Source organism: Vigna umbellata, chromosome 4 (assembly GCF_029865625.1).
Source record: "Vigna umbellata cultivar VRB3 chromosome 4, Vumbellata_1.0, whole genome shotgun sequence".
Lineage (NCBI taxonomy): Eukaryota > Viridiplantae > Streptophyta > Magnoliopsida > Fabales > Fabaceae > Vigna > Vigna umbellata.
Window position 1 is genome coordinate 37,858,610 of NC_142168.1, and position 72,089 is coordinate 37,930,698.

General features: G+C 31.5%; 7 protein-coding genes and 1 pseudogene across 16 annotated transcripts in view; 3 read left to right on the top strand and 5 right to left on the bottom strand.

The window, feature by feature from the left end:
• Positions 1–6,100: 6,100 nt before the first annotated feature.
• On the top strand, positions 6,101–14,926 carry LOC124835499 (chaperone protein ClpB3, chloroplastic-like). The gene is made up of 10 exons (XM_047310431.2): positions 6,101–6,477; positions 7,740–7,958; positions 8,813–9,050; positions 9,454–9,649; positions 10,732–10,786; positions 11,076–11,226; positions 11,526–11,834; positions 12,560–12,825; positions 13,057–13,983; positions 14,386–14,926. Exons 1-10 carry the CDS (start codon positions 6,241–6,243, stop codon positions 14,719–14,721), a joined length of 2,934 nt encoding a protein of 977 aa, XP_047166387.1. The 5' UTR covers positions 6,101–6,240; the 3' UTR covers positions 14,722–14,926.
• A 1,053-nt stretch (positions 14,927–15,979) lies between these two features.
• Positions 15,980–19,500, top strand: LOC124835500 (uncharacterized). Its single transcript, XM_088111881.1, has 6 exons — positions 15,980–16,155; positions 16,286–16,435; positions 17,164–17,237; positions 17,316–17,395; positions 18,289–18,440; positions 19,264–19,500. Exons 1-6 carry the CDS (start codon positions 16,152–16,154, stop codon positions 19,329–19,331), a joined length of 528 nt encoding a protein of 175 aa, XP_087968007.1. The 5' UTR covers positions 15,980–16,151; the 3' UTR covers positions 19,332–19,500.
• A 1,163-nt stretch (positions 19,501–20,663) lies between these two features.
• On the bottom strand, positions 20,664–23,718 carry LOC124848114 (EID1-like F-box protein 2). Of its 5 annotated transcripts, XR_007029667.2 has the most exons (4): positions 23,557–23,718; positions 21,539–22,312; positions 21,200–21,269; positions 20,664–20,968 (listed from the first exon to the last, which is right to left on the bottom strand). XR_007029667.2 is itself a non-coding variant. In XM_088114434.1 (3 exons), the coding sequence occupies exon 2, from the start codon at positions 22,301–22,303 to the stop codon at positions 21,557–21,559; it is 747 nt and encodes a 248-aa protein (XP_087970560.1). In that variant the 5' UTR covers positions 22,304–22,312; positions 23,557–23,717; the 3' UTR covers positions 20,664–20,968; positions 21,539–21,556. The 5 variants fall into 5 exon arrangements, 3 of the variants coding, with proteins under 3 accessions (XP_087970560.1, XP_047181703.2, XP_087970561.1); XR_015786302.1 differs by lacking the exon at positions 21,200–21,269 and having other exon boundaries at positions 21,310–22,312; positions 23,557–23,717; XM_088114434.1 differs by lacking the exon at positions 21,200–21,269 and having other exon boundaries at positions 23,557–23,717.
• A 9,254-nt stretch (positions 23,719–32,972) lies between these two features.
• LOC124826352 (DEAD-box ATP-dependent RNA helicase 38-like) lies at positions 32,973–38,847 on the bottom strand. The gene is made up of 7 exons (XM_088113836.1): positions 38,561–38,847; positions 37,940–38,458; positions 35,963–36,028; positions 34,854–35,258; positions 34,637–34,760; positions 33,547–33,632; positions 32,973–33,425 (listed from the first exon to the last, which is right to left on the bottom strand). Exons 1-7 carry the CDS (start codon positions 38,780–38,782, stop codon positions 33,363–33,365), a joined length of 1,485 nt encoding a protein of 494 aa, XP_087969962.1. The 5' UTR covers positions 38,783–38,847; the 3' UTR covers positions 32,973–33,362.
• Positions 38,848–45,025: 6,178 nt separating this feature from the next.
• On the bottom strand, positions 45,026–48,899 carry LOC148200103 (uncharacterized). The gene is made up of 2 exons (XM_088111425.1): positions 48,442–48,899; positions 45,026–47,276 (listed from the first exon to the last, which is right to left on the bottom strand). Exon 2 carries the CDS (start codon positions 47,225–47,227, stop codon positions 45,353–45,355), a length of 1,875 nt encoding a protein of 624 aa, XP_087967551.1. The 5' UTR covers positions 47,228–47,276; positions 48,442–48,899; the 3' UTR covers positions 45,026–45,352.
• A 2,515-nt stretch (positions 48,900–51,414) lies between these two features.
• Positions 51,415–52,022, top strand: LOC148200104 (calcium-transporting ATPase 1, endoplasmic reticulum-type pseudogene; annotated as a pseudogene).
• A 10,888-nt stretch (positions 52,023–62,910) lies between these two features.
• Positions 62,911–68,874, bottom strand: LOC124836194 (lysine-tRNA ligase). The gene is made up of 6 exons (XM_088114584.1): positions 68,530–68,874; positions 67,798–67,947; positions 67,263–67,521; positions 66,492–66,710; positions 66,263–66,405; positions 62,911–63,457 (listed from the first exon to the last, which is right to left on the bottom strand). The coding sequence occupies exons 1-6, from the start codon at positions 68,812–68,814 to the stop codon at positions 63,158–63,160; spliced, it is 1,356 nt and encodes a 451-aa protein (XP_087970710.1). The 5' UTR covers positions 68,815–68,874; the 3' UTR covers positions 62,911–63,157.
• Positions 68,875–71,033: 2,159 nt separating this feature from the next.
• LOC124836197 (uncharacterized) overlaps positions 71,034–72,089 on the bottom strand; it is a 3,130-nt gene continuing 2,074 nt past the window's right edge. For 4 of the 6 annotated variants that reach the window (XM_047311306.2, XM_047311304.2, XM_047311307.2 and 1 more), the window contains one exon: positions 71,034–72,089. This exon is cut by the window's right edge. In XM_047311306.2, coding sequence (XP_047167262.1) covers positions 71,445–72,089 — 645 coding nt within the window. In that variant the 3' untranslated portion in view covers positions 71,034–71,444. The other 2 variants (XM_047311309.2, XM_047311305.2) reach the window with 2 other exon arrangements.

Consider the following 72,089-nt stretch of genomic DNA (forward strand, 5'->3'; position numbering starts at 1 on the left):
TCACAAAACTTTCACGTTATTCGCCGTCACGCGATCGCCGAAGGCCTTGTTCCCCCCGCGCGGCCCACCGAACCAAAAAACAGCCACCGGTGGAACTCCGACTCAACATGTGCTTATTTCATCGGCCATCAATAGTGCCAGCGTCGCTCCCAGGCTGTGTCTTGTCATGGTAATGCTTAACTCTTCGCCTCTGTACAGATTGACGAGTCTCTTTACTTCCTCCAAACGGACTCTGACAGACTCGTCACGTGTGCGCCTTTCGTCTTGTACAGACTCGCCACGTATGCACCTTTCGTCTTGTATAGACTCATGAACCCACACTCCACCTTGGGCTTTCCTTGCCCTTCAATGGTGTAGGAACTAGTGTAGGAATTGGTGTAGGAGCGTGAAGACCATGTGCTTCCCAAGATTTTCCTTGAGTCTTCTGCAAAAAGTGAGGGGGTGTAGGGAATTTAAGATATTAAAAAGAATAAATTAAATTAAATTAATGTAGGGTATTTTTAGAATAAAAAAAATAGTGTGGAGGTGGAGGAAGTAGTATTTGGGGTGGTGGAAGGAGCAACTTTCTCACTAGAAATACTATAAAAAAAAAAGTTATTAATGACACCATATTAACTGAAGCTTCAAAAAATTAATCGACTATGACGACTAATAACTTTCCAAATCAGCTTTTCCCTACTTAAGTATAAGATGCTTCTAACTGAAGACAAAATTAAATTATAATTTGTTTCTATTACTATTAAAAGTAATTGAAATTATGAAAATATTATCGAAATAAGTCAAAAACGATTTTGAAAAGTCATGTCATTTTCATAACTTTTCTGAAACATGTATTCAAGTTATTACAAGTCTAAAATTATAGACTTAAACAATTCTAAACTATAAATAAATTCTTCTAAATATGTATTATTTCGAATTTGCTTTCATAAATACACTATTGTCCTTTGTTTCACTCAATAATACTTTAGATCAGAATTGGTATACTTCAAATACACTAATGAATCCGTACATTTCTTTTTCATCCATATAAAAAAATTGTGGTTTATGCAATCTCAAAGTTAATAAATTTTTAAAATGTGTAATTTAAAAAGTCAAAAATAATTTATGGACTGTATAATTCTAAAGCTTTTGTTTATATATGTGACATCCCAAAAATACAGCCATAAACTATATATTAGAATAATCTCATTAATAATAATACAGTACAGTTTTTCAACTAAAATAACGAACGCGCAAGGACGAACGTCCTTGTAATAGAGTTACAAAATTTAAGGTCGAACGTAAATAAAACCTGACCGAACGGTTTACATAAAAAAAATACCGAACGATCGAACATAACCAAAAGGAAAGATAAGGTGGTCGAACGACCACTCCAACAAACACCTACACTACTAGTTGAACGTTTCACTGTTCGGTCTTCACCTCAACTTCTACCAGATTCTTCTCTTTCCAGCGGATCTTCTAGTCGTTCGTCTCCTTCTGCTCACATCCACACGGATGATCATCGCAATGACAAGACGGACGTACAAGGACGAGACAACACAAGGAAAAACACAGGGTAAGCTTATGTAATTTAATTCATACATCGACATATAAGGTAAACATTTCCACACACACAAGATTAATTCAACATTTATAACCATACGAAAACTATGACTAGACTGACCGTCCGGACTGTATGAATCTGTGTAACTACAGGCGTTCGTGCACCCGGGTGATGTAGTAACTGTAATTCTCATCAGCTGCCACCCGAGGTTAGCCCTATCAGTCCAAAGTACCCCTAAGGACTAGGACCTCCTGCCGTTCCCACACATGACCTACCCTCCTCTACGTGAGGATGAGTACTCAAGGAACATCAGGATGAACTGCCATCAGTAGCATAACCCCAGTCATACTTTACCAATTCCAACATTCAATACATGAGTCGTTCCTCCCCGGAACGCTCGTTCAAAAGTCACAACGTTCTTTCCATCTCATATACTTTTCATCATTTATCATTCATCATTTTACATTCATTTTTATCATCAATTTGAAGACCAACAAATAACGAACGTTCTGTCCCCACCAAGAACGAGGACGAACACTGAGGACGGGACCAAAAGATGCCCATCCTAGATCAGAATACGAACGACAGAGTTACGTTTAATTTTGGGAATAACCGAGTAATGTCCTGTTTCCTTGGACGAACGTTATGTACCATGGGAATCAGTTGAATGAACTGACCCTCGCGAATTCAAACCAATACTCCAAGAATAAATTAAGTGTGAAGGCTCTAGGCCGAATACATCGAATGTAGACATCTCAAGGCCTTAACGGACCATATTTAGAATAGTTGTCATAATGAAATCCACTGCCAGTCGATGACCGAACGTGGTAAAGGAAAGTTTCTTCTGAAGTGGACGTACGTTATTTCATTAGAGTAAGTACGAGCGCTCAGTATAAGACCGAGCACCACTTAGAGCGAGCGCTAGGTGTAAGACCGAGCACTTATCCATACGAGTGCTTGGTATAAGACCGAGCACTACTTAGTACGAGCGCTTGGTATAAGACCGAGCACCAATAATCTTAAATAATAACTGTTGAAGTAACGTTTACGAACGGTGAAATATACTATTACAGATATATATAAAAGAATGGAGTTTATCAAAGAATACCCAGATACGACCGTGCTTGGCCGAACGCTCAAGCATGGTATTTTAACACGAGGACGCTCGTCCTCATCTAGGGTTCGGTCCAAAGGAAGACTCTCATTTTAACTAGGTTACACGGGAAAACCGAACGGTCAAAGACCGTTCAGCACGAACGTACATTATCACGGGAAACTCTTATTCAATCCATTTACATTCCAGTTCATTTCTCATCATACAATCTCATAGTTTCATGCGTTCATATCAACATCAACTTCCACATTTCATACAATCCATATCATGTAAATTCATGTATTTCATTTCAACCAAACAACAAACGTTCATACCATTTACTAACATCAAACATCATGCATTATACTCATGGAGTCAAATAACGAACGTTCATACAAAACACAATCAAACGAATTAAATCAAATAAGCTTCCCTTACCCGGATTCGTGACTGAAACGTCCTAACGTATGTTCTTGGTTCGTCCACTACCACTTCTATCCTCAAGGTCACTCAACTCTTGCGAACTAAAAACAAGTTACAGAATCAAGATTTGATTCAGATAAAGTGAATGCATGCAACCAGGTTTGGTTTTGCATGAAACCCATGAACGAACAACTAAAGGAAAAACTTACCCGCTTCAAACTTGAAATTGTTCGGTTTAATGGAAAGCTTAGGACGCCTGGATCAATTCTAAGGTTTCTGAAAGTCGATCGGAGAAGAGAGTAGTGAGTGTTTTCTAAGAGAGAAGACGTAGAGGAGGTAGAGAGAAGGAGGAGAAAAGGGGATTCTTCAGAAATCTGGAAAGAGGGTGCATGCAGAGAGTGGAGTAGATTTTTCTGAAGATTCAAGTTTTGCTCCACAGTCGAGAACGAACGTCCCCTCTTCAGCCGACACCTGTTTTCCACTAACTGGTTTCCGACTCCCCTCGGCATGACACCTGGCGTCCGTTGTTGAAGTGTCGCGCTCTCAGAGTGACACGCAAACTGCACTGCGCTCCCCACTCTAGACTCCATGCAGCGTGACACCTGGCGTCCGTTGGTGAAGTGTCTCGCTCTGTGGTCGCCACGTACGTTATTGAGGTGTCTCGTTCTCCAGCTGCCACGCGTACTCCAGCATACGTTATTTTCCAGGGTCTTACAAAATATATATATATATATATATATATATATATATATATATATATATATATATATATATATATATATATATGACTCTTAAATTACACAATTCAACAATTAAAAATGAGTAAAATAACTTTTTTATTGTGTAATCCAAAAGTCACATGATTTCTAAGTTATACAATTCAAAAACTATTTTTTTTTCTTAACCCTCTTCAACTTCTCAAAATCATTTTTCACTTTACGAATTTTACAATCTAGAAATCTTTTAAATTATACAATCGATAAGTCATTTTTAAGTCCTAATTGCACAATCTTAAAAGAGTGAAACAAGATTATTATTTATATGGGGTGTATGAAGAAATATACATATGTTAGAAGCTGTCTAGAACGGCCACATGATATTTTTTCTTGGATTGGGTTTGCTCAAAAGACTGGTTTAAATTTCTAATTCGAATGTTCTTTCTGCCACCTCCATTATTACTAACTGCTACCCGTATTTAGAGAAAAATATTAAAATACCCTTCCTAGCTGTACCATGTCACTGTTGTTTTTGTCGTCGCTGTAACTGTCATTACACTGTTTTCATTACCTCTGCTGCTGTCACTGAGGTTACATCACTACTATTACTTTTTTGTTCTCCACTACAAACGAAGAAGAAGATAAGAGAAAGCATGATTTGAAAAAAAAAATCGTTATAAAAAGCTCAATCTGAAACACATTACATGTTTTATGGGAAGCTTGTTCTAAAAAGCTTATTCCTAAAATTTGTTCCAAAAGTTATTATATATGTGTTGGAAAGCTCGTTCCATAAATCTTATTCTAGAAATTCTATTATGAAAATTGTACTAAAAAATTTTGTTTCATAAATTCTAAAAGGCTTCTTTTGAAAAATTCTTCAAACTTTCAAAACACATATAAAATAGATTAAATCAAATTACATACCATATTAAACAAGTAATTTAACTTAAAACGAGTATAAATAATTTGAAGACATCTCAAACAATTTTAAAATACCAATCATAAAGAATGTTTTATCTATACATAGAATCATCACAATAACAATAAAATTATACCATCATGATCATTAATAAGTAAAGTCTCAAATAGAAGATTAAAAAGACACAAACAAGTGAAAGAAGACTCACATACAATAAAAAAACAAAAAATAAATCAAGAAAAAAACTAAAACTCAACTTAACAAAACTGAGAAATTGATCTATTAAAATTGAAGAATTTGTCATAAGAACTAAAATACGGTTTCAGTTCTTCGACCAAATAAGTAACCATTTAAAAACACTAAACTCTAAAAAAATGTTTCGTATAACAAAACTATTTATATAAAATCTTTTTAATATTAAAATAATCAAGTCTCACTATTTTTAAACTATTATTAGTTCTAAAATATTATTTTATAAGTCTTTATATTAATTTTAATAAAATATTAATATAATATTTACATAAAAATTAAATTTGATCTTAGTTTAAATGGATAAAAATAAAGAATATATAAACTAAATTAAACAAAAATAATGAAAAAATCATAAATTAACACGTGACACAGTACTGATTTAATAAGTAAACAATTTTTTTAAATTAAAAAATAAAATACAAATGATTTTTTTTTAAATTACAAAAACTGAAAAAAAACACAAATTGGCATATAAGGTACATTACTCACCTATTTAAACACATATAAAAAAACCAAATAAATTGATGAAAAATGGAACACTTAAAGAAAATCCAACACGACTAATTCAAAGGAAATTTAAACCAAATAATATAAATTTCATGTGGTAGACATCAAAATTAGTTGCAATGAGTAGAATTCGGAACAATATGAACAATTCAATTTAACAGAAAGCAATATTTTATTTTTTGCATTTTAATTTATAAATAAAGGTTATTTGAATAATGAGTTAATTTAGACAGATTATTTGGGTTCATATTCAGTCAATATTTATTTTTTAACTTTTATTTTATTTTAAATAAATGAAATAAATATATCACACTTTAAACAAATTAAAATCAATTACTTTTATAATTATTTATTATTAAATTTTAATAAAAATATCATATGAAAAATAAATTTTGAATTAAAAATAATACCTATAAAAATATAAATATTAAACTTCATTTTTAAATTCTACCAACAAAATTACCATTCATTTCTCATATCTAACTGTTATAGAGTTTAAACACTAAACTAATAGTTTATTATATTTTATATTTATGTAGATAAAATTTAATTTCAAAGCTGAAAAAAAAAATTGTAGAATTTGTGATCCAATTAAAAACACATCCAAAACAAACCACATTTATAAATCCTGTTGAGGTGTCTCACTGCTTGCTTATCCAACACCTTCTTAACAAATTTCTCTGGTTTTGCGCCTACAACTGACACAATCTTCACCACACTAACAAACAATCTCGGTGGAAAATTTCTTCGCCGGAAAATTCCTCCCCCTTTACGGTCACCGACGATGGCCTCTGCAACGTCGTTTCCGGGTGTTTCTCTTCGTCCCTCCGTTCCAATTCGCAGTCACGCTCGATTAGCACAGTGTCGAGTTTCCTTTGGCTTTCCCGCGAACCTCACTTCGTTGAAGAGTTTGAGTTCAGTGCCGTCGAAGAAAAGAGAAGCTTTCTCAAATGGGTCTTCGAGAACGGGAAGAATCCTAGCACCGTTCTCTGTTCGATGCTCAATTTCATCAAGTGGAAAAGTATGTTTGAACGTTCATAACCGTATTCATTGTTATAATCAATCCTTTTTGGGATTGAAATTATTGTTAATGAGCTTATAAAAGAAGGAAATGCGTAATAGATAAGAAAATTACATTCACTCCCTAAGAATTTTTCAGATTGCATGATACCTTCTTTTTAATGTTCGATACTTTTCAATCAATTTGGAAAAGTCAGTGTAATGAGTAAAAAAACGTGACCAATGATTTTTAAACATTGTAGGACAGAATGAAGAAGAGTTTGGTGTACTGAATAAGAGGAAATGTTAATGTCATTTATTCTCCTTGAAATTACTACTAAATAGTACTATTGTCACTTTTGGTTTCACTTCAAATCTTGGAAAAAAGGTATGAATGTGTCAATTACGGGGAAACCATTAATTGAAGTGGAAAAAAAGGGACCAAAACTACACCTGGTATCTTCACGAGAGGTAGACATTATTAAGAGATTCATTTTTTTTACTAAAAATGAACATTTTTTGTGCATTTAAATTTTTTTAAGGAGGATGTGTAATGATTAAATAAATTGAACCCTTTTTAATGCTTCATTTTCAAAACCCGCTGGATTTAAGATTTGTGCTTTATTTTAATTTCGTTTGAGTTTAATCTATTGTATTTAATTGAATTATATTATTTGTCTATCAATCTCTGAATGAATCTCGAATGTTTATGTAGTGATTTCTAAAATATGGGGTTTATACAAATATTTTTCTTGTTATATGAGAGCAATTTATTTAATACATGACCCAGATACCTTCTCCACTCCTGCAAATGTTTTTTCTTAGTTTGTGTATTTTTTTTTATGATCCTTGAAATATTAAGATTTTTTTCTTTGTCTATGCTACAAAATGCTTAGCTGACACCATTTGGATATTATAAAGATCTTACACAAGTTTACAGATTAAAAGAAAAAACTTGTATATTTGCAGGAATGGAAAAGGTGTTTAAACCTAATATATGTTAATGTTTAGTCTTGTTGTTGGTATCAAAATAATACTAAATTACTTTTAACTAAACATATGTAAAGTACATTATTGTGTTAAATTTAAGTCACTGGTTGGTGTTTAAGCAAAGCTTGATATTAGCTCATGCAAGTCAAATTTGGCTTAACTCAGCTGAACTGGATTCATTTCAATTGTGGCAATTTAAATTGTTTGTGATTTTGGGTCACTTGTGATATTGATCGGGTCTAATTGGAGTTTCAGAGGTGTAGTGATTGATATTGGGTTTTGATGCAATGACAGATTATACAACAAGAATTTACAGAAATGGCATGGCAAGCAATTACCACTGCACCAGAAGTCGCTAAGGAGAACAAGCATCAGATTGTGGAGACTGAGCACTTGATGAAAGCTTTGTTAGAGCAAAAGAATGGGCTTGCTCGCCGGATCTTCTCTAAGGTTGGGGTAGATAATACTCGGCTTCTAGAGGCCACTGATAAGCACATCAAACGGCAACCCAAGGTGATTTGAATAAGTCAAATCTGCATATGCTTTGGTGCTCATAGTTATGTCTTTATCTTGTTATCATAATCTCCCTTCCTCTTGGCATTATTTGAGGTATAAGATGTTATTGATTTTACCCATATTCTCTTGTAACTTGGATTGTAGGTGTACTTTTCTTTCAGAATTAAGACCTAAATAAAAATTGTATTAATCCTCAACTTTTTCTGAGTAAAATGCAAGCTAACAGAAGCTTGGAAGTTGGAATGAAAGTTCTAGCCATTTACTTCCGTTTTCATAATGCCATAACATTGAGTTGAATCATGAGACTGATATGTACTACATCACATGTGGTTGTGGTCTGATCAATCTTTATAGTTTATCCATCCAAGCAAAAATTGCGGAGGAAAGGTGTAAAATGCCAAACTAATTTGATCAAACAGTTAATATATTGGCGATATGCAATTCAAGCCCTTACTCTTTTCCTTTATTCAAATTACATTACCATGTGTGGGAAAAATCTCTTATTTATCTGCACTCTTAATTCAGTATGATTGTATGAGCAGTCTATATTTAATGATTTTCACCGCTGATACTTGAAAAGACCCGTTTCATTGATGTTCGAAATATTGCTGACTTACAGGTGTTGGTTGCAGTTCAGATCAAGTATTTCAGACTGTGGATATTTTTTATTTTTCTATCTATGGGTAGCACTTATATTCCCAAATTCACTATTAGATATCAATATACAATTTTGAGCATTTGCAAATGATATGGAGGAAAACTCATAGGAATTCATTGTATCTTTAGATGCCTATAAAATACGCTCTGTAATCCTAGAACCTGATTGTTAAACTGTTGTCCTATTATGCTAGGTTCTCGGGGAATCAGGTGGTTCAATTTTGGGGCGTGATTTGGAGGCATTGGTTCAGAAAGCCAAGGACATCAAGAAAGCATATGGGGATTCATTTGTGTCAGTTGAGCACTTTGTTCTTGGTTTTGCCCAAGATAAACGATTTGGGAAGACTTTGTTTAGAGATTTTCAAATATCTGAGCAAGGTCTTAAATCTGCCATAGAGTCCATAAGGGGACGCCAGTCAGTTATTGACCAAGGTCATTTATAATTATAATGTATATAATATTGCTGTCTCTTGACATTTTTGTTTTCTATTTGTTACTTGCTTTTGTTTGGCAGGAGGGTGTTGATTTTGGCTATTAAAAACTTTAGGGTCTATTTACTTATGTTTTCATTTCTATTTTATTTTTAATTACAGAACAGTCATCTTTTTTCAAAGATTTGTGCTGGAACATTGAAAACATTTATTTTTTGTTTTGCCCTGTTTGCTGTACAAGTAAAGACAGAAAATGAAAACAGAACTTTTTCTCAAACTGGCCCGTAATCTCTTTGTTTGTGCTAGAACCTGTGCTTGATGATGGGCTATGAGTATCTGTAGAAGCAATGTTTTCATTTGGAAATATCTTCTGATTCATAAGCCTCAGTTTCAATTTCTTATAGATCCTGAAGGAAAGTACGAAGCCTTGGAAAAGTATGGGAAAGATTTGACAGCAATGGCTAAAGCAGGAAAACTTGACCCAGTCATAGGAAGAGATGATGAAATACGCAGGTGCATTCAAATTCTCTCCAGGAGAACAAAGAATAATCCTGTGCTAATTGGAGAGCCTGGTGTTGGAAAAACAGCAATCTCTGAAGGGTAAGTCTTTAGGTCTTCCTCCCAAGTGTTACCTGTGTTTGTCTTATTTTTAAGTATTTAACTTTAAATTATCTTTTGATTAAATTTTAGATGCTGCTTCTATCATCTTTTACCTGAATTTCATGTGTAACCTGTTTCATACATACAAGAATGCCACCTGCGATGGTGTGAAACAAAATACAAATTATTTGAACATGACAGTACAGTTTTTTATTAGTATTTTTAAGAGATAAATCATAATTGTTTTATGTATGGAAGTTTAATATTTCAAAATACATACAAGAATGCCACCTGCGATGGTGTGAAATAAAATACAAATTATTTGAACATGACAGTACAGTTTTTTTACTAGTATTTTTAAGAGATAAATCATAATTGTTTTATGTATGGAAGTTTAATATTTCAAAATACAAGTTTCATAAAAGTAGAAAGTAAGTTGAGCAGATTATCCTAGTTTAAAATGATAGTTCTCTTCTGTTTATGAAACTAAAGTTCCTTGAAGATTGAGTGCAAGAGGTTACACATTGTTTGAAATAACAAATTATTCCTTTCTTCTATCATACTAAAACAAACATTTACGCATTTCCTTTTCTATAGCATTATATATTAGAATCAATGGTAGAAACAATGTAATCGATTATATGGTTATTGAGACCGCAGTCAATTTAAATTGTGGTTGCAGTTACTTTGCGATTACTGTGATTTCAGGCATTGTGGGTACTGCAAGTGATGTGGGTTGTGTTGTGGCATTATTTCCCAGCTTGCAATTGTGAAATGTTATTTTGTTTTAAACAGAAGCAACATTATGGCCATTACAGTTTTTCTTGTGAATTCAACCTGTAATTTCAGGCTGATGTAGTTGCAAACACTGCATCAACCCTAATATTGCAGTTACATCAGGTGAAGTAATGTAATTTAAATACTGAAACCATGTTCAGTGATGCTGTTGAGACATTTTTGTTCAACCAGAGATCTTGGGTTTTTCTTGTAATTTTGTTAGATGAGAAGGACAAATGTTTATACCTTATTTGGTTGCTTGTGGTAGTTTTCATTAAACATTGACCTAGATGCCTTGGAAACAGACTTGCTCAAAGAATTGTTCAAGGAGATGTTCCTCAAGCTTTGATGAATCGAAGGGTATGTGCTTTATCTTGGCTATTATGAATTCCTAATATTTTTTTTAGAAGCTCAAAATGGAAGATAAAGGGGAAAGAATGGGAATGTGGGATAGATTTACATTAACTGGCTTTTTAAAGATTTTATCTCATTTTCATTACATTAATATATATTACGCCCTCTAAATCTTACCCTTAATTCCATTGATTTGTCTATAAGTATGCTTTTTTCTATCTTATTTTTTTCTCCAGTTTGAGCTGTGTGTTGACCGTGAGTTGTAAAATTAATCTGATACACTTGTCACTTTCAGCTCATATCCCTTGATATGGGTGCACTTATTGCAGGAGCAAAGTACCGGGGAGAATTTGAAGATAGACTGAAAGCTGTTCTCAAAGAAGTAACAGAATCTGATGGTCAGATTATCCTTTTCATTGATGAAATCCACACAGTTGTTGGGGCAGGTAATGAATTTCAGAATTTTCCACCTTTTGTAACTGATTTTTTGTTTTTGCAAAAGCAATTTGAAATACAGCTTTCCCCATTTTCTTTCAACATTTTTTTCCTTTCTGTCTGCATGACTGCTGTGCGAAAACCTTTCATATCCATGGATATTCAGATTAGAGAAAGATGATACATTTCAATGAATATATTTCTCCCAAACTATTGAATTTGTCTGTAGCAATGGTGATTTGATAAAAGAAATTAAACATGTTGCCCGTTGAACTTGATTGAAATATTGAATATATCTGTCACATGCTAGGTGCTACAAATGGTGCTTTGGATGCTGGTAATCTCTTAAAGCCTATGCTTGGTCGGGGGGAGCTGCGATGTATTGGTGCTACAACATTAGATGAGTATCGAAAGTATATTGAGAAGGACCCTGCACTTGAGCGCCGTTTCCAGCAAGTTTTTGTTGACCAACCATCAGTTGAAAATACCATTTCAATACTGAGGGGACTGCGGGAAAGATATGAACTGCATCATGGAGTTCGCATTTCTGACAGTGCACTTGTGGATGCTGCAATTCTCTCGGACAGATACATAAGTGGCAGGTTTTTGCCTGATAAAGGTATTAATAACAGACCAAAGACTCTTGGCAAGTGAACATATTACACAAAGCTTAAGAAATTTTGTTTTTAAGTTTTTTCTGGCAAATAATTAGTTATTGTATTATGATACCTTACTTCTTTTAAAAGAATGATGTTTGGATTCTGGATTAGGGTCTTAGCAATAAATGATATAATGTATTAATAGAAACTGTTCTTAAGAGCTTTAAAACCATATGGAACTTCCCCACTGTAGGGAGCATTACTGTGACCATTGTCTAATTCATTTTCAATGTGTTGAATTTGAACGATTAATTTATAGCTGCAACTTCTCTCTTTTTCTTTATCATTTAGTTGTTTCTTTACATTATTTTGTTAATTTTTTCAGAATATATGGAAAAGCATCTCATAATATTAGTATTGGAACTCAGGATATCTTAAAGTATCTCGGATGTTTGCTTAGGATTGGTTCCTATTTTTCAGTATATTCACCAATTGGTTTCCTCGATTGGGATTATGATTCTCATACTAGTATGGATGTAGGTCGATACTGTCTTTTGTATAACCTGAAGCCAATATCAATTTTGGACTATTCATTAGCTTATGTTCATTTTTTTTTTATCTCCTTTTATACAAAAGCATTCCCAGCTTTCAATAAAAATGTAAACTTTTACTGTATTTCATTTTCTGTGGACTTGCATCAACAATACTCACAAATCACTAACTTCTAGCTACTTCTAAATTACAGCTATTGATCTGGTTGATGAAGCAGCTGCTAAACTAAAAATGGAAATTACTTCAAAACCTACTGCACTTGATGAGATTAATAGGTCAGTCTTGAAACTCGAGATGGAGAGGCTCTCTCTCATGAATGATACAGACAAGGCTTCTAAAGATAGATTAAATCGACTTGAGACAGAACTCTCTCTCTTAAAAGGGAAACAGGATGAATTGAATGGGCGATGGGAGCATGAAAAGTCTGTAATGACTCGTCTGCAATCTATTAAAGAGGAGGTATGTTATCAGAATTATGTTATGTTTTGCCAAATGTGCATTCAGTTTATAAATAAGTGAACGTTTATAAGACAGTTTTGCGGGGTTTGATCACACTGAACCAGTGCAAGTATGTTGGTAATTATATTATGTTGGTAATTATATTATTAGAAATGCACTTGCATTAAGACCCGATTGTATGTTAATCAGAAGATTAAAATCTGATGCTTTCCGATTTTCATTTATATGCAGATTGACAGGGTAAATCTTGAGATTCAACAGGCTGAGAGGGAGTATGATCTTAATCGTGCGGCTGAGTTGAAGTATGGCAGTCTAAACTCCTTGCAACGACAACTTGAAAGTGTAGAAAAGGAGTTACACGAATATATGAACTCTGGTAAGTCTATGTTGAGAGAAGAAGTTATTGGGAATGATATTGCTGAAATTGTAAGCAAGTGGACCGGTATTCCAATTTCAAAACTTCAACAATCAGAAAGAGAGAAGCTGTTGTACTTAGAGGAAGAGCTTCATAAGCGTGTTGTTGGTCAAGATCCCGCTGTTAAGGCAGTAGCTGAGGCTATCCAACGATCAAGAGCGGGTCTTTCAGATCCCCATCGGCCGATTGCTAGCTTCATGTTTATGGGACCGACTGGTGTAGGAAAGACTGAGCTAGCCAAGGCCCTTGCTTCTTATTTGTTCAACACAGAAGAAGCACTTGTACGAATCGACATGAGTGAGTACATGGAAAAACACACTGTCTCGAGATTGATTGGGGCTCCACCAGGATATGTTGGATATGAAGAGGGAGGACAACTAACAGAGACCGTTCGCCGCAGACCTTATGCTGTCATTTTGTTTGATGAGATTGAGAAGGCACACTCAGATGTTTTCAATGTATTCCTTCAAATCTTGGATGATGGAAGAGTAACTGATTCACAGGGCAGGACTGTAAGTTTTACCAACACGGTTATCATTATGACCTCAAATGTTGGATCACAGTACATTCTCAACACAGATAATGACACTGTACCCAAAGAGTCAGCATACGAAACCATAAAGCAGAAGGTAATGGACGCAGCAAGATCAATCTTTCGCCCTGAGTTCATGAACAGAGTTGATGAGTATATCGTTTTCCGGCCTCTAGACCGTGACCAAATAGGCAGTATTGTCAGGTTACAGGTAATTTTCTCCTCTCTAATAGATACATTTATGTTGAAGTCCATTACTCCACCACACACACCCCTATAAAAGAAAGAAGAGTAAAATATGTTTCTAATCTCTCAAAATTTGGTTTTAGTATCCATGAAAATTTAATACACCTTTACTCTATATTTTGATATAAACATATGTTTCTAGTCTCTGGTGAGGGACCAAAACAATACCACTTTGGGTACATGTAAAGTCTAGAGACATTAAAAGGACTAAACCAAACTTTGAGATATTTTGAAAGACTAAAAACATGTTATACTCAGGACAATTACCTGTGTACATTTCAATGATGAAAGTCAAAGAGAATTCTGGGAATTGTTACATGGTCTTTCAATTTTTTATCACAAGACTCACTTCCTACGTCTTTTACAGTTGGAGAGGGTGCAAAAGAGGATTGCAGATCGCAAGATGAAAATCCAAGTGACAGAAGCTGCAATCCAACTCCTTGGAAGTTTGGGGTATGATCCAAACTACGGCGCTAGGCCGGTCAAGCGAGTGATTCAGCAGAATGTGGAGAATGAACTTGCCAAAGGTATTCTTAGAGGAGAGTTCAGAGATGAAGACACAATTTTAGTGGACACAGAAGTCACAGTATTTGCCAATGGTCAACTTCCCCAGCAAAAGCTAGTTTTTAAGAGGGTTGGAACTGATGCTGAATCCAGTTCTACTGTTAAAGACAACTGGGAAGGCTCTCCACAGATTCTGTGAATGCATGTCACAGCTCCTTGTTTCTCCACATGCAAGGTTTCACAACAAATTTTGGTGCATGTCGCTTTCTTACACTTATGCAACTTCGATGATCCTGTGCATAGCATGAAATAGTTTATAGTTTTCCATATAATAACTTTTGTTGGTCAATACAAATACCATGCTAAAGAAGTGTTGACTTTATGAAAATCAATTTTATTGTAAAGCTGGAGCAGTAGTTGGTTTCTCAAAAAAAAAATTGGCTTCCGACTTACACAATTCAGAAGTCGTTTTTGACTTTCAGATATTCCAAAAAGGGTAAAATGGGAAAGACACTTTTGGGGTGCAGGAAAAGTTATAGAGGTGCAAGAAGAAACTGCCTACATATTTCGATTGAAATTAGTATCCTTAGTTTTTCAGGTTTTCTCATTTCTATTTAAAATTTAAAACTAAAAAAATTTAAATTTCCATGGAAATTTAATATATATTACAGGTCTCCAAGATACTACCTTTCTTAGTATTTTCCTACAAACATTATATATATATATATATATATATATATATATATATATATATATATATATATATAATAATAATAATAATAATAATAATAATAAACTATACCAACATTTTGTGTTGAATAATTTTTTCTTTCACGAAAGTGAGGGGAATCCTCCATGGGCATCTTTAACTCATACATTGTAATATTCCATATTTTGTAACAATCACAAAATTAAAATTCAATATTCATTTATTTGAGATAATTACTATTTTATATATGTATATTATTGAAATTATAATTTTTTTGGTCAAAGTCAACTTTAATTAAAATTTGCACAAAAAATATCGATTACTATAAAAAAAATTAACTAAATGAAAATTGCAATATATATTCTTAGAATTTATTAAAATTATGTGAAACGTCAAATTTCTTATTAAAGGTTTGTAACATTAAAAATAATAAATGAATTTCTAAAAAGTTAGTAAAAGTAAAGTTAGACATTTTTATACTCATAGCAACATACTCACATCCTTATTGTTTTATTATATATGATTTATCCTTTCATTCATATTTTCATGAGATTAATGAGATAGATTTTACATCTTAAATCAATAAAAAAAAGTGTTTAAACTCGTGTTCAAAATATAAAAAATCAAACATTATTCTTAAAGAATCAAAATGACTCAATTTTTTTAAAAAAAAGATAACGATGAAAATAATTTTTAAAAATATAAATCTTAAAAAATTGGATAAATAAAGGCAAAATGACAATAAGAATGCAAAGGTGAAAAAGGAAGCAAAGGAAGAACAATCTTTCTTGCGCTACCGGCATCAACGTTTTCATCCTCGGCTTCTTCTTCTTCTTCTCTCCGTTTAAGTGTTCTTCTTCCTTTTGCAGCTTGTTGTGTCGCAGAACCGAACCACTCACCATTCTTTCTAACATACGCAAATGGGTACTTTTTATTTTCCATTCATCCTGCGATTGCAGTGATAAAAGATTGAAACTTTGTGTTTCAATTCGCTTTCTCGTCACTTTTCCCCCCTACCCATTTTCACTTTCTTTGTTTTTTTTTCTTGGGTTAGATTTTCCGGCAGAGGAGAACGAAGAGGGAAACGTGGAAGAGTTGATGATGATGGAAGGAGTAGCATCAATAGCATTGTTGCCGTGTGGCTCTATCTCAGGACACTTCATCCAACTTCCACATTCTACTTGCTATGGCCTTTCTGGCACTGGTATATCATACATGTTAATCTTTTCTTTGTTTGACTGATACATGTTTCCTCTTCTCTTCTCTCCAAAGATTAGGTTAAAACGATTATTTAGTCCTACATGTTCCTACATAAGACATGACTTTAAGATAACTTTCTCTATGAAAAAAATTTAAGTTCTAATCTTTATAGGCTTTCATTAGTGCACATTGGTCCATGCTGATACTATGCTGCTGAAGTTTGAATTCTTAACAAACTTATTGCATTATATCCTCTAGTAGGGATTGAAAAAATTTCATTCAGGATTGATTTCTAAGTTAGATTCACTTGTAAGCATCAAATGATTAAAGAGTGAAAGATTATCACATTAGAATTATTCTCTTGTAATGAACTTTAGGTATTAAGGGATAACTGGTTTGTTTTTATTTAAAATTTTAAGGGCTCCTTTATGTCCATGCTTTGTACAAGGAATTGATGTAAATGGCCCGTAGGTTCCATATTATTTGACTTAAAATTAAATTAAACTAAATTCATCAACTAATTTAACTTCTTGTTAGCCTTTCAGCTAAAGATTGTAGTTATTACTACCAGCTTGCAAGAGTAGTAAATATCCTTTTTAGTGCATCAATTCTTATGCAACTATTTTTAGTAATTGTTCATGGTCCTGTATTTGATCTGCCTCTTTTATGCGACTTTTTTTATGCACTATTGTATCCATCTAGTAATTACGTGTACTTTTTTTTTCATGAAAGAATTGGCATGTGAAAGGGAATGCAGTAGGGGTGAGGATTATCGCGTCATCAAACTCACGATCACAGATTTCAATGTAGTAATTGTGCCCTTTTTGTTGTTTGTCTTTTCCTTCCTTTGTATACTTTATTCACATTTGGTTTTCGTAAAATAGACAAAGAAAGAGCAAGCCACTGTTGTGGAGTGCAAAGGCCATGATGCTGCACGGTTCCACAGCATTGATCATATTCATGGGTAATATTCATCATATTCATGGAGTGCAAAGGCCATGTATAGTCTCTTTTTGAGTGCTCACTGTGCTTTATGATTTTGTTTTCTAATTTAAGTTGGTTCTTAGTCTGTATAACTTTCTAGTTAAACAGTGAGAATAATATTATTTTGAGGAAACTACATTTCTATAATAAGGCAACTGCTTAGGTATAAGTTATAACTTTTGGACTATAGTCAAGTAAATGAAGTCAATCTTCGTCATTGGATTCTACAAGTATTTAACTATAATTATGCTTACAGACAAATGAGCTTGTTGCTGTTTAGCATGCCAATGGAACAGAGCAGCTTATAAGAGACACATAATTAGATAATCCACAAGTTATTATCTAGTTTTCCTATGGTCCTCGTAAAGATTATTTTCTATTTTACACAAAGTACTTAATTGCTGTTCTTTGGGATACGTTATTTTAGATTGAACTATTACTCACTATAGTTTCACACAAATTGGATTTTAGTCACTATTTCCCACTCATCTGGGTTTCTTAGTCCTTATGGTTTCTACTCATTAGGTTATTTCCCCCTATTTGCTGTGAAGGATTTTTCATTATAGTTTGCAATTATTAAACTACCGGTCCCTAAAAGACTAAAAGTCCAAATGAATGAAACTACCCTTTGTATTTCAACCTGTATTTAACATGAGTGATTATCAGTAATTGCCAGTGTTAGATTAATTTTTCTCTATTTATCTTGATTCTTTGTCTTCTGTTGGCTGGTTAGTTCTCTTTCAGAGCATGTTTGAATTTTTCACACAGATTGAAGTTCTCACTCATTCACATTTTTCTTCACTTTGAATTTTTTATGATAACAAGTTCATTGCTGGCATATTCCACTTATTGTTTGCATCCACCTTTGAACAGTTGGGGTAAGGATATCACTGGTATGGTTGAACAAAAGGATGGGAAGGAAAGAATCTCTGTTTCATTCGAGTGTGAGACACTGAAAGCCGATAAAGCAGCAGAAGATCACATCAAGAAATTCATGCCAAAGTTAGCTGGGATGGATGCTGTTGGTAAGTGAATGTGACACAAGTTACTTCACACCTTCCACCTTCAATAGTTTTTCCATGTTTTCTTCTGTCGGCTGTTTTTAATGCTATCATCTCGTTTACCAAGACCAATGGCATCATGTGATTGGTGTAGTCAACCTCTCTTAGTATGATAAGGCTTTGGTTGGTTTATTGTTTTTAAATTTATCTTCTGAAGAATCCTTTTTATTTTATCAAAAAAAGGTTAAACAGTGAAGTAATGGAGAGATGCTCAAAAGAGTATTCTCACAGTTCTAAATTGTTGCTAGTCTTGGATGATAGTTCTACACTCATACACAAATGTGAGATCTTTGATAATTTATGGTCCTTTTCTTTGCTTTTTCCCTGTTGTGACCTGTATATCTTTTCATGCACTTTGAATGGAGGAAGTGAAAGCGTAATGAAGAGACCAGGATTTGATCATGCCATGCAATCTGAACCGAACCATGAGGCATTCTTCTTGGAGTTGCACTTTGCTAAAAGAAACCAGCGTCATATTTCTTATACTTTCTTTTACTATTAATTGATTAAACCTGAAGATTTCAGCCTGTGGCAGGTTCTAGATGCTGCTGTATTTGATTACTGTGATATTTTGATTCTCATGATTTTTGCATGGCATGTACTTGCATGGGACACTTTTTTTTTTTCTCTTTCACAGAATCTTGCATTCTTTTGGACCACCAAACTACAATTTTGGACCACCAAACTACAATCAGTTTAATTTGTTCAATGCATTTTATTATATATCTGGACCAGTTCCTCACCCCTTGCATGCTCAGTGTTTTATTTGATGTTTGAATAATTGCAGTTAACATAGGAAAGATGAAGATTTCTGGGTTGGATTTTGGAGCAGAGGAAGATGAAGAGACTGAGTAGAAAAAAAATGATATTTTGTAACTAGTTTATGTCCATTAAGAGACTGAAAGAAATAGTGAAATGACATGATTTGAGCAAATCATGCAGAACATTTTTTGTAGAAAGGTATGAATGTGTGGTTTGCCTAAAAGTTCATCCTTAATTGAAGAAAATAGGTTCTCCATTCCCAGTTTCTGTATAATGTCTTTAAATTGGATTATTGAAGTACACAAGGGAAGAATATACTCCATCTGAATGGATAAAAGATAGAAACAGGGCAAATTTAGAACAATAAACACTGTTAACTTATATAACCACAATTTTATGAGTGAACAACATTTTTAACCCCCAGTGATAATTTTTTAATTATGAGTTTAATGGCTTAGCAGTGGCAGTATTTATCATAGTTCTACAGTTAGTTAACCTATCACGTGTCAGCAGTGATGTCATTTTTAAAGTAGTATTATTATAGAAGTAAACTAAATTATCATATTTTATATTTGTGATTAGTTTACCAAGTAAAATTATTTCACTTTCTTAGCATATAATGTATGTACTCATTTGGAACCTTTTCATACGATCAAAATTAGAAATTCGGGTGTCTATTGAGTGGATCAAAATGTTTCAAATTCTTATGAATTAATCATGAGTTAGTAAACCCTCTGGCATGTATTAAAGAAAATTAGGTTAATATCTTCTATAAGAAATTATCTAAGTAATTCTGAAAATAATATATTAATTAAGACAATTTTAATGTTATTAGTTTAATTATTTTTTACTTTTGATAAACGAGATACTTTAATCTTATAAAAAGTACTACGAAGATTATTATTCCTTTTATCATTATTAAAGTTGAAAATTGTTTACTTAATAAATTTGTGGCCTGTAATTGGTAACATTAATGTCAGATGCGTATATTTATGGCATAATGATTGATAAAATGGTCATTGATCAGAATCAGTACGTAAAATTAGTTTCATTTGACAGATACAGTGCAGTTTCAACTGTGTCCATGCAGTCATTGTCATGTTAAAAGTTCTCATGATTTTAGGTGGAATGTGTCGAGTGAAAAATACGTTATATCTTATTTTCTTACCTTCATTAATTATTGATTAATAATTTTTTTTTCTACAATTTTTATTTTCTGATTTCAGTTAATTTCATAGTTAGATAACTAAATACAAAGACTCTGTTCTTGTCTGACAAAAAAATATAAAGATGTTGTCCATGTTTGACTGAAAGTATGTGGACTAAGAGCACAACTTTTTAGTATACTCTTTTACTCACAGGTGGACTTCGAAGAGTGGAGCACAAAAATTCTCTTCAAATGAATCTGAAATTGGAAAATGCTACTAAATCAAAATGATTTTTAAGAAGTATTAACTATTGCACACCCAGGTCAGAAATCTACAAAACAATTCAGTGTACCACATAGTTCTAAGTAAAGAACCACCTTCTATTTGATTTATTAAAAAAAATGTTGGCAATATTTATAATCAGTGGAAAATGCTGGCATGAGTTGAGACAGCAACATGAAGCATAATGCAATGTGGAGGTTTGAATCAAAATGAGACTTATAGCTGTTGCTGAGCACAATTTCACCCTTGAGCAAACAGCACTGCGCTCAGCCAAATTTCATGTTAAGATTGAATTCCAATCTGCCAAGGAAACATCACAATTTCAGATGAAAATTAGATAATGCATACAATGAATGAGTTTGTCTGTCTTCATTTTTTTCAAAAAGTGTTTTTTAAAAGAATATACATATTTCAGATTCTTTTGGGTGTTTGTCTAATCTGCTTATCTTATAAATAAACAGTTTCCCTTTTTTAAAAAAAAAATTAACTGTTAAGTAAGTGATTATCTTAAAAATATTTTCAAATTCTAACCAAACTGGTCTAACATCATTCGTGTTGTTGGTGTGTTCTCTAATCAGATTTGGAGTTTCATCTTGATAATCTGCATAATAAAAATTCTAATAAATGTCAATGGATATTACCCAGATGAAACTTCAATTCAATTCTGATGAGAGAATAGTATCCATTTCTACAAACTTTTAACCAATAATAAACTGAAACGCCTGTTAAAAAAGATAAGTTGTTGCTCATCAACATAACCAAAATTCATGAAAATGGGTCTAGTTCTCACATAGAACTAGTTTTTCATTCATAAAAAATGATAATTAAATATTACAGGAAATTATGGACTTCACAGACACAGGAAAATACCTGAGAATCATTAATATCTTACTCATTTTCAGATACATCCTCTGAATCAGACAGTGGTAACAATGTGCAGACCCCAAGCAAGTGACCATTTAGGCAGACATAATACTCAATATAATCTTTATGGGAACCCAACCTGCACTTAGCAGTTTGTGGAATCATATTGGCCTGTAGCATACTCCACAACTTAGCCTTACAATAGGGGCAAATCTCGGTTGGATGGAGCTGTGCACCTCTGTTAATTATCATCTTCTTAACGTTTGATGATGCAAACGACTTGAAAATTCCTCTGAAGAATCCTAAATCACCAGCTTCACCTTGGTCAATATGCTCACAAGGCTCAGACACATACAAAACATCATTCAGACACTGTGGCATGAGAAAGCTCTTTCCTAGTGTTTTAGAAAACCGAGTCTTGTTAACAAAATGACCAGGAACCTCAACATTATCGAACAAACCACCTTGTGTGCAACCAGAACAGAATATGAGAAGCTTCCCCAGAGCCCTCCAGTTCCCATCTGCACTGTGACTTCCACTGGATTGCAGATCAAGCATCATCTTAGGAGCTCTTGTTCTGCAAAACTCTTTCCATAAAACCCTCTTTGCAATATCATCAAACCATTTGCATGCACACGACAGTGTAGCAATTAGATTGGGGTTCCAATTCAAATGCTGAAACACCAAGAATATCACATCTTCACTTAAATGTCCCTTGGTGCATTGACAACTAGCTGAATGTACACATCGATACTGCTTAGTGAGAATCATTTTCTTCACCTGAAGTTTACACAGAACACTCATTAGTTTCTTATTATTACTTTTTCCATGTCATACTTTAGAATATTCATACATATGACAAATCTTAATGACCAGATTTCTTAATTGTGCAATTCATGTTAATCAGGAAACATCAGGATATAACTAATGTAATGTAACCAATACTGAACTATGCAAACAATAACATCCAAAACGCATACCATATAACTAGAATTGACATCATCAAACTGCTTTCTAACATACTAAAAGTTTTTTCAAGAAAATATCTGTTTTTCTCCCTCCCAATGCTCTGCTCTGTGGTGAACTTCATGAGTATATTGTTATTCAGTATCTTACTAGTCTTAAAATCTATAGTGCATGGATATGATATTTGTAGTAAATACAACAGAATATGTAAATTGAGCTATCTATGCTTCATAAGTTATAATCAATAAAATCCTATCTATATCTTCAAACAGAAAATGAAGGGTGTAAATTTCCATGGAAGGAGGAATGAAACAACTGATGAAGCAATATTTATAAAGAATGAGGCATGAAATATAAACCACTAGTTCTTACAACAAAACTCAAATGCAGAAAACAAATATCATAGATAGAGCGGTATTTCAGTTCAAGCAACAGTACTGCAACCAAGACCAGCCTTAAAAATTCAAGCATCTAAGAGTGAAAAACGATATCAAACCATACGTACATAAAAAAAGATAATTAAATGCATCAGACAAAGCTAAGCATTCCAGAGCTACACGTAAATGAAAATTTTCATTTCCCAACACCAATAACCCAATCTACAGCAGCCACGTCACAGAACAAAGTTAAAAGACATGACACATCTCACATGGCACCTGAAGCTTAACATAAATTCCTTAATCCTTACTACATAGACAAATCTAAACTCCAAAATGACCCTTCACCAGATTCCACAGAATCCCCACTCAAAACTAGAAATTTAAGAAAACCCTCCTTTCAAACGAAAAAGAAAAATAAAACTACCAAAAAAGAAGAGAAAAATGGATCGGTATCTAGAAATTAGATATAAAAAAAAAATACAAGAAAAACCAAAGCAAAACAAACCCAGATTGTGACTCAGCTTACGGAACCGGCTTTAGCCATAAAAGAAACAATGGTTTGCTTTGTGGGAAAGAAAAGGGAAAAGGGTATCTGAGAAACAGTAAAATCAAAAACAGACAAGAAGAAAAGTAGCAACTTGTTTGCAAAAGTGGCGTAAAATTATCTGTAATTTTCACCTCTGAGAAGGGACAATTCGGTCCACAAAAAGCACAGGGCAACACACTCAACTCGAAGCAGCAAAAATGCAAAGAGATAAAGAGAAGAGAAGGTACGAGGAAGAAAACCAAAGAAGATGAAAAAAAAAGCAAGAAAAAGAACCATAAACAGAAACATTTGAAGAGGAAAAAAAGTGTAATATATTTGAAGACATGCATAGAGTAACTGAGTGAGTACGGATTCTATCAAGGACAAATCATACTGTGAAACGTGTCAACGATGTCATCTTGGTCCAGCTGGCACAGCACGATTCTAAAGTAGCATTTCGAAGGCTGATTTTGTAGGGTACTCAAAATTCAACCAAGTTGTCTCAAACACTTTCTTCTGAGTTTTTAAAGAAAAAGATTTTTTTAATAATAATTCAAAAAAGTATTCTTTTTATTTCCTCTTTACAAAACCATGAAATATAATGTCAAAAAGAAACAAATAAAAAAAAATGAAATGAAATAGATAAAAAAAATAGTTGGTAAGTTCTGTTTATTAAATATGATGTTTAGTAAAGAGAAAACATTACATGGGTGATAAAAAAAAATGAGTTATCTAATAAAATAGAAATAACTTATTGAATTGCTTAATTCTAAAATTATTATTATTATTATTATTATATTTTAATATATTGTTAAAGATTTTATTTCATTTTCTTTAACCAAGACTAAAAAGGATTATTTCTAGGTACAGTTCACGTCTGCCAGGTGTCGCTTTCTTAATGTTTGGGCTTTCATTTTCAATTTTTTTATTTATATTTAATTGATATTGTTATTTTGTGTCAACTTGGTGCTTTATCTTTCAGCTGTCAACATTTTTTTAGTTTTTTAGCTAAATAAACACAACTTGCAATTTCTTTATTCTTCTTCTTGCTTTCTCACTTGTCTCAACCTTTTTTTCTTCTTTCTATTGGATTCAACCAAATTTACAATTTTGGCTTTATAATAGTAAGTAAAAGTAAAATATTGAAATTAGTCTCACTAGTTTCATAATTTGTTATTTTGTATTTGTTATAAATTATATAAATAATTTTTAAGGTATTTTATTAACATTATAAAACAAAATCTAGTAGTATTTAATTAATATTTTTCTTAAATTATAAGAATATGTTGATTTAGAAAAATTATACTATTCACAACGTGTCTTACATTAGTTGTTTTCAAAATGAAATGCTTTTAACTATAGTTAAAAAGTGCATTGATAAATAACTATGAAGGAAAAGAGAAAATAATGATAGATAAGATGTAAGATAATGAAAAGGACAGGAAAAGGAAAGAAAAAGACGAAAATGGGCTTGTATTACAATTTTTAAAAAATATAAAACTCAATAAACTTAAAATATTTATTTAAACGTTAGTAAAACAAGTTAATTAAAAATATATTTTGGCCCTTTTAATAAAAAAAATAAGCTTGCTATGTTTAAATTTATTTTCATTTTGATTTTATAAAAATATTTTTAATATTTTAAAATTTAAAATTTATTTATTTTTAATATTTTCTTACTTGAATAAAGAATAAAAAGTAGAACAAAAAGAAGCTAGCTAATTACAATTATTTGGAAAAAAAATTATATTTTTTAAATGCTAACAGCATATAAATTATTATCCATATATTTAATTTAAAGTTAATCGTCTTTTTGTTACATATGCATACACATGTATTTCGATTTAACCCTACAATAATATCCAAATACTCACTATTAGTATTTCTTAAATTTAATATTAAGAGAATTGTTTGACACTGGTGAAAATAAGATTGTCTTAGAAAATATTTACAAGAAATTAGAAAATATGTTATTGCTCTCTACTACAGAGTCATATTTTATATTTAATTCCTCCAAAAACTTTTGTTTGACTTTTGATTCCTCTAAAATTCCTTTTTATCCTTATTTTTTTTTTTATAAATATGGATACTTTTTGTTTTATTGTTTTTCGGAAAAAAATTAACAAGAACTAAAAATAAATTATTCTCCTATCACAGGATAAAACCAAAAGAACATACCAAAAACAAAACTAAAATGAAATGAAAAACAATTATTTTTTTAAAACCACGAGACAAAACATAGAAAATCAAATATTTAAATATCATGTTTAGATCCTAATTTTCATATCTATCTGAGAAATTGGAACAAACTAAATATCTCCAAAATTTCAAGATGAAATGTTTTAGGAGATCAAATTACAAAAAAACATGAAAGAGAGGTAAATAAATAAATAAAATATATAAAGTAAGTATATATAGATTAAAATACCAATAATGTCTAATTTTTCAAATGAGGTTTTAAATAAAGTATAATATGAATTTTTATATTTCTTTTCAAAATAAACCTATTAAAAAAAATGATCGAAATAAATCCACTTCTACCTTAATTTCTATAACTTGGATCTGTTGAGAATTTGAGTTTTCACGACCTGAATTCTCAATATAAAATAGCTTTTTACATCTTTTTTTTTTTCAATTTTTTTTAGAAAAAATAGAAAAAAAAAATCATCTCAGAATTCAGTTGTTGGAGATCACATGTTGATATGATTTTTTTTTTCAATTTCATTTTTAAAAATTGAGTCTATGAAGACCAAATTCTCAATCTGTAAACATTAAATCGGTCTAATCTGGAAATTAAGGTGAGAATGAGTTTAGTTGAGTAAACCTTTTTAAAAGGAATATATTTTTAGGAAAAAAAATTGTGATAATGGAAAAAAAAATGTAAAACATTTCTACCAAATCTCTCTTTTCATACTCAACTGCTCAAACCCATAAACCCAAATATAATTATTATGAAAATTAACCAAATTTACCATTGCTAATAATAATATCAGACTTAATAACAATATAAAATTAAATGCATAAACTGTGAAGATGGTATTCACAAAAAAAAATGTTAATGACGTCAAGAACAAGGTTAATGAGTTGGTTAATATTTATTGTACAGTTTCAGTCAGTCATATGTCAAAGGATACATTTAGTCATATGCCAAGGATATATTTGTGAGGAGTTAAGAAGAACCATCGTTAAAATGATACAATTAAATAACCTTGTCGATTAGTCATTCATCAAGTTATAATTAAGTTGTTACTGATCAAAAGTCTACTCCGAAATTTATAAATACAAATTTGAGATAAGGTGATAGGAGATTTTGCATTTACTATACTATTAAAACTTTAGCGGTTGAATTTTTACTGACTTTAGCATCAGAGTACTTGTGTAGGTAACCTCTGTAAGACCCTTGAAAATAATTACATTTGAGTTGATAAATATTTATTTTCGAGTACAAATAATGCTACAGTAAAATACATATAATGTTACGTAAAATACGTATGGTGCTATAGTAAAAATACCTCATAAAAAACGTGTTGCTACAGTAAAATGTAGTACAACTACAGTACTACTACAATAACAATGTAGTACAACTATAGTAATAATGTAGTACTATGACAGTAATCCTAACTTCAACTATAAAAAGGGGTGAGAAAATGAAGTTTTTCATCATTGGAGTGAAATTCGTGAAGAGGGAACAAGAATTTAATAGCAGATAAAAAGATTTAAGGGTTAGGATCTGGTCATAGAAAAGGTTGTGAGAACTCTAAAAGGGTGATTAGATTGAGTTGTAGAGAGAGTTGTCCATAGAAAGGGGGTTGTCTTTGTGAGTGTAGAAGGTTTTAAAGGGTAAAGAAGGGAGGTGCTGCCCAGATTTCGTAGAGAAAGGATCAAAGTAGTTCATTAAGAGGTAAGGGGAGTTAAACCATGTCTCTTTATTTTTGTGAAAAGATGATGATATGAGCTTGTTGTTTGGACATGAATGTTGGTTGTTGTTTAGAAAATATACCTCTTGAGTAATTGTTTTTTTTTTTTGAAGTATGAAATTTTATTGATTGTTGGCCAATATAGTGATGATATATGGAGTGTTTTAAAGTGTAAGTTATTAAACTTTGTTAGAAATATGATGTACGCAAATGAATGTGATATTTGTGAAACTTGTTAGGGAACACTTTGGCTAAGGAAAGAGAATGTACTGAAGTTGTCCATTGCGCGCCCTCTTTTCTGGAAGTCTACTCAACAAGCTTTCAACTTATATCTTTTCATAGAGCAAAGAAAGTATATGATGTCTTAAATGTGATGTTGTTTGTTGTATTTAGCTTGTTGTTTCTATTCAGAAAAATAATTGCTACATGCTATTTTTGGTGTCGATTTTAGAGTATAAATACTTTTTATATTAAGACTTATTGTTTTGTTTTCTAGAGATGGTTATATGGTGCTTTTGGTGTATCTTTTGAGTAGAAATATTTACTATATTTATGTAGTAGTTTTTGGTAGTTTAGTGAAGTAGTATGTTATGATAAATAAAAATTCTGGTAATGCGTACAAGCTTGCCCACGTAATGGTCATACAAGATGAGTTTGAAATGGGAAATATATAGCTAAATTAAATGGATGATTAGTAATGTTACTTAGGTTGCCAAATATAAGTTAATAAGTCAGGTCTTTGGTCCACAATTCACGTATATTATAAGAGACTTGAAAAGTGAGGAATTGAGTTGTTAATGGATTGGAACATATTCCTAAGTGCTTATAAATTTTAATTATAGATTGTGTATGACCTTTAATCTTTGTTAAACTGAATGATTATTTATCTATGCATGGACAATTAAGCAGTATGAATATTGAGTGTGTTTAATTGATGAAATTTGAATGATTGAATAATTACATGTGGAGAGTTGTGGATTTGGTGTGTTCATATGATGAGTATTTTTCTTTACCAAAGCAGTAATGTTAAATGAACATTTTTGTGATGTGATAAATGTTGGATTGTTATTGCTTTATCCACGAATTGAAGATATGTAAGTGTGGGACTAATCTCTCCTTGTTGGTATGTTATTTATTGAATCTTAATTTTGAAATGAAAAGTTGTTCAATGCTGAGTAAGTGATGTATCTATCGTGATGTTAGAAAATATACCAACCTTGAGTGTTTTCTATTGAATGTTTGGCATAACCAATATAATAATTTTTGGTAAGATTGATGTTTTGATAAAAATGGACTCTTTGAGAATACTTGTGTGTTATTTGGATGATTATCTTGGATTAACATGGAAATGACTAGAGATGAGATATGCATGTGTGAAACTATGAGTATGGATGTGATGAGTTAATGTTGTGATTAACAACAGGATAATGGGAGTGATATGTCATTACAGTTGTTATTGAGAAATAATTCTATATGATGTGTTATCATGTTGATTGTTGGAATCATGATTGGGTATGATGTGAATGTGATGGATATATACTGAATGATGAGTTTATAAACTGAGTTGTGAATTATTGATAAGTGGATGATCTAGGTTAATGTTAGATTTTAAATCAAGAATGAGCATTATTGAGTTGTGATCTGTTGAGGTAGATGATTTTTGTGTGTTCAACGAAATTAAATTGATGGCAATTGTGTGGTCATGTATATGAAATTTGATGATTTATGTTGAAATGAATGATTTTAAGTAGTGTGGATGAGTGTGCTTTGTTGTATGCTCTTTGGTGTTCTAGTTAGCTCATCCTTGCTTGTCTGTGTTTGCGTTTATGTTTTTGCGATGATCGTATAGAGAAATATTCTAAGAAAAATATTTGAGAATTTTCTTAAGGATTGTAATTTTAAATCAATGTTATTTTAAGATGTGTACTCGATTTTCAATACTTATGATGTATTAAAAATATTTTATCGGAGAAATTGAAATTTCAAATTTTAGAAAAATAAATAAATGTTTTACGAATAAAGAGTGACACCCGAATCGGGGTATTACAACCTCCAAGTGAAATGGACGAAAAATGATACAAGGATTTGAACCTTAAACCTTTCCTTAACATACTAGACAACATATTGTTGACCTCGATTCCCCACACCGAAACACTTATTTAAAATACAAAATTACTGGCAAAAAAACTCATTAAACATAAATAAGACCTATCAAAGTTTTTTGTGTTAAATAATTTTAAAATTTATTTATAATTTTTAATGCATATTTTCATAATTTTACATAGAATTTGATAAGTTTTTTTTATCCAATTAAGGGTAACAAAACGGACCATCCTAACCCATTTAGTCTTATCTCGATATTGACCCGTAAAAAATGGTCGAATCAGACCGACCTTAAAATGGAAAATGGGTTCAACTTTACAACCCGACTTGCTCGTTGGTTGTTGGTCTACCAGGCTGGCCCAACTTTTTTTTATTTTTTATTTAATATAAAACATAAATTAACGTTTCAATTTGTTAGTCAATGAGAAATCATGCATGGTACTCGTACTTAGTTTAAAAGTGGCCCTTGAGGGAAAGTTTCCTATAAAGATTAAATGGAGAGATATCCCATTCTTTGAATTGGGGTCGCTTTGGGCTTTTTGAGAATGTTGATGTCACTGTTGAAGTGGAAATATGTACTATTTCAACCTTTTTTTCACGCGTGACTTTGAATCACCTTTCAATCTAATCAATATTTCAATTTTCCAAATCCATTAATGCATCCAATTTTGGGAATACTTTGTACCCAATCTAAGTAAACTTTTTGCACTTCTCCTTCACATTCATGCACCAAAATCTCTTTCTACTCTTTCAAAAATCTACCACCCAACACAATAAATCATTTCAAGGACCAATACTTCACAACTATTTGCAAAAGGGATTTCTGTACCTTTCTTACATTTCTTATTATGATGAATGATGATACGGTATTACTCTATTAAGATAACATTATTTAAATTTAAACCAGCTTTACTTCAACTTTTTATTCCAAACTCGTATAAATAAGTAAAACCATCTCAAAAACTAATAAAGTATTACACTTTTGTAGGTAAAAAAGGGACAAAACAGTTATGAATATTAAAAATATTGACATTAAAATTATATTTAATTACTCTTTTGGTTTTAGTTTTAGTCAAAATAATTAAATTGGTCTCCAAATTTTTTTATCTCTAATTTTTCTTTTTTAAAATTGATACAATTTTATAATTTTTTGTTAATATTATACCAACAATGTCAAATATATCTCATGCCACTTTGTGATTTTTTTTTGTGTTTTTTAATTTTTATTTTATTTAAAAAAAAATTATTCACATATTAAGTTTGTGTCGTAGCACATAGCACTCTTAATATGACGTGATAGTGATTATGTCATATACCTTATATTCAATTTATTTTCTATATTTATTTTTATTCAATTCAATCTTATTCTTTTTCAATGAAGCAATTTTACACCTCTCTAAATTTATACTAAATTTAATTTTTATATAAATGTTAAACTAATATTGAGAGAACCTAGAAAGGTACACCTCTCTAAATTTATACTAAATTTAATTTTTATATAAATGTTAAACTAATATTGAGAGAACCTAAAAAGGTGTATTTTAGGAGTGAAAGTGTTTTAAAATACTAAGACTCTATTATTTTAATAATAAAACGCTTTTATATAACTATAAAACTACTAGAGAGTCTCATTACTTAAAAACACTCTATTTCTCTATAAACTCTTTTATAAGAGTTTTCTCCTATTTCTCTAAGATTTCTCACAATTTGTTCACCCCTTTGAGGATTAGAGGTCATAGGATTTCTTCTTGTGACAAGCTCGCCAAGGTCAACCAATCAATTTCTTCTTTAGGGTAAGTTAGTTTTTAACCTCTTTCCTCGTCTTGTTTGTTTCATCTGGTTGAATGCAAGATTTTCCTGCTCGCATGTGTTCTTGTATCATCTTTCTTGAATCCATGCTCATCAATTTCTTTGTTGGCATGGTCGAATCGTTTTGATGTTGTCTCTAGGTGTAGAAAAAGGATAATCTGCAAGTTAGGAGGTGTCTTGACTTTTTAGGGTTTGTTGAGAAGCTGTCAAAGTAAGGGAAGTTAATCCTTAATTCTTTTGTAATGTTCTTTCTAATTTAATGAATTGGATTTGTAGTGAGCATGATTAATTTTACTTGTATGGTTTAAATGTTTGATTCATGATTTTGTTGGTTTGGACTTGGTTTTGTGTGATTAAGAGGGTTTATAATATAAGTAATTGGACAAATTGGTACGAGTTTCTATATTTAAAACTATTTTGAACCAAAGAACTAAGAAAGAAGTACTATTTTGACAATTGAGCATGTATAAGTTCCATCATAAACACAAAATACAAGTGTTGATATATGATATGACATTGAGCAGTACTAGACTAGCATTGAGCGCTAACTTCCTTGTGCAAGTTTGGAAGCATTTTTAGCTTGAGAATGTTGAGCGTCCATCTACATCGTTGAGGGTCCTGTTTTGTGAATGTTTTGGTACTGAACGACAACAAGACACTATTGAGCGCATCTTTGCACTAGATGTCTATAATATTTTAGCTCTAGGATATTGAGTGCAACGTTTTGCGAGAAGAATGACATTACCAGAATTGTTGTTAAGCGCCATGAAAGGTTTAGCATTAAGTGCTACCTCTGAGCGTCAATTTGTATGTTGGATCTATTTCTTTTTTTGGCTATTTAAAATATATTTATAATAAACTTTATGAATGCTTATTATTATTATTATTGTGTTTGATTAAAGTGATGATATTATTGCATACATGTATGGTGATATTCTAATACTTAAATAAAGGAATATTCTAATACTTTAATATCTATTTACATTCAAGCTGAGTAGAATGTGCTATATAAAAAATATCATAAGTCTTAATCTATAAATTTTGTCCAATTTTAAGTAACGAAGAAGATTAATCTTGTATGTGATTGGATGATAACCTCGTAACTAAGGCTTTACAAGACCTAAAAACCACCACAAGTATACACCTTCCATTCTACTAATGTCAGGAAACTATATCATATGAACTAAAGAAATAAATAGTGATACATATACCAAAGATATGTGTTAATAGTTTTATATAAAAATTTGATCTTTTTAAAAAGTCCATGTATAAAACAAAGTATGTATATATTTTATTATTATAATTTATCATTTTAGATAACTATATTAATATTATATATATATATATATATATATATATATATATATATATATATATATGTTTCTAGTCAGTATCATTAATTTTATAATATTTTTTTAATAATTTTATACGAATGAAATGTTATAAGTATTTTTCTTAAAATTAACACTTTACTAATGTTTTTAAAATATGTTTTAGTAATATAATTAAAGTTCATTTAAAATAAATTTCAAAAACATTGAATAAAAAAGTGAATTTTAATAAAAATATAGCATTAGATAAACTCATAGTAATTAGGTATCCCATTTGTTACAAACGTTATTACGAGTGTATTAATAATATATATACGATTATCTTTATCCAGGTTTTCTTTGTTAAACCCCTTTTTGTATCAGCTTTGGTTTTTTCATGTTACCGAGGTGAATTTACGTATGTTGTGATGACTTTTAAAAATAAAGTGGTCAATTATTTTTGTGACAATAATTATACATGATGATGACTTTGACGTTGTGATGCCTTAATATCTAAGTTTACACACCTCAGTCATGCATCAGCTGTTTATATGAAAATCATAGTGGTATATCTCAGACTCAAGAAAATATGTTTGACCAGAAAAAATCTAAATTACACACACTGCAGGAAGAAATCAAGCACGACAGCAGCAGTATTGAAAACAGACCGAACAAAAACTCTCCATCCCCAAAACTTAACCATCATCCGCATGTGCTCCTGCAGAATAATCAAACCATTCATTGTTATGATCGAATTCCTTGGCCAGAATCCAGGCACATTGAGGAGAAACACAACAGTTATCGACAGCCTTCGACTTATCATTGCAGTAAACCAGCTTCCTTGAGAGCACCTCTATAGTCTTCAACACTTTGTGCTCGCACCTGCATCCCCAGTCACATTAACAAAATAAGTTATTTAAGATGGATATTTTCAACACTCCTTCAGAACAGATAATAAAAAATCAAATTTAGCAGAATCGGTGCTATGAATCAATTGACACACCTCAGCTACACGAGTGCCGAAGTGATTCTCAATCTTCGACATGAGCCTTTCATCCTTTTGATCACATATCAGGTTAAATACAGCCCCTGTAGGATCAAAAGAAACAAACTGATAACTTAACTATTTTATACCAGCGCTGAAAATATGATTCATAACCCGAGGAAGAATGAAGTTATGAATCACTTTCTTTGGAATAAAAGGGTAAAGCAAAAAAAAGTGCATGAAGTGATACTGTGGCCAAACAGATACATATTAAAACTTAAACACCAGTCTGACCAGGGTGATCACTCAAACTAAATATCTGCTTTGTCCGGTAAGATGGAAAAAGAAAAAGAATTTAGAAGTAATAAAGTCTATAAGAACTACAGATTAATAGTCAATTTTTAAAATCTCCTTTGTCATCTGATTTTCAGGTGTCCTACCAACTCAACAGCCCACTAGCTAAAAATATTTCTAACCCCGTCAGAGTAATAATATATATTGAAACAAGTAGCACCACAAAAAAAAAGGAATTAGGGGGGCTCACTTAATACCTATGAAGCACCGACTCTGACACTGACACCACTAACACAGCTAATGACCAAAATATAGGACACCGTATAACTGCTGATACACACCCACAGCAAATGCATACATGTAATATAAGCATCAGGACAAAAGTCTCAACTGAGGATTAAGATTTTCATGTTGTAAAAACAAATTTGATAAAGTTTTCCTTGCAATAACATCTTTCACAGTAGAATCTTAAATAACAAACATGTAATCTTAATAGTTAAAATAACTACTTAAGTCCTTTTTATAAGCCTAAAAAATAAGTCATCCATTATTTCTAATATAGGTCGTCTTCTTTCAATTTCTTTTTGCTATTTTTAAATACAGTAGCGTCAGCCAAATCATGTCAAAGAGATGTAAGCCAGCAGAAAATTGTGACACAGTTGAATAGGGTTGGACATCTAATAGAAGTGTCTGACAAGTGTTCGGCACGGCACCACACTTTTCTACCAAGGTCTCAGTGCTTCCTAGCTTAATAATGCAACTTTAACAATTTCTTATAACTACACAAGAGTAAGCAGAGAAATCTGGAAATTACCTTTGCGCCCAAAGCGCCCAGCTCTGCCAACCCTATGCAAATACACTTCACAATCAGGCTCAGGTTCACGGGTATAGCTGGCAGTGTGTTTCATTGGAAGATCATAATTGATGACCAAATTAACCTAAATAAATATAAATAGTTAGGATGTAACCACATTTAAAAGATAAAAGGACAGACAAAAAGAGAAGAGTGGGAGAGAGAACCAACACAGTACCTGTTGCTGATCAAAGCCACGAGCAAGAAGATCAGTTGAAATAAGAACTTGAGTCAAACCATCTCTGAACTCCTTAACAATTTTCTCTCTCTCGTCATGACCAAGAGCACCTTGTATAGATGTAACCTCGTAGCCCATGTCAACAAGTGATTTATGCAACATTTGTGCACTATTTCTTGTACGCACAAATATGATGGTTTGCCCCACATTCTCTCCTATTTCAAATATGTAATCTTTTATCACTTCAATCTTCGCAAGTTCATCAGAACAGTAGACTTTATATTGCTTCACTGCATCTAAAGATAGTTCTTCTTTCTTTACAAAAAGTTTATTATGATCCTCTTTGACTGTCCTTGAAACGAAATTCTTGACGGTGTCATTAAATGTAGCAGAAAACAGAAGAACCTGGAGGTACACACAAGACCAATCAATTTTCTAGATAAAAAGAAACTCACTGCAGAAAGCTTTATTCAAATGCAGATCCAATAGTTATGTGGCTCCAAAATTGTGCAAATACAAATTGACTAGTATCAATCCATTAATATCAACCAAAAGAAGATGTAATCTTTATATCCATGTGATGTTGTTTGACTGAACAAGATATATTTCACTAGACTGTTTTCTCTTCTCGTAATATGAATGGATGGTTAACTTCATATCTTTCACACGTTATAAGAGGGCTCAAAGTGATTTAAGCTTTGCATGAACTAACGAATAGATATGCTGAAGAATAGGTGACTATAACTACGTATCATGTCTCTACACGTATGACTGCATGCACATGCAATCACCAGTCACTATATGGATGCAGAAATTTACCACACAAGTTGAAGAGGCTAAACGAATCAGAGAAACTAACACATCACTTGTAAAGTAATTGCATCAAGAAAAAATATATTATGCCGTTACTTAGCTTCCATTTGGTTTACTATAAAAAATCAATTTCACCCACTGCAGCACATGTTTCAATGTAAAATATATGGCTGAGTCTAATTGGAGCATATATCTCAGTCACGTAGACAAATCTATGAAATAATTTCTTGTGCAGATGGAGAATGGAGAGATATCATGATCCATGGAAGAACAACGTGAGAGAGAATTCAACCAACCTGACAATTAGAATTGACTTTTTCTATTTCTTTCATTATCCTCAGGGAATCATCTTTAAATCCATCCTGCAACATTGAAGTTAATAACAATCAAGACATGGAATATTTACCAGCAAATTTCTATTAAAAATAAGACAAATGAACATGTAACTATATGAACATGCCCGAACCTAAAACTGTGTAATGCTCAATCTCTGGCATGCACATTTATAAACTATAAATGAATAAATCGTAAAATCAAATGATTCACTACTACTAGTTCTCTATTCCTCTATATCCATGACAAACTGACAATCGACCCTGCAACACAATTACAGCACGCAAACCATTTTAAAGATAGCTTTAGCAGTTTCACTAGGTAATTCTTCAATAAAATGCAGTAACAATTCCAGGAAGAACGATACAGCCATGAACAGTGCACAATAGAATACGGATCATGAAAAATGGAGGAAGGCCAAAAATCAACTTTATGATATTTGGGACAATGTATGATGGGCAAAATGCAGTAGTCAAAGAGCAGTTGAAATATACATGAATCATATGTATAAAATTTTAGTTGTATGCAACTAAAAATAAGCTGCATAAATATTGGCATAGTAACATAAAATCAACTCAACAAGTCAAGAGGGAAGATCCCCAATCTCATATTGAAACAGTGGCAACAATCTTGGCCACAAAAGTTATAATTCAGCAACACAGTAGCACAGCAGCACCTCTCAATACTATTAAACTCAAGATTCTACCAAGGTTGGAGACAGGGTGAGAGCTTGTAACTCAAGGATTTCAAGATTCTATATTCCTACCTAAAATGAACAATTATACCCATAATATAATACACAATATACAATGCATGTGTATTAAAAAGAACATATATAAAGCAAATACTTGCAAAACCACTTCCTCAGACAAAAAACCCCAATATTAAACAAACGTAAATAAAAAAAATCATGATGACAATAATATCTTCAAATTAACAGAATCATATATTATTATGATTATGAGCAATTAAAGGAGAAAAACACTTAGGTCCAGTAAAAAATATCATAATTATATATTATATTATAATCGTTTTAAAAGTCACTGTAACAATCTTTGAACAATTTTACACACACACACACACACACACTTGGGTCCATTTAAAAACACTACGCAAATTGATGAAGAGACAAGAAAAGAAATTAATATAAAAAGAAGTTCCATTCGCAAATCAGATGAGAGAAACCTTGGGAAAAGAAGGACAAAGTGACTTTCAATTCTGTTTGCATGAAGCTCAGTTCGCAAGAGAGATACAACCAGCAGGGCCAAAGCTGCAATTGTAGAGCAGCATGGACATCCAACAGTTGCAAAAGATCTAGAACTTATGTGCAGTATGGAACAAGGGTCTCCTTCAAACAAGGACATAACTAAGAAGTGTTTTACCATTGGGGTTGAAAGAATTTTAGGGTTTTTTTACTGGAATTGGAAATCAAAGGGGCCCGTCCCAGAATTTTTGGGCACCTTGACTCGCTAGATTTTGTAAATCCCACTATTAGCACATGAAAGATCACATCATTCTCCCGATCCTGGTCAACTGTAATCCTACGCACAATCCAGCCCAAAGGACCTGCTCCCATGTGTAGAACATTACAACCCACAAGGTGCATTATAATTTTAACAAAACTGGCATCATAAATATTGTCTTGATAATATACGGGTTATGCAATCATGAATTGTTATGCATGGTAAGATTACTAACTCACCAGATAATTACTTAAAAGACATATCCAGAGTGATTTCTACCTAGGTGACGGTAAAGCTGTATCAAAATTAAACTCACAAATAAATGGTCAAGAAATGTGGTTTTCTACTACTACTACTACTACTACTACTACTACTACTACTACTACTACTACTGTTCTCTTGTGTCTAGCCTAACCAATCCTCCTATAAAGCACGGTAATAACAAGTTCAGTCAAGTGGGCAACGCAATAAAATTACCTCCGCAAGCATTTGATCTGCCTCGTCAAAAACAAGAATCTTCAACCTGGCGGCCCCAAGTTTCTTGAAGCTCATCCACTTCTTGATGGTGCCAGGGGTTCCGATCACCACCTGCGCCATAATCGGCGCCCTTTTCGCGATCGAGAGCGCATTGCTATCCGTCGGCACAGCGCATTCCGACGCAATCCCGGTGTACTTCCCCATCTTGCGGAGAACCTCGATGTTCTGATTAGCCAACTCCCGAGTAGGGCAGACACAGAGAGCCTGCGGCGCCTGCACCTTGGGATCGACGCGGCTGAGCATCCCAAGCACGAAGCACGTGGTCTTCCCAGACCCGTTGTGCGCCTGCGCGATGAGGTCGCGGTGCGGCGGGTTGAGGATCATCGGCAAACTTATCGCCTGGATCTTGCTCGGCTTCTGGAACTTCATCTCCACGTAGAGCCCTTTCAGAAGCTCCGGCGAGAGGTTTAAGTCCTCGAACTTCGCAGCCGACGTGTACGGCGTTTCTCCAGAGGTAACCTGACCACATTACAAAACCCTGACATTCAATTCAAAACCCTAACCGACTGTAAACAGAGAGAACAAGAAAGAGAGAAGTGTTGTGTTGCGAGTAAAACGAACCTTTTGGATGCTAGAATCTTCGGGGTCATCCAAGAGTTTGGGAGGGTTCTCATCGTTGTCTTCGATTTTTAATGAATCGAGGTTGACGGAAGATGCTTCAGTGGCGGTGGCGGTGGAGGAGGCTTCGGTTTCTTCGTCCGCTTCGTCAGCCCATCTTTTGGTAACTGGCGGCGGAGGGTCCACCGCGGTGGTGGTGGCGGCGGCGGTGGATGGTTCTGCCATGGTTCGGAAGAAGAATGCGACGGTAGCCAATTATACAAATGTTTGGGCCGAAAAAAATAATAATAATGTGTTCCTCCAATAGTAATAATAAATATAGTGAAGGTTGCGTTCCAATGACGGTGGCCAATAATACAAATGTTTGGGCCTACGTTATATGAACATTATCCACTTTTACTTCCTGCATCTCCACAGTTTATTTGCGCACCTCCAAAAACTTTTAAAATGATTTTTTTCTATTGAAAATATTAATCTTTCTGGAACAGATTTCTAAAATTTTCAAAATAAGATTTTTTAAACAAGATTTACGGGATAAACTTTATGGAATTAAATTTTTAAAACAAAATTTCTAGAATTAAATATATAGAACGAATGAAATATATTATGGAAAAGATTTTTCAAAATAGAATTTCTAAAACATAAATAATATTTTTTCAGAATATCCTTACATAAAATATATTTCAAAAAAAATCTTTTCAAAACATTTAGAATACAATTTTCAAAGCTTTCCGAATTAAGTACTTTTTTTCGCATTCTCTTTTTGTTCTAGAGCGTTCTTCCCTTCTTCCCCCTCTTCTTCTTTCTCTGCAGCTTCAGTGGTGTGGTGCTGTACTAAAAGGAGCTTGAGTTTTTATTTTCTATTATTGTGAAGGTACATTTAGCAATTATGAGAGTGAATGAAACAACAGTCACATATTTTTGGAAGAAAAAAAGTCTTTAATTGTGTAAAGTATAATATGTTTTTATTACTGCAAATATACTGCTGAAACTAAAACCATATATGTAAATAAATAAATGAACTTTTTAAGTAAATTAAACTTTGTCCTTAGCATAAAATTTACAAAGGTTAATATTGGTTCCTTATCATATATCTCCTTGAATATATCAAACTTATGTGTTATATGTATTCGGTCTTAATAATATGAACTTTCATCATAACGGCATAGTCGCTTATATATAGGTAAAAATAATTTCAGAAGAAATTGTGGATTAAGTTGATTAATCTAAAACCATGATTAATGTATGATTAGCATAATTATTAATCTAAAAAAATAATCAAGGTAATTAATGAAGGACGTTTATTAATTATAATATTTATTATCATCTAATGTACTTGACTGACCTAAGCATCAAAGTGTTTTTTTAGCCTTAACCTCATTTAGATTGAAAAGGATGATACATTTGGAATAAAGGAATAGAATGACTTTGTAACCGACTAGAAGGCAACCCAAAAGGAACAGAAAACATCATCCTATAGGTATGCAACACCACCACCAAGTATGATCCCATATCAATAAGTAAGTCTAACTGTTGGTCTTGAGAACAGTCCAATTGTTGGAATTATAATGTGAAGAGCTCAATTATGGCATATGTGTGATTCATTCTTTTGAGATGATTATACTAAGCTTGCACATGTAAGGTTGGTTGCTCTTTATGCAATGTGACAAATTGGTTTCCCAGGTAAAACTTCAATGTAAGAGTACTATAATCTAAAATGTGGGGACCAAGAGTAGCTAACCTGCAGACCCCAAAACTAAGTCAGCCCCAGTAACAGGTAATAAATACACTGGCAAGGTCAATGAATGACCCTGAATTTTGACTTCTAATTCCTTGACCAACCACTCAGGAAATAAGGAATTGTCATTTCGCACCAAAACTTGAAAATTTGGAATTGGTTCAATAAGAAACTTCAAACAATGAGCTATTTGTGGTTGCAAAAAATTATCACTCGAGCCACTGTCTAATAAATAACACTTGTACTGTTATGCCATTGACAGACCCCTGAAATTTCATTGTACCCAAAGCAGAGGTTCCTTTTAAAGCATTATAAGATAAATGATGCTCTTGGGACAGATGTAATTCAACGCTATGCTCAAGATTTGGAGGTTTTGGTGGTAATTCTCCAGAGTCCTCATCTTGTAAATGGAGAAGTAAATATTGTTTGTTGGGGCACCGATGGCTTGGAGAAAAATTTTTATCACACGTATAGTAAAGGCCTTTTTCTCTCTTAAGTTGCATCTTTGCTAGGCTTATTCTCTCAATATTGGTATTTCTGATGGTGGTGGTGAATGGAGCTATAGTAGGATTAAGAAGGAGGGGTGGTAAACTAGTGGATTTAATGGTTTAGCTTATAGGTAGGCTAGTGTTTGTGGCTTGTGTTTTGGCTGTTGGGTAGGGTTTATAATGTTTGGGTTTGGAAAGGTATTTCTCTTCACGCAACTTGGCCAAGGAAACAGAGCGAATCAAAGTTGAGGGCGATTGAGCAATCACATCCCTTCAAATATCTGGTTTTAAGCCTCCAATAAAACAATCTAATAAAGCTTCAATGGTGATACCTTGCACATGATTAGCCAGTGCAATGAATTAAACATAATAATCATGCACAAAAGTTGTTTGTGTTAATTTAAATAGGGAACACTCTAAGGGAGAGGGACCAAACTCCAATTCTAAGGCTCGAGTAAACGTAACCCATGAATGAAATGAATCATGACGAGTCATCATTTGATACCAAGGAACCATGTCCTTGTCCAAATGTATGACAACAATAGTTAATGATGATCGTCCAGAGTATTGTAATACGAAAAAGATTACTCTATCGGTAAGATCCACTACAAGACATCAAACCCATCAAACGGAAGAAAACTCAACTTACATTATGCACGTGAAACGGTGGGGAAGGGTTTGCGGATTTATGCTACAACAATGTATCAATAACAGACTCCAGGGTCTCAAATCTAGTGTCATGTTCTATATCTCGTGTCTCCATTACTTTTAGGATTCTCTTTACATCAACAGTTAGTTCTTTAAGGTGAGTATTCTCAACCATGACAATGAAAACACCAATGTAACAATACCAATGTACTAGGAAATTTTCAACCACACCAGAAAGGAATTAATAAGTAAGGATAAAAGAAACTTCTCTCAATGGTATTAAAATTTAATGCTCATAAAACATAAGAGTGTTATGAGCCATTTCCATAGCTGTACAGAGCAAATGATGTAAGAAAAACAAAGTGACCCAACCGAAAGAGAAAATGCAATGAGAAAGCAAAACATAAATGCAAAGAGAAAATACAAAGACTAGATCTTTAGACTAATAAAAATCCTCCAGCCTAGAGTTAGTTATTTTGTTTCTTGTACCCCTCCTTAATCCCTCATTAGTGGGATTTGTTGTCAAGTGTCTTTGGTGAGTTGTATCTTCAGTTGACCTTTCTGTTCCCGCTACACTTGTTACACAGCTTGAGTTCTAACATAATTGTAGATCTCAATGCAGAAATTTCCAAAATTTATGTTAATGGAATTGAAATTCGTCCTTTGAAAAAAAAAACTAATTATTCTGGATATAAATGAGTTGTTAACTGATGTAGTTTCTCCTCCTCCGGAAGATCACGAGGCTGATATAACCATTAAAGAGAAGGCAAGTAAGAATTGTTTTGTTCTTTGTTTTTATGAATCTAGTTTATTCTTATGCTAATTTTGATTAGGTTTGAATTTGATTTCAGTATTCAAGAGACCATTTTATCTCAATTTTTTGAAGTTTTTCTTCGAAAATTTTGAAGTTGGCATATGGTCTTCAAGACTGGAGTACTCTTCTAACTAGCTTTGGCATAAAGAGTATTCCAATTTTGAAGACCATATGCCAACTTCAAAATTTTCGAACCAAAACTTCAGAAAATCGAGATAAGATGGTCTCTTGAATACTGAAATCAAATTCAAACCTAATCAAAATTAGCATAAGAATAAACTAAATTCATAAAAGCAAAACAATTTTTACTTGTCCTCCCCTAAATGATTATATCAGCCTCGTGATTTTTTAGAGGAGGAGAAACTACATCAGCTAACAATCCATTTATATATAGAATAATTAGTCTTTTCTTCAAATGACGAATTTCAACTCCATTCACATAAATTTGGAAATTTCTGCACTGAGATCTGCAATTACTTCAGCCACCAGTCTTTTCTTCCGCTTTTTTTTCTTCGGCTTCCTAAGTTTTCTCAGTACTCACGATATTTCCTTTGATATCCATTATGTTATTTTTCTCTTACAAACATAGGCAACAATAATATTATTAAAATAAGTTACTAGAAAATTTATAGAGAAAAGTACAAATCATTCCAAACCACAATTAGTATTGTTATTTTTACAGTTCCCTCTCTTTTATATCAATGGCTTTATGAATGTTCAGAAAATTACTTTTTTTTTCTAAGACCCATATTCAGGAAACATGAAACAGATCAACAAAAGAATCAACATGAGGCAACATTAGCAAAACAGATAAAAATGCTAATCAAGAACAGATAAAAACAAACAAACAAAAAGAGTTTCTTGTTATTAGATATTTTCATGTATTTGTACACATTTTACAATTTTACCTTTCCTATCGTGTGATCACCACACAACAACACTTCACTTTGTTCAAAAAAAATTAGAACACACATATGACACTACATTTTCGTCCTCCATTATTTTATTTTCCTCTTATCTCATTTTTACTAGCACAACAAGCACCACCACAACAAACAGGTTAACATCAATCATTTCCCTACACAACCTGATATAATTATGAAAAATTGGAACACACCAATCATACAACACTTCACTGTGTTATTCTTGATCATTAAACTAAATGCATCAGTTCGATAGGTTGACTAGGAAAAAATAATACTTGACCGGCCAATCCATCCATCCCGCCAGTCCCATGAGTTTTAATACTAAGGGATTTTTAAGTTTTCAAAAGTTGAAGATAAAGATCAATAATTGAATTTCAATTATTTTTTAAAATATATCAATTATTAGAATCTTGATAAAAAAAATATATTGTATATGAATCACTTACATATTCTGCTCAATTGTATATATCTGCGAGATTAATTTGGAAAAATAATAAAAATATACAAAACAAACTATTTTTTGTTGGAAACATCTCTAATAAATTTTATGCAAAACTTTTATAGTAAATGAAATATATAGAATAATACATTTTAATTTCACTATATTTTAAATTGAAGTGGTGCAAGATGACACAATTTTAGTTTAATTTTAGTAAAAATCGTATTAGATTAACACTACTTCAATTTAGAATACTATGACTAAAAATCATGTCATCTTGGTACAGTTTGAACTTTAATTTATTTTGTAAGAGGTTATTTAATTTTTATATCGAAAAGCCAATAATTAGATAGTATATTTTGAAGAAGAAATATTAATATATTTTCTAAATTGTCAATTCCATGGAAATCATGCTAATAAAAAATTAAACATACTGTAAATAGTACTGAAAAGGCTATTTGTTATTAGAAATAAACATCTTGTTCAATAGAGATATGGAATACACAAAGAGATGAGAATCAACTTTTACCACAATTAAACAATTTTTTCCATTAGATAATTTAATATCAAAGTATGTATGAATATACAAGCCATGCATTATTTAAGATAGTTTATTTTGGGGTTAACCGACAATTTAAGCTAAAGGTTTCTATGAACATAAACACATAAAAAAGAAAGCCCTACCTAGGATTCAATAGTCAACCAATTTTAAAATGGACATGATTAGCTAAATCTTCAAGCAATGAGCAAAAATTAGTAGATAGTTGATATCAATGCTATATTTTATTTTCTTTAACCGCGTTCTATAAGAAGTTTTTTTTTAAGTCATTTTAATAAAGATTTAAAAAAAAAGTTAATCTTTTCTTTTTAATTTTCTCTACTAAAATTTCTTATAGAAAAGATTATTCAGACATAACCTTGAATTTGAGGCTCTCTTTCTGGAAAAAAAATATTCCAACCATGATCTGTTTTACAACACAGTAGCTGCTTCCTAAGTTAGAATAATGTCTCGTACACACAGCAGGAATCATAGGTGATAGACTTTTTTCCAGTTTTAGGTGGTGGAGAATCACTTTCTTTTGTGGGAAACAAAATTATCAAAGTGATGGGAAAAAGATGCCAATGTGCACAAAGACAATGATAGCAACTTCATTCAGGCACAAACAGAATCACCATATTTTCTCCATGTTGGTAATTTATAAGAAAGCAGAATTTACTTAATAAGAAACAAGAATGAACAGAAAATGTATCAAATTCACACACTAATTAGTTAACTGGATGATAACAGCAGATTTAAGAGATAATTGTTTTACAAAAAACAAATGTCCAATACTGACAACTCTTACTTTGATATGAACAACATCAAAGAAGTAACAGAAACTTTCACGAGTTCAAAGCAAGTTAGCTTTCCAGGCTGAAAGTACAAAGCCACTGGCATCACTGTTTGATATTTTATTCAAAATTAGAAGATACAGATCATTCACAACAGGTATGGATTTCCAAAGCAAAATGAAACAAAAAGTATATGATGCAAGTTAAGGTAAGTTTGACAACACAAAAAACCCCCTTCAAACTCTACATGCAGAGTTTCTAAAGACAATTCAAGGCAATCTACCTCTACTTTCTGCAGTACCTTCAGCTTGTAGGCCTCACAATAACTACTCCCAAAGCTAAGGTTTATTTTCCTATCATTTCTTTACAAAACAAGTGAAAAAGCTAGAAAATGTCTACTCCAGATTTTGTCAGCTGAGTGTGTTTGCAGAAGGTTTTTTCTCTTGAAGAGAGATCACAGTTTCAAAGGCACCAACCAATGCTTTAACCTTGCTCTTACGAGTTTCGGCTAGTTTACTTGCTGTTTCCTCAATTACATTATTGAATAGTCCCTGTGCATCTTTCTTGTCCTGCATATCTTGATGTCTTAAAATAACCTTCTCTGGAGCAGTTGCAACATCATTGCTGTCAGCACAGGTTTCGTGTCTTTCAAAGCTTTTTCGGGTGTCAACCTTAACATTGACCCTCCCACCCAACCCTTTTGCTCTCCGAAACTTAATCCTCCTTGGACTACTTATCTCAGTTTGATTTTCAACCACTTTTCCCCTTCTGAACTTCAATTTTACCATTTTGTTGTCCTTGTTTTTGGAATATGCCACCCCATTCTTTGTGCTCTTGCTTTTCCTCTCGTCTTCCAATGTCTTCTCCTTTTCTATGCATTCAACTTCATGGTTTCCTGAGAAAGAATCCTGCTCATCCTGCTCATATTCACTAGTTGTATATTCAGATTCCTCTTGGTCTCCTTCGGAAAAGGATTTGGAAATCGAGGATATTGATGACTTAGGTGATAACAACTGAGGGACGTATGATTCATCATCATAGTTTTCATTCTGATCAGATTGCAAAGGTTTGTTTTCACTTTCCATCTTGATGACATACAAAGTCTTTTCCTCTACCTCGTTGTTGTCGTCTTCCTTGTGCTCAACCCTTTTGGCAGTCTGCTGATGCTTAAGGTTAGATGCAATTTTCAGGCTCTTCAGCTTTCTTGAATTTACACTTGCAACTCTTCTGAGGGAAGCTCTGGGGGATAACAAAGCCTTCTGAGGTGCAATCAGTTTTTTTGAACCTTCTTTGGAGGACGTGGCCCCCTTTTCCAACTTGATCTTATTATATATTTGGCCATCATTCCCATCTGAGGTATTCATAGAAGATATTCGCTTCTTTCTAGCACTGCTTAAATTTAAAGAAGGCACACGTTTTTCAAATGACTTTGCTTCTTTACCTTTGAGAGAAGATAACTGTGAAGTTTTCACCACATAGGAAGATGGTTTTGATGAAGTTTTGACCTTGGAGATTGGTTTTGATGGATTCCCCATCTCATTGAAAGTAGGTTTTAATGGAGAGTCCATCTTATTGGCCATTGATTCTGATGGAACTTCCACCTTCCTGGAAGTTGATTTTGATGGAGCTTCCACTTTCCTAGAAGTTGGTTTTGATGGAGAATCCACTTTCCTAGATGTTGATTTTGATGGAGTTCCGACCTTTTTGGAAGCAGACTTTGATGGAGATTGGACCTCCTTCATTGAAGAAATTTCTTGTTTTGTTGAAGGAGATGTAAGAGACCTCACGACTGATGGTTTAACCTTGGCCAACCACAATTTTCTCTGGTTCACAATAACTTCGTTTCCTGATTCCTTTGGGCTGTCAAATGACTTTGTTATCAACTTCTGCTTAGAAGTGGCTGATGTATCAGAAATCATCTTGGAATCAACTGATTCTTTCAGTTTTCTTGTTGACACCTTTGTCAGCTTGGAATCTACGGATGCACTGAGCCTAGCAACTGATATCCCTGTTATCCCACCAACACCACCTTCTAAACTTTGATGAAGCTGTTTTCTCCTAGCTCTATAAGGTATAGAGCGTCTTTCCTTCATTTCTTGTTCATGTTTCTTCCCATATTTGCAAAAATCATGACAAGAACCGGTTGAAGCTCTGAGATAATTAGGAACAACTTTTTCAACACTGCTTCCAGAACTAGCTTTGTCAGGTAAATGCCTTCTTTTTTCAACCACGGGTGAGTTAGTCACTTCTGGGGTCGCTGGTAATTCTCCACTTTCATTGGCCATCTTGGAGATGAGATGAGCTAATGAGCAGAACAAGATTCAGACAACAATCCTGAAACAAAACAAAAAAGAAAACCAATGTTAAATACAGCTTATACATATAGAACAGAATGTTAAGCAATGGTGGATTCAAACTGCAAATACAAAACAAAAGCACATTCAATATTTCAGTATAACTAAGTTCAGAAACAAGAACAAACCACTTATGGTAGAAAGGAACGAAAATGCTTGTTCAAAGTTGTAGAGAGAAAGAATTTGCTTTTTAAAACCGATCTCAGTTTAGAGAAATTCTTTCCAAAACACAAACTACTGATCTCGTTTGAATTCAAACTTATAATCCGTGTCATCAAATGGAAATGCACAAAAGAAAAAACTTTTATACTGTTTCAAATCTGATTTTCTTCATTCGATCCACAACAATACACTCTCTTTTATCACTGTAAAATAAAATGTATGAAACTATTAATGTAACAGGAACCAACCATACAGCAACAAACAGAGAAAGGAAAAGAAGTCATCAAACAACCAAAAAGAAAAATCATGATGCCCCAGCAGGCAAACTACTGTTTCTCAAGCAAACTTCAATGAAACACATTTTCATGTCTTGTAAACATAGGTAATCTAAGACTACTTGTAATAATTGAGAAACAGTAAGCTCTGCCATTAACTGATCCTTTATAAAAAGAAGACACTCATCAAGCAAGCACATTAACCGAGCAACCAATCATCTAAGCAAATCAATGAAGAATTAGAAATGCAACAAATTTCACCCGCGTGCTGAGAATCAAATAATAATTCAATCAAAATCAAACGCAGCAGAATATTCATCCAAAAGCAAAACCATCACCAGATATTTATTTTGTTCAGCAAAAGTCACAACCAAACATCATAAAAAACACATTGAAAAACTTAATGGTGAAGAAAACTTCTTTCAAACACCACAACCATCAACGATGATCTTGAAACCGTATTTTGGAATCACGAGATGAAAATCAATTTTCTTTGTATAAAAATTAAAAATCAATATAAAAAAAGGCACCCAGACGAAAACCAATCCAATACAACAGAAGAAAAAAACCGAATCAGGGGAGGTTCAGAAATCCCATTTCAATCCACCAAAGATCAAATTTTCCAACAGACCCATTTGCATTTAGAGGATAACAAACCCGACCAAGATGATGAATTTTTATTAGGCAGGTGTAGGAGAACAAGCATACCTTGTTGTTTTCTGAGAAACAAAGGGTGGCTCTGAACAAGAAAAGAGAAAGAGAAAAAGGGAATAAAAAGAAAGTGAATAAGAAGATGAAGAAGAAAGGAGATGGGACCACTGGGAACAGAACGTGCAAGCAAGTTTTTTTTTTCTTCCCTCCTGTTGTTTCTGATTCGGGTTGCGTGTCTTCTCACTGCCTTGGTTTGTTACAGAATCCAAAGAGAGAGAAACAGAGAGAGACAGAAAGAGAATTGAAAGGTTCAATTTTTTTGCATTATTTTTGGGTCTTGGCCGAAATAAAACAAACGATGAGATTAGCAAAGTGTAATAAGAAATTCAACAATTAAAGAACAGGAATCAGAGGGAGCATTAAGAAACTTGAGAATGGCTGGTTGGTGGGTAGGTTGGTGAAAACCTTAAAATGGTATCTGAAATTTGCTCTGTAAAAGATCACCAACGAGAAAGAAAACAATGATGAAACATTGGTATTTTTTTTAAACCTATAAAAATGCTACCTTTTTCAATACTCTGTTTCCTCTTTTGAACGATTTGTGTGCTAAAAAGTGAAATAACAAAAACTGATTTTGCTTATTTTTGATAAATTTTGAGAATTGTTCAAATTACTTCAAGTCAAAGGCAAATTCAGTTTAACTCGTGTGTTGACCGAAGTTTGTGCCACCACCTAAGTACAATAAGGTCAAAATGCAACTCCATTTTTAGTGTATTTCCTATTTTAAGAATTTTTTAGTAATATTCAATAAAAAAAACAATTTAACATCAATATATTTAGCTCAACATGACACATCAATTCAAAGAAAACTTCACTCCAACTCATCATGTGAAGAACATATAGTTAATTTCACCTCCTAAATACTACAATCGAGTTCACCTTAAACAAGGTGGAATTGTATAATAAACAAAAATATTCTTTTCATTAATCTTCTGTATGTTTCTAAATTAATATTATTCATACATGTAGAAACTGAGAAAGGTAATTTTGTTTAGATTAAGTGATTTATAAAATATTGTGAGTAATAATTTATAAATAAATACTTCAGAAATTTTTCCTAACTTAAATATTTTAAGAAAATTATAATCAATTAAGTTTTAGATATAATATAACTAATATAAAATATTAATTATTTAGATTTCAAAGTCATTGAGTCAATTTGTGTATCTAATATATTGTCTTTTGAAGTCTAGATATCATATTTTGTCTTTAAAAATCAATTTAAAATGTAGAAAGAAAAAAATATCTAATTTGTCTTTATTGATATACTAAAATAATAATAAATACTTTAAAATAAAAACGATTAAAATATAGAATGATTGCGATTTATGAACTTTAATTGTGATTTATGAATTTTAATTCAACTTTCCAATTTAGTGGTGCAAAAGTATGTGTGGGATTGTCAACCTAATGAAAATTATAGAATGTAGGGTTTTGGACATTAAGTACTATGCCACGTCTTAATTGAATTTCCCTTTCAATTTAAAAGTGCGTTTCTTTGTATCTTTCACAATTTTTATGAAAAAAAAAGTTGTTTTATTTCCAAAACAATATGCTCATCACGTTTCACAAAGCCTTTTTAAGATTCAAGATTATGCAATCAAGATGGTTATATTTTATAAATAATTAATAATGTTTTTCTCTCTCTCTCTCTCTATATATATATATATATATATATATATATATATATATATATATATATATATATATATATATATATATATATATATATATATATATATATATATCTTTGAATACAATCTTATGAGACCTAGGTGAATATACAATGAACTCTCAAAATTTAATTCATCACATCACACATGATTAATAACTTTTAATACATTTAAATTTTTGCTAATACATTTAATACATCTTGAATTGTGAAATTAAAAATTTATATGATTTAGAGTTGCCTTTTTATGAAATTAATATCATTTAATACAAATAAAACACAAATAAGTTTTTTGATTTTTTTTATTTGACCAATAACTTATGAAAAAAATTCAACTTGAATGAACTTTGAAGTAAGTTAATTATTTTACCAAACTTATAAAAATATTAAAAGTTAGAAATGTCAATAAAACAATTCAATTATGATAAGATTACATTTATACTTAATTTTATAAAAGAAAACAAAAATGAATATGGAATATATGCATTATGTAGAAAATTCTAAACACAAGTTAACATCAATGAAAGCTGGTGGAAAAGAAATTATTGAGGAAAGTAAATGTTAAAACTAAAAATTCAAAACAATTTAAATAGACTTAAGGAATAAATTCTAATGTAAAATAAGAACAATAAATTCTTATAGAATATTTGTCATTAAAAAAATAATTTATTTTTTATATACACGCATTTTTGGTATTATTGTTTTATTTAATGTGACTTATATACTACATTTTATAAAAGTTCACTTGTATTTTTCTTTTAAAACAAGTTAACTTAATATTTTTAATCTTCATGTAACTTCTACTTTGATAACATATTTGTCTCAGTTTATAATTTTTCTTTCAACACATAATCAGTTTCTCAATCTTTTAAAATTTATTTTTATTAATATAAAGTATAGAATACTTTTCTTTACCAACGCATTTTATTTTACCCAAACTTAAACATTTTGATATTTTATAGTATTTATAATTTTAGATAGGGTTAAATATATTTTTAGTCCCTAAACTATCAAACGAATTTGTTTTTAGTCCCTCTTTCAAAGTAAGGTACACTTTAATCCTTTTCCTTAAAGAAACTATAATTTTTGGTCCTCCAAAACCACCAGCGTTAAAAATCCGCTAAGGTGGCTAACGGTGATACCACGTCATTTTATTTTTTCTAACACGAATCAACTTTTTCCAGATTTTTTCCAATCCTCTCCCTCCCTCTTTCTTCATCTTCTCCTTAAACTCCTTCTCAAAAATCGTCCTTGGCGACATTGTGGAGCTTAAGGTTGGCGATAAGGTGCCTGCAGATATGCGCGTTGTGGAATTGATCAGTTCCACTTTGCAGTTGGAGCAGGGCTCTCTGACTGGAGAAAGTGAAGTGGTGAATAAGATTAACAGGCGTGTGGAGGAAGATGCTGATATCCAGGGGAAGAGATGTGTGGTTTTCGTTGGGACTACTATTGTTAATGGTCATTGCTTTTGCTTGGTCACTCAGACGGGCATGGACACAGAAATTGGGAAGGTGCATACGCAGATACATGTGACGTTGCAGAGTGAGGAAGACACCCATTAAAGAAGAAGCTCAACGAGTTTGGAGAGAACCTAACCAAGATAATTGGACTTATATGTATTTTGGTTTGGCTCATCAATGTTAAGTACTTCCTTACATGGGAGTACGTGGATGGCTGGTCGAGGAATTTCAAGTTTTCATTTGAAAAGTGTACCTATTACTTTGAGATTGCTGCGACGCTGGCTGTGGCTGCTATTCCAGAAGGTTTGTCGGCTGTCATCACTACTTGCCTGGCTCCTGGTACTCGCAAGATGGCCCAGAAGAACGCCCTGGTTCGGAAGCTACCTAGCGTGGAGACTCTAGGTTGTACCACTGTGATTTATTCAGAAAAAACTGGGAAAAGTTGATTCCTATCAGAAAATAAGAAAATGACGTGGTATTACCGTTAGCCACCTCAGTGGAATTTTAACGCCGTTGATTTTGAAAAACAAAAAAATTATAGTTTCTTTAAAAAGAAAGATCAGAGTGTACCTCACTTTAAAAAATTGACTAAAAACAAATTCGTTTAATAATTTAAGAACTAAAAACATATTTAAATATTTGAAAGGTGAAAAAATAATATCAAGAAATCAATTAAAATCTTATGTGAATATACCTTGAGTAATTAAATTTCAACCCCTTAGACTCCATTCTAGAATTTATTTAATTAATTAATTTAACCCATTGAAATTTCTCGGTTTTTGACTTTTAGAAAAAAAAAAATAACCAGTGTGAATCCTCTTTTCATTTATACCTTTTGGCGGGCACTGATTCCACTGGTGGGGCCTACTTTCTGGGTTGGTCCAAATTTGTTGAACTTACGGAGGACTTTTGTTATTAAATATTTATGTCATCAAATATTAACTATTTATAATATATAATTTTCTAAAATTACAATAACATAAATTATCCTTATTTATTTGTTCCAGTTGGTTTTGGTTTATGTCTAATCGATATTAATTAGAGTCACAACACTGAAATATTGTGTTGGTTTATGTTTTTTATAAAGTAATGATTTATTATGATTTTTATATTTTTGGATAAATTTATATCATTTAAAAAAAGTTTTGACAGGGAAAGTGACTGGTAAAAAGATGTCATAAGTACTTTTTTTTTCTCTATTTAATCTTTATTTATTTCTCTATTTAAAATCACATATTTTATTTCACCGATTGGGGTTTATGAAGTTTGGGACATGAAGGTACAGTGTGGTTGCAGGGTCCATGACAGACAAATTAACTTTAATATATTAATGATTCAATTATTACTTTGTAGTATTTTATTCACTGTTAACGTAAACTGAACTTTTTTAGGTCGAAGTAAATTTAGAAAAAACAATTATGAAAATATTTAAATCATAAATTTCAATTTATTTAATCAAATTAATGAAACATTAAAACATTAGAAAATAATTATAAAAAAATGAACTGCTAAAATAAAACAGTACTCCGTACTTTCATTAATACTTTGCGTATCGTGGCCGAAGGATCGGTTATAAATATACATTCTTAATTATAGCATTAATGGTCCGCAAAATTTATATAGATTTTTATTTATATTATTATTATTTAAATAACATTTTCAACCTTCATTATCATTAAATAAAAAAATCATAATTTTATTGATTCTAAATACTTTTACTTGGTTTAATTATATTAATCCTGAAATGCCCTGACTTTATCAATTGAATTAAAAATAATAATTTTATGCTTATTAATTTGATAATTTTATGTTGAGATTCAAATTTCAACTTTTTTAATTAGAATGGACTAAATCTAGGTAATAATATTTAAGAGGAATATAGAAACGAATAAAAGCCTATATACTATAGTCAATATAATAAAAGACACTAAGGATGTGTTCACTTGAAGGATTGGAGGTAATTGGAAGAGATGATTTGAGGGAGTGGATTTAAGAGGATTTGAGGGTAACTTTTTTTGTGTTTATTTGAGTGGATTTGAAGGTAATTTAGAGTGGATTTAGAAGTAAAGTTTGTGAGAATTAGTGTAAGATTTGATTGATGTGACACTTTTAAAATATTTATTTAATTGGTAAAAATTAAATATTACCAAAATACCCCTAGTTATAAAAGTAATATAAAATGATAATTGTTAATGTTATATATAATTGTAAAAATGTTTAGGAGAAAAAAAATAAAAATTAATTTTTAAAATATAAAAAAATAGTAATTGAGTAAATTAAAATAATAATAATTATTATTATTTTATTTTTTATTCATCACTGTAAATCCATTACATGTGCAACTGTATGTGTAGGAGAATGAGTGATGCACCCTGCAAATCTGCACAGGTGAGGGAAGATTAGAAAATTCGTTTCTCCCGCAAATCCGCGCTTCCAATCACTCGCAAATTAGTTAAAGTAAACATGCAATTCATTCCAAATCCATCTTCGATAATCAGCTGTAACAGTGTCTTCCATCAAAGTGAACACAACATAACTTATGAAGAAAAAAAGTAATACTCTTTCAATCCACGATGAAATATAATTTGAAATTTTAGACATTTTTCACTTTTCTTTAAGCATGCTTAAGATTTTATCTACTCCAAAATATTCTATTAATTCACCTTCATGCATTTCTTTGATAAAAAGGTTTTTTTATGAACTTGGTAGAATGTAAATGTTATCTTTGAAAAGATACATATGATTCACATGGAATCCTCCTTGAGACTTATGTAAACATTATTTATAAATGGTGGAGAATTCACAATCTTCTTTTGAGGTTGTATATGATTTTAATCCCCTCACACCTTTGGATTTAATACCTCTTCCTATTTTTTTTTTATTTTGTTCACAAGAAATGGGTATCTAAATCACAATTTATCAAATATTTTTATGAGAGGGTTAAAACAAAAATTCAATAACAAACTATAAGATATGAAAAATATACAATAAGAAGAGAAAATAAATTTATCATAAAAGAAGAGGATTTCGTTTGGGTTCATCTTAGAATAGAAGATTTCCAAAAAAGGAAAAAACTTATTCCTCGTGGTGATGGTCCATTCCAAATTGTCAACAACAATGCTTATCAGTTAGATCTTTCTGAGAAATATGGAGTACATAATACTTTTAATGTATTTGACCTTTGACCTTTTGTAGGATGTTGATGTTGAAGAAGACTTTACAGATTTGAGGACAAATCCTTCTCAAGAGGGAAGAGATTATGAGTTGGGTCCAACCAATTGACCAATTACAAGGGGTATGATTAGGAGGATGTAAGAAGAATTAGAGGATGAGACACCAAAGAGAAGTGGAACATGGCAAACTAAGTTATCTTTGAAAGCAGCAGATCGCCCAACGAGTGCTTAGGTACACCGAGCGAGGCAATTGTCCAGTGGCCCATGTGCATGCCCAACGTCAGTGTCCAACAACCAATGGTCACATTTTATTTACTTTTCCACATATGTTAAATCTATTAGATGTGTTTTTCCATGTGACATTTGATCCACATATCACGACTAATGATCAACAATGCATAATAGGCACGAATGAGGGGCTAAATTCCTTATAAAATCAACACCCTACACCATGTATGAGACACTTTTGAGTATAGTAATGACATGCTATTGAGATCACTCTAGCTTCTTTTCTCTGCTTGAAAATCACTGGCTTGAGAGACCTTAAGCCTCCTTCCATAACTAGGCAATCTCACCTAGTCTGAATCCACCATAAGCACCACTTATTCTATCCATCACCTCATATACTTTGATCTTCTTTCGTTGTCATTTATTTTTACGTGTCGATTTGCTGCTATATGATGGATATCGACTCAAGCATCGAAAACATAGAGTTATCATAACACGAAGTTGTTTTCTTCAATTTGTTGTAGTTATTATGTATAAGAATTTTCTAAAACTTTAAGTCATTTTTAGTTGTTTTATATACATTTTATTTTTATAGTTATTTATTTGTTGGAGATAACTATATTATATATATATATATATATATATATATATATATATATATGGGGTTTGCTAACAAGCGTACGTCTATTTTTAAGTTGGTACATTTTAGCAATGTGTACCAGGTTTTAGTAGACAAAAATACCGTTATATATCATGGATTCTAAGTTTTAAGGTTATAATTTTCATTCTCAAAACTAAAAAAAACCCCTCAAACCCTTACTCACATCTCTCATTCCTCTCAACCTCTTTTCTCTTTCATCTCTCTCACTCCATCCTTTTCTCTGTCATCCTACTGTAACCCCAACTGAAAAAATCAGAAACACTTTGCCTAACTACAATTCACCTTCCTCACTTATCCAATTTGTTTCTCTCTCATCTCCATACTCTCCCTCACCCATACACAACAACCAGCGACACCGCAATTTGTTGCTCTTGCTCTGTTCGTTCATTTGTTTTCCACCTTAATAACAAAATAATTGATGATGTTGATGCTGATTTTTGATTGGAGAGTTGTGTTATATATTTTTCCTTCTGATTATTATTAAACTTCATTTTTAAATCTTAGAATTTTGTTGTGTTACAAACCCCCCTCTGCAGGCACACTATCATTAATAAACCAAGATCAAAATCAAACCAAGTTTAGCCAATTAAAAATTAAGTAAGAAGAATGTAATGGTAAATAAAACATTTAACTTCACAAATCACAAAAACAAATTAGATAAGTGAGGAAGGTAGATTAAGATTAGGCGAGTGTTTCTAATTTTTTTCAATTGGGACTAACATAGGGATGACAGAGAAAATGTTGGTGTGAGAGAGATGAAAGAGAAAGCGTTGAGAGGAATGAGGGAGATGAGCAAGGGTTTAGGGGTTTATTTTTTTTTTTTAATTTTGAGAATGAAAATTATTAAATTACTCTTAACCTTAAAACTTAGAATCCATGATATATAAAAGTATTTTTTTCTACTAAAATCCGGTATACACGGTTAAAATGTACCAACTAAAAAACAGACATACGCACGTTAGCAAACTTTTATATATATATATATATATATATATATATATATGTATGTATGTATATATATATATTTATTTTTATCAGTGGTAAGTTATAAAAAGGGAATATTACAAATAATATTGAATCAAAATTTATATGTACATTATACTAAATTTCACTTCAAATAGTTTGATAAGATTAAATAAGATTACTTCTCAATAAAAAAATTCATAGAATCTTAAATTAAAAATCTCCCCTTCCGAATTATCCATCTAAAGTATATTATTTCAATATATTTGAAGACAATTTTTATAATCTAATATTCTATAAATATTAATTATAATTAAATTTAGTAATTCAGTGCTTCTCAGTTCACTAACTTAAAAAACGATTATTATCAGCTTTTCTTTTATTATTATTACAAAGCTTCATTTTCATTTATGAAAACTCAAAAACTTTATACTATTTTTAAAACTTTATCTATGTATCTTCATGGTTACACTACTATTAGTTTAAAATTTGTTATCAACTTGAACTTTTATTTGGGTAAATTTATATTTAATTAGAGTTCATTTTTCAAAAAATTCATTAATATATTTTTTTTTATTTCATAAATCTTTCTACCATTCAATATCTTTTGAGAAACATAAAGAAGAAGTGTCACTGTTTATGATGTTCAAGTTCAAAATCATAATATCTATATTTAGTGAAGATGGGTGATATAAACAATATACGTGGAAAAAAAAATCTATAAACTTATGACTCGAGGGTTTTAGTTGAAAGTGATATTACTTTTAGGTAAGTGATATTTTGACTCTTAACAAATTTTTACAATCATTTTATATTATCCTTCATCATCCTTTACCCTTTTTTTTCTTTATTAATATAAAACTTTACTTTTTCTTTATAACTATTTTACCCTTACTATCAATGTTAAAGGAACGTTTTTGTGTCAATGATTTTTTCTTCCTATTATAAAATTGAGTTAAATATGTTTTTTTCCTTAACTTTTAATAAAATTTGAAATGTATTATCAAAACTTTACTTCAATTTAATCTTTCAACTTTATAAATGAGTGAATTTAATCATTTTAACCAATTTTTATTAAGTTTATTTGAAGTTTCAAACGCATTTCTCAATTAATATTGATGTGAAAATATTTGAAGAATGTAAACAACTCAAATACTATCATGAAAAACGTTTGAAAACTTAACAAAATTTGGTTAAAATGACTAAATCCATGCATTTTTATTGTTGGGGACTAAATTAAGTCACTGCTTTCAGGGTTAAATATGTTTTTGGTCTTTTAACATTTAGTGAAAATTAAAATTAGTCCCTTTTGAAACTTTTACCCAATTTAGTCTTTCAACTTTTAGTCCTTTTAATCAAAATTTATTATTTATTTAACGTTTCAAACAACGACTAAATTAAACCAAGTTTTAAGGAGTGACTAATTCCAATTTTCACTTAAATTTAAGAAACTAAAAACATATTTAACTTAAAATTTTGAAAATAAATTAATTCTAACTTTTACATAAAATTGAAAAACCAAAAATATATTTAACCCTGTATCATTTAACTCGTAATTCAGATGCACAACTTTTAAGTTAGGCACTCTTCCATGACATTCACTCTATAAAGAATCAAATTAATCATAAGTATGAAATTTCATTTGCCAAAAGCTTCCAAAGAAAAGGAGATTGAGAAACTAGAGTGATTATCTTGATGGCAATGATTAGAATGTTGGGTATAACAGAATGATCCTTTATCCATGTTAAAGCTTTGTTGTGTGTTCCACCTTCCATCATACCATGCACTCAATGTGGGAATGACTATAGGTCCCATTAACCCATTAAGTTTCAGTGGCAAACCTTTTTCCCTGCATTTTGCTCCAACCAAACGTACCATAAACCCTCATGTGAACCATATATATTTTATTTCTACACTTAGTTACTTTTTCTATTAAAAAAAATAAATAACTTGGATTGAACTTTTTATTTATAAAAAAATAAATTAATAATAACCTAACTTTTACAGAAACTTGGGCACCCAGGTGGGGTTGGGAAAGATCTAGAGTGGTTTAAGGGAAAAGAAAAGTAATGAAAAAGTTGTCCTTTTTAAATTATTTTGTGGGAAGGAGATAGAGAAAGAATTCATATTGCATAAATGTAGGGAAGCATGCATGCCTTTAAGCATTAACAAAGTTGTGGTTCACACAAACATATATAAAAGAAGCAAAAGTTAAAAGATAAATTAACAAAAATATAAAATTTCATAGGATTCCTCTCTCTCTCTCTCTCTTTCTCTCACTATATATATATATATATATATATATATATATATATATATATATATAATATAATATGAAATTGATGAGAAAGTAAGTTGGTGGCTAAGCTTAGTCAAGGTGACCCTCCAACTAGGAGGATTAAATGTGTAAAGAAAATGTGTATCTTCTAGTTTCTTAGTTAGGTTAGATGTGAAAAACATGTTGAATTTTGTTGCTCTTGTAATACTTTAAAATGAAAATTTTAAATTGGTCATATAGGTAGGACATGCATGACATTTTGTGAAGTCACAAAAAATAATAAATGAGAAACTTGTGTATTTTAATTTTAATTTTAACATGGAAACATGTAATTCTTTAAAATATTTCCATTAGTATTTCTTTAATTTGTTTAAATAATAAATAAAGGGTTTTTGTTTATATAAATTTTAATTTTAACACAATAAAGATTTTAACAAAATAATAAAGCCAATAATTTTTTTAAGTATTTTCCATTGATAATTTCAGTATAATGTACATTTAAACTATACTTTGAGATAGTTGTTCCAATGTATTAAAAATTTATGGTAGTTTGCATATATATAATGTGGTGAATGGTGAATTGGGAGGATTATATTCTGTGTTGCAAAAGTGATATTGAATGTGAAAAATACATTAATTGACCATGTTAATTTAGCTATTAGTAATAAAAAATATAAATTAAAAAGGGACAATAGTCGTCCTAATCTTTTATAGAAAAAAAAACAAAAGAAAAAGGAATTGACCATGTTACTATTCTAGGGCAAAAATGCATAATGAATTGGTTAGGGATGTAAATAATTTGAAATGTGTAATTTCACAAAAACAAACAAGTCTCTAACGAAATTTGTAAAAAATTAGGGTTTCAAAACTCTCTCTACACACCAAAGAAGGTACTATTTGTAACTTCTCTATTATTTTTCTTATTTGATGTGATTTAAACAACGAGATATAAGATGTGCAACCAAACACGTGCCTATTATAATAATGTAATGTATTATTATATTACATTATTTTTTTTTTCTGTAAGCAAAACCAAGAAATAATATATTATTCTTCTCTCATTATTTTATATTTCTCTTAAATTTTCCACTTAGATTCTATGACAACCTGATTTGGGCCATAGCCTTCTAACCACTCCCATGCTACTTGAAAGTCATGATTAACTTTTTCTTTTAAGAGAAATCTTATTTTTCATTTTTGTATTTGCATGGATTACACTCTTTTGATTCTTTAGATTTGGTGTGTAGTTTTAATCCTTTCAAGTTTTAGTTATTACCTATTGGATACTTTAAGCATTGCAAGTGTGCTTTTCTAATACATTTCTAATTTGAATGTTTTAGATGTCATAATTTGGGTGTTTTTTAGATGATAATTGTGTGTAATTTTAATTTTTAAATATTATATAAATCATGTTAATAATCTTTCTATATACTAATAGTTTCATATAGTTTAGAAATTGAGATTAATAATTCAAATATATATTTTTTATTTATTTTTAAAACATTTTTTAAGATTAAAGTTGTAATCCACTATTAATTTTGCCATCAACATTTTGAGCATTATAATAAGTAGTCACTATATTTGTGGCCAACAACATTACTCCATTCTCCCTACATATATGTTTGATGTTTCCTTTTCAACATCTATAAATTCAACTTCCTAATAAAAACATACCCAAGAATTATATTTCTGAAACAAACTTTCCACCAAACCAATTATAACAAAGAAGTGAAAGATCCACAAAAAAAAAAGTACTCTTTTACTATCATGACATTGGTATGGGGTTTTGTCATAATGTCATAATCATGCTTAGGGATTTAATAACAAGGTTCAAACCCTTTTGCCCATAGTCTTCCCCTTTAATCCCACCTTTATTAAACACCATATTTCTAAATTATTTCTTTTCTTGAGATTCATCAACTAACAAAACTTTAATTACAGTTAACTTATTTTTATTTTAGTCTATTTTCTTTGATTTTCATCCTTTGATTACTATTTGAGAACGAACTAAGAAGATGTGAGTATAGAAAGGAAAGGTTAATGATAGGTACTTAATTTGAGTGGAATAATATTTTAATTATAATAAAAAACGAATTACTTGAAATATACGACCCAAAAAGATTTTGTGGTAGCAAATAGACTTTTACTTTCTGTACCCCTATTATTACTAATTGCACTCCATAGGAAAAGACTCAAACATCTCTCATCATTGTACCACACCATTGCTGCCGCTTCCGCCACCGTCACTGTCGCACCGCTGGTACTGAGGAAGAAGAGAGGGAGAACATTACAGAGAGAAAGAAGAAGAGGAAAAATGAAAAAAAAAAAAAAACCTCATTTTTCCAAGATATATTTATTGTATTATGGAAAGCTCTTTCTTAAACATGTTTTAATGTACGAGCATTTAGAAAGAGGGTCCGGCTAATCAGTTTTACTGATTAAGAATAACTAATATACATTGAAATTTACAAAAGTTCATAATTAATTGTGACACGAATTTTGATATCAATAATTATTAATGTAATTTTATTTTATTTAAAGGATAAAAATGTTCATAAATGTTGTAAATTGTATTTGGTAATTTATTTGATACACAAACAAAACTAATTAGTAAATAATTTTACGTTTCTTTTTATTTAACCGCTTTTATTTCATTCTAATGTTGCTAAATATTAAAATATAATTAAACGTAAAAAGAAATTAAATTAATAAAGTGTCTAACATTTAAAAGAATTTATAAAAAAAACATTTAAAGGGTACTTTTATCTTTTAATTTATGAAGTTAATTATTCCAGATTTCAATATAAATACAGTGAAATAAACTTTTATACAAGTTTATATTATTTTGATTACTAGAATTAATTATTGTAGATTTCAACATAACATAAGTTTATATTATTTTGATTACTAGAGTTAATTATTCTAGATTTCAACATAACATAATCAAATATCATTAATTATACCTTAATATGGTACTAATCAATATTCCCCTTAGAAAAATCCATTAGGAAAGACATTTTATGAGTTTTGAAATTTCTTTTTCGAAAATTTCGTTCTGAAAAATTTATTTCGGGGACACGTTTCATAACATTTTGTTTCAGAAATCATGTTTTAGAATTTCGTTTTGGAAATGTTGTTTCGAAAATTAAAAAAAAAAAAGAACTTGTTTTGAAAAGCTTCCGAAATATGTAATTTTGAAGTTACTTTTTTGAAAGATAAAGTGGTCATTTTGAAAGTTTGAGAGGTGGGCAAAAAAATGTGGAGTGTAGAAAGTAAAACTCGAGAGCAGAAAACACATAGGATTTTGCTTCCTGCACCCTCATAGTTATAGAGTTGTAGGTAGTAAGAAGAAAAAAACTATACAACAAGAGTTAGCAAGAAAATCTTGTTAATCCTTTTATTTTTCGTTACAACACTTAAATTACCAAATAATTAAATTAGTTCAGAAATTTTATACTATTTAACCCTTAAGTTTAGCACGACACAATTTTTTTTTTGACTTATCGTTCCCTAAATTTTGTCCCCTAATCTTATCAAAATACTTTACCATCAATTTATTGTAATTTTCAAACGTTTTACTAATATTCCAAGTTCATAATAAATCGACCACGTGCCAAAAAACAAATATTAAAACAATGTTGTTTTGTAAAAATATGTCATTACCAATGCTAATTGAATTTTAATGCTATAATATTTGTTAAATTGATTTTTTTTATTATCACAACATACAATATTTTGTGGACAAAATAAATTATCATCCAATCTATAAATTATTATTATTATTATAAAAAGAAACACTAACATCACACCCACTAACTTAAAAATTTGTTACACAATCTCCATCCTTCATATTTTCATAATCTCAACCAATCTTTATATAATAAAAATTTACAAACTGTTAAAAAGGTTAAGAACATTCAATTTTGTGTTACTTATAGATTCATTCATCAAACTCATGGTGATTTTCAATTATGGAATTTTGTTTTTCTCATCATACTTTGTTTTGAAAACATTCTTTTTATTAGATAAAATTTATTAAAAATCATAGAACTTTGTGGGTTCCCTTTGTTCTTTATCATCACTTGTCTCTACCCATATTTTTACATTACACTAAAATTATTTTCTCTATTTGTATAATCAATCAATGTCAAACAACATTTACATCTTTAAGGATCAAACTCCCCCTGCAACAAAATTATACTAATTTTACATTTGCAAAGTTAACAAGTTGTGATGCACCACTCTCTCTCTCTCTCTCTCTCTCTCTCTCTTTCACTCTCACCTTTTCCTTCCTGAAACAGTTTTCTTCACAGCTCCAACAGACACCAAAAACTGGTCAAGGGATGAAAGGGTCCTCATGTCATCTGGAGGAAAATAGCTGGCTGCTTTTCCCATGATTGACGAGAAGAGAAGGGACAGTGAAGGCCATGCAGCATTACTTTCCACCAGAAACTCATCCAGAAATGCAAATGCAGCCCTAAAATCAGACCTGCTTGCACTTATTGGACCAGCAAAGTGAGCAGGGATTATTCTCTTGAATCTCCAATCTCTGGAAATGCTATCAACCCACTCTCTAACCTGGATCATAATAAGTAACACAAAATGTCAATCCAGGTCATTTTCATCTATTTTTTTTCCCTCAACATTTTCAATTCAAATTTGTGACTCTCAGAATTAACTTGGTTTAGTTAGTTTTCACTTTTAGTCCAGAGTTTAATCATTGTACACTATTAGAAAAGGTGGTAAATATGAACTTGTAAATAGTAATTGCAAAAGTTAACAAACTTATCTGATAACAATTTGTGATTGAATGACAATGTAAAAAAATCTTACTTTGTCAATATATTATGATTGATATCATGAAGCATAAACACCAGACTTAACTAGGAAACAGACATTCCTACAAAGCTAGAGCCTAAAATATAAAACATAAGGGCAACACACATATACTGTTGAGGGATTAACATATCATATTCCCTCCTCTGCAAATGAAAAATAGGCACTATGTGGAAACAAAAGTAAGAATAGAAAAGAAGAATAGTAACAATTTTTATGTGGAAAACCCTTCTCAATGAAAGTAAGGAAAAAATCGAGGGACCTAGTTGTTGGGTTTGTTATAAACTTAAATGTATTAGCCGTTGTGGGTATTTAATGTACTAGCTGTTAGAGTCTAGGTAATTAATGAATTAGCCGTTTATAGCCTTTTTGTCTGATTTGAGTATAACAGCAAGAAAATTGTAGGAATATAAATTGTATTGTAGATTGCATGAAAACAACAACAACATGAGGTGAATCAATTTTTTTCACAATAGAGAGTTTGTTGTCTACACTAGTCAAGTAAAAGATCTCCACATAGAAAATAAGACTACAAATAGTCTCTATTTCTTGAATTAGATGATAAGTATGATCGTGTCAGGTCTTTTATACTAATATGACAATTTATGGAATTATACTTAAGTCCAAAGTAAAAGGTGTGGACATTATTGTTAATGACTCAATTTGAGGTGCTACTGCTGGTTTATCTAAACGGACTAAGATGTTTGTGAAAACAGTATTTCAACTATTGCAGGTTTTAACAAGCTGAAGGTTTGTAAATCTTGCTTTAGAGATCCTAATTCAAGGTTCAAAGGTTTTGATGTGGAGGTGTGAAAGTTGATGACAAAATATTGAATTTCGTTATAGCTTGGCATCTTAAACCAAGAGGGAGCAATCATGATCTTTTAAACGAAGGTAATTTGATTTTTCTTTATGCACTTAAGAGGAAAATTAGGGAAAATTAGTCTTATGTTATCTGTGGCATCATGCTTAAGGCAAAAGGATTTCCGGATTATAAGTTTCCTTATGCTATGTTTATCTCTGAAGATCTTGAGCATTTTGACGGCTTCTTAGATGGAGAAATATCACAAAAGTAAGATGGTTGGGCTTTTGAGGACTATGGTCCTGCACTTGATGTTCCAATGAAAAATGTCAGGGAAGAAAATCAAGGTGAATATTGTTCTTTTGGGAAACTCTTGCTTTCAAGGCTCAAGTCTCTTGCTGAAGCTCAGAGGACAACAAAAGAAGGTTGAACTTTTTCAAAATCTGGAGCTGCAAATTGCTCAGCTCCGATTGTTCCTATATATTGTGTTTGTTTTCTTTGTAATGTTTGAGCTTGTTTATTGTCGTGCTTATGAGATTTTAGTCAAGTTACGAAATGTGATGTACTACAATCTCTTTTATTAATGAAAATCTAAGTCTTTGTGTGATAAAGAATATTCAGATTTCTTAATCTTTTAAAAATATACAATTACATTTAATGATGTCTTATAGGAACTAGATCGGAAACTCAAAAAGGGAAAGGAAACTCAAACAAAGGAATTGAGAATTGCATATAGAAGTTTCAGAGATTCTTTTACAAACACACCACTTGCACTTCAAGGGTCGAGGAACCTCCCACTAATCAACAAATTTTCTCCCCTCCCCCTAAACCTGAAAACACACCTCTCTCTCTCTATATATATACAAGTTTCCCAACGCAACAACAAACTTATCTACTAACAGATTTCACAGCTGTTTGAATTAAAACAAATAGCTTCATTTTCCTTTTCCCTTGTTCTTTTTTTATGAACCTTCATAATAGGAGGTTGTGTCCTAACAACGTCAAAGAGGGTGAAGAAGAATTTTGTTGTTTTACATGACCCCGAGACTGGATAAGAACACATAATTTATCAAGATGAAAGAAAGTTGTTAGCGTCAAATAGGGGGAGTTTGTTGACAAGTGATGCAATGCCTCCTACAAGTGATGAAGATTTGAAGATATCAACCTTATGTTGGATCTAATATTGATGTGTGTCTAGTTTGATTATTAGTTAAACTGTATGGGATAAGATGTTAAAAGACAAAGGAATGAGGTTTTAGAAGTTGTAGAAAAGTTATTTAGAAATTTCTGATTTAATCCATTAAACTGTTCAAAGTGAAATATGAAAAATAAAAAAAAAACAAATTATATCAGATTTACATATTAGAAAATCAAAGGCAACATCTGAAACTTGTCTGACTTAATTGATTAAATCACATTTAATCAGATGTGCAACCGATTAAACTGATTTTAACCTACTAAAATGCATGAGTTCTGTTTATCTAGAACCCACCAAGAACATTTTAACAGATATATCCGCCAGTATAAAATATTGAAGGATATCATACTATTTTGGAACGCCATTGCACATTACACTGAAGGACATATGTCTGACATAAATTTAACTACATCCAGGACAGAGTAATGTAAAAAAGAAAATATTTTAAGGTTAAACAGATAGTTGTCAACTAATAGCTATACATCAAATAGAACCAGATCAAAATATTCTTAATAGAAAATAAATTATATGACAGATAGTGTATTACCTTCTCAGGAACTTTGCTGAAGACCAGAGTCTTAACAATTGGTGAAACTATCAACTTTTGTGACATCTGTGCAAAGCTTGCATTGGGTTCTAAAAGATTTGATGGACCAAGAAACAAGATTTGTAGGACCATTCTTTCCCATCCTGCAGAATAGAACAATCTGGTTCAAATGAAAAGTAACATGCTTTGTGCAAGTTGAAAACAATAATAATCACAATATCGAGCCAACCTTTTTGTCGGTTCCTTTTGTCGTCAACTACAGGTTCATCAGGTACCTCCTTTCCTTTACTGAGAAGTTTCACAGCCAAACCATTTTTCGCAGATGCTAACAAGGATTCTTTGCTTATACACTCAGGTGGTTGTCTTGGGACAAAAATAACAGCATCTGTCACCAATAGTGTTTTTGAAGGTTTGTGGTAGAAAGCTACCTCAACATAAGGTCCAATTCCTGAAACAACCACAAGCAAATAAGATTTTTCATCATGGATTTACAAGCATTGAAAGGAATTTTGAAGAGATTCTACAAGTCATATTATACCAGTACTTCACAAATATTTGGTTAAGCTTATGAAAGTGACTTATGTATTATAACCTCTCCCACCTTTCATTTCATCAATGTGGTTTGAGAACATGAAAAGGAGGGATCAGTGGAAGAACAAGTTACGAGAGTAGATTCCATGTTATTTAGTAATGTGAAAAGGGAGAGAGACACAAAAAAGGACATTGGAAGTTGTTACAAAGCATCTCAAGGTAAATAATATCTTCAAATGTTGATACTTAAACATGTCAAATGACAACATGTGATCCATGTAATTATTGACTTTACCTAGTGATAAGGATTCTTTCTTTTTTTATTGTAGTCTATTTCAATAAACTTCATTGTAAAATTTATAGAAGACAGCTTATTTAATAAACTCTGATTAAACAAGTGTTATAATTTTTAGTTCTTTACTCAAACACGCCTCAAGTCTAAAATTATGTATGAAGAAGTGGCAATTACCAACTTCTGGTGAGCTTAGAATCTTTTGCTCTATTTCTCCAGCCCAAGGAGTGGATAAATCATTGTCTTTCAAGGTTTTAGCACGAAAAATACCAAAGAATTCCAATGGTAAGTTCAATGGCCAACTCCATTGCCTTGGTGCCACCCACACCTGAGCAAGGGGAAATTTTCTAGAAAATGGACCAACAAATACTTTGTGCTCATAAGCAAAAGTGGGGAGGACAATATATTCAACAGGAGCCCCCAATTCCTTAATAAGCTGCAAGAAACAAAAAAAAAAAGGCATGTTAAGAATGCATAACAGAATCACCCTCTCAATATGTTTTGTTTTTACAATATTCATGTTTCATAAAAGTAACCTTGGATCAAGTCATACAAAAATTGCCAAGCAGCATTGATAAGGAATCAAAGTTTGCATTAGTCTCTTCAAGTTTGCAGATTTCTATACACTAACGTTGTTTTACTTTCATTGAGGTCTACTACCATTTACAAGTTTGCAAGCTCAAAGTAAGAGACTAGGCTGTCAGAGTGGAACCTGAATACACTCATCAGTTGGTGCTATGGGAGCATGAACCCATAAGCCCCCAGATTTGAGTTTGATAACAGTCATTCTTATGTTTGTGGAAACACTGCTGAAGCCTAATGCCTGCTCTTGTTCGAATAGCCATATACAACCTTTCACAGCCTACAACATGATTCAGAGAACATTTCCTGTTAGTGTCTCCAAAACAGAACTTCCTGCCAAAATTTGTAGCAAAACGTTCACAACAAATAACATGACTTCTATGTACAAGGAAATACCAACAACATGCCACTAAGCTTTTTATGCAAAGCCAAAACAAAACTTATTTCACCAAGTAGTTAAAAGCATTTGATTTGAATTGAATCCAATGAAAGTAGAGAATACAGTGATTTGCACATCTAGTCTCAGGAATTACTTCATTGTTCATTCAACCAATAATCCTTATATAGCGTGAAATAACTTTTCCAGAGAAATTAGATAAAAAAAATGTTGACATTGTAAAGGTTTTTTACAGCATCATCCAAAAAGAAATAACCAAACTTGTTGATCTCTTTATAACAACTACCTTAAAAGTCGTTAGGATGATTTCTGATTGATTCAGAGAGCACAAACTTTTGCATTCATGAGATAACTACATTACTATAAACATCAAGTCATAGATAACTCAAGGAACAAAAACCTCAACCAAATCAATTAAATGATCAAAGTAGTCATCCAAACATCAGATAAACCAAGACTGCATACCTCAGTCCTAATAGTGCGCCTGTTCAGAAAAGGACCAAGTGGGAAAGGAAATCCAGTGATGTTAAAGTAAAACCTGCCACCAGAATTGCTCTTTGAGACACTTGGGGTGGCAGAAGCAGAAGCCACAGCCAAATTGGAAACGTCTCTTCTTTTTGGCCTTGGTTTCTGATGCAAGCAAAGACCCTTCAAAGATCCCCCAAAACAACTTGAAGATGAGTCACCCAAATAGATGGGGTTCTGCAAAAGTGTGGACTTTGGAGAAGAAACAGCAATGGGTGCCACCATTTTCTGAAGAACCTCACTTTGTCACCATAAAGCAATGGTTTTGAAACTGTAATCATCAAATGCAGTGGGAAGCCTCGTTGGATATGCTTTCGACACGTGGAATCTGTTGGTGGATAGTTCTACAGAGATGTTTATGGACCTCAAATTAATTGTGGAAGCTGTGAAGTAAGGTTAATGTTTGAAGTGTACGAGAAAAAAATAACTAACTTGAGATTAGGACAAAATTTAGAGAAAGTTTTGTTTTTGGACTATGTTGCCTCTCTAATTAAAATTAGAGTTTGAGCTTAATAACTCATTTGTCTTAAATTCAATTTTAGTTCTAATCTTTAAAGTGTGTTTGTATGTATTTGTTACATTTTGATTAATTGAGTGTTTTTAATAATACTTTAAGTGAACAAGTTAAATGTTCAATCAACACAAAATAAATGAAACATATTTAAAATTGAATATCATACATGTGAGTTTTTTTTAGAAGACTAAATATTTTTAGTACGGTGATGTTTTAACAATTTTTTTTAACAATTATCCCAATCACAAACTACCACCTAAATTATTATAAAAACTTGTCAAAAAAATTGTTAAAAAAATATTTTCCATACTTTTATTTAAGATAAGAGGTAATATTTTGGATTAAATAAAAAACAAAAATTATATCTAAACCTATTTCATTTGCATGAAAGTTTAATGCAAATTACTGAAAACAATCTTCAATTTTGATTAAAACAAGAATTTAACAGTTATGTAATTTTATTATCAACTAATTATAAATGGTAATAATAAGTATATATATTTATAATTAAATAACAATAATAATGTACAAATATAAATATAATTGCACTATGTATAATTAAACAATACATTATAAACTTGGTGGAGTTTTGAATTGCTTCTTTTTGGAAAAGTTTGATTTTTAATTATAAAATGTCACTATTTTTTTAAACGCTTGTATCAAAATCTATGTAATAAATTTTATTCGTTTTTATGCAAATATTGGAAATAAAAACAAAATACCAATAAGACAACTTTGTATAATTAAAAGTAGGATAAATAATGATTTTGATATTTGAATACGTAAATCAGTATGATTTAATTTCAATGAGGATAAAAGTAGTCCTTGGAAGCAAACTTTGTGATTGAATGTATATAAAAATGTAATAATTATATTGTGTTATTAAATTTTGTGAACTGTAATATGTAATATTTCAGGATCAATTTAATATTAAATTATTTTTTTAAGAACTTTTTGATACTAGGTTATTAAGTTTAAGATTAATTATACTACTTTACATAATAAGTACCGATCACTAATCAATTGATTAAAATAATAAATATTAATCACTGGTTCAAATTCATTTGTTTAAAATAAATAAATAAAATGTATTTTCACAACCAGGTGGCCTTAAAATAATTTTAGTAATGGGTACCACAATTTGTAATATATAGGAAAAACTTTTTTTCTATTATTGGTGTCTGAAATATTCCTAAAGAACCAAACTTCATAATTCAAAAAGTATAACCAGAATACGATGAAAGCATTTATAAGAAAGAACTACTACAATTAATATTTTAAATAAGGCTTAATAGTGTTTTTAAGTCTTAAAAAATGTAGGATGAATTCAACTTTGATCTTTTAAATTTAAAGATGAATTAGTATCCAAAATTTGATAAAAAAAAACCTTTTACAAAATTTAAGGGACAATTTTGTAAAAAAAAAATAAAAATCTGAAGAACAAAACTGAATTTACTCTTGATTTTAGAGACTAAACACGTAGTTAATTTTTTGAAACAATAATTAATCTTATATATTCAAAGCATATAAATAAGTTTCATAAAAGCTGTATTATCAAGTTAGGTTATATTTTTTAAAACAAGTTTTGTGGAATAGCCAAATACTAGACTAAACCGTGTTTTCAGTTTCATTGTATGTTCAAATAATCACATGATAAAAGTTTAAAATGAATATAAACTTGTTCGAATGCATTGAATAATTGCTTTTCAGCAAATGAATACTCTGTAGAAGTTCATTTCAGACTGCAGAAGTACACACACAAATGGAATAAACTGTTTCATGTATTTAAATCCTTTGACAAACTCCATTATGCCTGCATAAACTATGACAGATGCATTTCTTAAACATGGTGCCAGTTCTTCTATACAGCCAGACATACATTAAACATACACTTCCTAAGTAGAGTAGCAGAAGTTGAAGCAACCAAGCATAGAGAGGAAGGTCAATAATTTCAAATTATGCAGATTGTATTTCCATACATAGCAGACAAATAGCAAGATTACTATGTACAACTTAAGAAACATAATAGTATAAGCTGTATTGGAAGTAACATCCATGTGTCCATCCATACAAAATAAAACTTGACATAATCAGACAAATACTTGCCACCAGGAAAAAGGCACAAGCATTTATCATTACCCAACCACACAGCCCTGGTTCCACCAACTAGCCAACTTCAACTAAAGCTAAAATCAAGACTCAAGTATACAGAGATTGAGAGTGACCCTGAATGGGAAGATAAATGAGAGCTTGTAAAAGGGATGTCGGCTAATTACAAAGTAGAAGATATATGTTGTTGACTTAATGCTTGCAAAGTTGGCGCCTGTACTAGTTCACAATCTTAAGCGATGATTTCCCTGACAAGCCAATCCAAACTAGGATAAGAGAAGTACAAAATGAGAAAAGATGGGAGGGCAAACAGAATTGTAACAAGTACATACAGAGCCAAAATGGCAGCACTGGCCGGTATTGCATATAAGACAATCAAAAGAAATATAATGACCAATGGGAACTTTGCCGTCACCTGGACAAAGAACAACAGTGACTTCCGAAAATAAACATAGAGTCTTTCCATATTGAGGAGATTACCAGTATTGCCATGATATTGATTATAATTTGATACCTCTGGATGGCGGACTTGCCCCCTCCGATGGTTTCCATGGCTTACCTGGCTTCCCATGGTTAAATTGTCTTTAAGTGAGTGTTGTTGGTTATCACCACATAAAGGTGAATGTGATTTCAGTCTATCACCATTCATGCTCTCAACCATCCAGAGAAGAAAGTAGTTTTTGCGAGGGAATTTAAGATTTCCACGGTAAACTAAACGGAAAGATAGAAGGTTGCACCATGGACAGGAGATAAAAAGAGGAAGTTGAACAGGCAGTGTTGGAAATTTCACAACAGCCCATTGCAATCCAAGGATGCAATTTTTACAAAGAGTATGGCCACACCATAAAACATAGGGCACGTTTTCAACAATATTGAA

Excerpts from the sequence above, each read along its gene's own strand:
- LOC124835499 (XM_047310431.2), top strand. The coding sequence starts at position 6,241 with ATGGCCTCTGCAACGTCGTTTCCGGGTGTTTCTCTTCGTCCCTCCGTT. Across the intron at positions 12,826-13,056 it reads TGCAATCTATTAAAGAGGAG|ATTGACAGGGTAAATCTTGA; the intron begins GTATGTTATCAG and ends ATTTATATGCAG. Across the intron at positions 13,984-14,385 it reads GCAGTATTGTCAGGTTACAG|TTGGAGAGGGTGCAAAAGAG; the intron begins GTAATTTTCTCC and ends CGTCTTTTACAG.
- LOC124835500 (XM_088111881.1), top strand. Across the intron at positions 17,396-18,288 it reads AGCATTGATCATATTCATGG|TTGGGGTAAGGATATCACTG; the intron begins GTAATATTCATC and ends ACCTTTGAACAG. Across the intron at positions 18,441-19,263 it reads AGCTGGGATGGATGCTGTTG|TTAACATAGGAAAGATGAAG; the intron begins GTAAGTGAATGT and ends GAATAATTGCAG.
- LOC124848114 (XM_088114435.1), bottom strand. The coding sequence starts at position 23,027 with ATGCATTTAATTATCTTTTTTTAT. Across the intron at positions 22,313-23,003 it reads ATTTAATTATCTTTTTTTAT|GTGAAGAAAATGATTCTCAC; the intron begins GTACGTATGGTT and ends TGTAAACTTCAG.
- LOC124826352 (XM_088113836.1), bottom strand. The coding sequence starts at position 38,782 with ATGGCAGAACCATCCACCGCCGCCGCCACCACCACCGCGGTGGACCCT. Across the intron at positions 34,761-34,853 it reads GTGGCTTTGATCAGCAACAG|GTTAATTTGGTCATCAATTA; the intron begins GTACTGTGTTGG and ends ATATTTATTTAG. Across the intron at positions 33,633-34,636 it reads TGGGCGCTTTGGGCGCAAAG|GGGCTGTATTTAACCTGATA; the intron begins GTAATTTCCAGA and ends TTGATCCTACAG.
- LOC148200103 (XM_088111425.1), bottom strand. The coding sequence starts at position 47,227 with ATGGCCAATGAAAGTGGAGAATTACCAGCGACCCCAGAAGTGACTAAC.
- LOC124836194 (XM_088114584.1), bottom strand. The coding sequence starts at position 68,814 with ATGGTGGCACCCATTGCTGTTTCTTCTCCAAAGTCCACACTTTTGCAG. Across the intron at positions 67,948-68,529 it reads GGCGCACTATTAGGACTGAG|GCTGTGAAAGGTTGTATATG; the intron begins GTATGCAGTCTT and ends ATCATGTTGTAG. Across the intron at positions 67,522-67,797 it reads CAACTGATGAGTGTATTCAG|CTTATTAAGGAATTGGGGGC; the intron begins GTTCCACTCTGA and ends TGTTTCTTGCAG.